Raw genomic sequence first — 72,089 nt, 5'->3', positions numbered from 1 at the left:
CAAAGCCATGGCAACTGTACTTCGATGGCTCATACACACAGCATGGGGTAGGAGCTGGCATCCTTTTTATAACTCCTCAAGGAGATTCTATACCAAAATCATACCACTTATCATTTCCTTGCACTAACAATATAGCGGAATACGAGGCATTAACAACAGGATTACAAATTGCAGTTCAATGGAAGATCCAAGAACTTCATGTTTTTTGGGACTCCCAACTTGTCAGCCATCAAGCAATTGATGATTACCAAACAAAAGATGAGAAATTAATGCCTTATAAACAAATGGTGGATGACTTGAAACAACACTTTACAAAGATAGACTTTGAGCAGATACCAAGAGAGTAGAATCGCACCACAGATGCCATGGCTACAATTGCTTCCCTAATTGATTTACCTCCAAACGAGGCCCACTATGAGTTCTTGGTGGATAATCTTTTGGTTCCTTCATATGAGATCATGCCTACTGAGACGATATGCATTGTGGGTCCTGAATCCCAGTTATATGGTTCCATTTTCACATACCTACGTGACAATACTTTACCTCCTAATCTATCAAATAACCAACGTCGCACTTTCATTCACCAATCCTCTCGATATGTCATTTTAGCTGATATCCTATACCAACAAGGTCTAGATGGCACTCTTCTTAGATGTTTAGAAAGTGACGAAGCTCAGATTGCATTACGGGAAGTGTATGAAGGGATATGTGGTCCACATGCTAGTGGTCCTACCTTGGCCAAGAAACTCATCAGGACTGGATATTATTGGCCCAATATGGAGAAAGACTCATATCAGTTTGTCAAGAAATGTAAGCAATGCCAAATTCATAGAGACCTCATACATGCGCCAGCACAAGAACTTCAACCACTTGCGTCTCCTTGGCCCTTTTGTCAGTGGGGACTTGATCCCATAGGCAAGATTCACCCTCCTTCTTTCAATGGTCATAAATTCATTATCACTACCACAAAGTATTTTACAAAATGGATTGAAGTCGTGCCTCTCACACAAGTTACGGGAAAATAGATTGCTACATTCATCCTTAACTATATCATTTACCGATATGGTATTCCTGTTTCCATTATCACTGATAATGGGCATCCCTTCAAAAATTAGGATGTTTGTGAACTCTATGACCGCTTCCATATTTCCCATCATTTCTCTACACCATATTACCCCCAAGGTAATCACCAAGCTAAGGCGTCTAATAAAACAATCCTTAAAATCCTAAAGAAGACAGTCGACGATGCTGGTCGTAATTGGCATATCCAACTTAATCCTGCACTTTGGGCCTACTGCACAAGTGTCCGCACACCTACAGGAGCTACACCCTATTCACTTGTCTATGGCGCTGAAGCTATCTTGCCTATTGAGGTCGAGCTACCCTCTTTACGAGTCTCTTTACAAAACATCATCAGTGATGAAGACTATAGGGTCTCTCACTTACAAGAGCTAGAACTACTGGATGAACGAAGACAAACTGCTTTTAATCATCTCAAGGCTTATCAACAACGAATGAGTCGCAGCTACAATCACAAGGTCAAGCCTCGCACATTTGAGGTAGGTGACTTGGCTCTTAGAGAAAACCCCAAAAATCAACAAGATAGAGAGAAGAAGGGCAAGTTCGAACCAAACTGGCTTGGTCCCTACATTATTACAGCAGCATATGTATCTGGGGCATATCAGCTCTCAACTATAGAAGGTGAACCTTTGGAGGATCCTATCAACAGCATGCACCTTCACAGGTTCTACACATAGCTCTTTAGAATATCCTAATTCAAAAAATACAAAAAAAAAACCAAAAAATTTCAAAAATACAAAAAAAAATCAAAAAATTTCAAAAATACAAAAAAAATTGTAAAAATAAAAAATCGTTACTTGGTGAAAACCTGGCAAACAGGCGCCTTGTGACACAAAAAAAAAAAACATTGAAAAATAAAAAAAGTAAAGAGAAATAATTTCGTCCAACAGTGAAAACCACTTCCGTGGTGCCCTGGGCAAGTACCATGGTGAAAACTGGGTCACCAGCACCATGCGTAAAGACATTGCTCCTCTCTCCTTTAGGATTCACTTTCATCACTTCACTTTGTACACACTCACGACCAATTCGTCCATAATAAACTTACCCATTCCCATCATGGCTTGTTATTGATCTACCCAAGATTGGTTAGCCATTCATAATAAACATTCCTTTTCATCCCTTTCCATCCATAATAAAACAGATCCTATCTGTGGCTAAGGCAAAATCCTATGTCTAGTGATGGGTGTGGAATTGCGAACATCACATGTTTCGAGGAGTATAGTTCCTTCTGGCTTTCTTCAGTCTATCCGCACACAATTCACAATAAAGCAGCATTTGCATTGCCAATCCGCAATAAAGTTTCGTCTTCTCTGCAATAAAGTATCAGTTTCATGGATTCAGTCAGTTTCAGATGAGACACAGTAGCAACAATGGGCTTCAACAAATCAAATCTTTCAACAGACTCAGACAATATATGGTTCAGTGTTGTCTATCCTTTCTGTGAAAGTAAACATTGTGACCACAATCAAATAAAACTTATACAAGTGACAAGAGACACTAAACTTGAGGACTACAGTGGATGTTGGTGTCAAGTCTTGGTTTTCTTTTGATTTCATCTTTTTTGGTGACATGTCTTTTAGCTTTTCCGGGATGTCTCTGACTAGAGATTCTATCTCCAGGATGTCTTTGACTTGAAAGGCGAGGATGGGGTATCATCACCTACTTGTATTTGTTGTCTGTGGATTGTCTCTTAGTAATGCTATGACTTGTCTAAGGATATGAGGACACTATGAGTCTAGTGTGAACTGGGGCATTCCTTGTTTGTGACTGTCTTATCTCCATGCAAATAGGTACAATGACTTTCTGGGTCGAACATATGCCTCGATTGTCATAACCTACTTGCCATAATAAAGCTCAATGATGATAATGCACAAGAAGCTCTTTCACTTTCATATCTTCTATCTTTCATCCCCCTTTTCTTGATTGACTTCCATCGTCCTTCTCGAGTCCGCGTAGCCTGCTATCACATGACTGAGTATAATGACACACCAAAAACATTTGCATGTCATGTAGTTGCACCTGCATTACCACATATAAGCATTTCATACATACATATACATATCACAACTGCATTACATCCTGCACACAACACCTGTTAGCACAATTTACATTTGCATTATCATATTCATCTGCACTTCATATACATTCACATTTGCATCATGCATAACATGTTAAAACATAAAAGAACAAAAATATTGCATTGCATCATATACATATTTGCATCCATAGCATAAAACATACATCATGAAACATCTCATCACATAGGTACACATGCATATAGTTGCCGCAAAAATGAATCATCTCATATATATAATCAAAAAGTGTCATGATACAATGATGTCAAAAATCATATGGCTACAAAAAGCACCCGCAGGTGTCTACAATACAAAAATGGTACAACACTGATACAAAGGGAGCCCTCTATGGTTATGATGAACTCCCTCTCTCGGAGCCGCTGGCCTCAATGGAATCTGAGCCTCTAAAGGACCCACCCCAAGATCATCCCTCCTGTCTCCTCTATCTGGTGGTGGTGGAGGACCCATAACCCTACCACTCGATGCCTGTCTCCTTCGGCTCCCTCCCGTAGCTGTCACTATATGCGAGGGTCTATGGAAGCTCCTCGCCCGCTGATCTGCTGGCACTACACCATAGTAGAGGTCTCGCCAGTAGGCAATCTCCTCTCCTGCCCCTGTATCCTCTGCCGCCTATCTCCCGGCCCTCAGTGCTGTCTCAGCCTCTGTATAGCGCTGGATAGCTTGATCTCGCTCCCACTCAGTATCTCTGAGCCTCGTCCTGAGTCGATCCCTCTCCCTCTCCAGCTCCTGGATCTCATCTGCCTGGCCCTGGCAGATCTCCCACAGCTCTAGCAGCTCATCCTCCACTAGGTCAGCCCCCTTTACCATTTCCTATGGCCCCCCCTGTATGGGTGCCTGCCCCTATGCCTGTGCTTGTACCTGTATTGGTGCCTGTACTAGTACCTGTCTCTGTCCCTATCCTTGTATCTGTACCTGTGTAGGACCCTGTGCTGCTGGCACCTGTAGCGGCAATCCACCACGACCCCTCATCACCCGAACCTGCCTCTCCTCACCACCCTCCCTCCGAGGTGCAACCCGCCTCTCCCCAACTACTCCCCTCCTCCTCCATCGGCCTCTACCCCCATCACCTCCACCATCATCATCATCACCACCCCCATCTCCATCCAATGCCTCTCTCGGATCTGTCAAGCGTGGGAAGGGATGCTCTACCTAGTAAGCTATGTACTCAGCATCCATGCCGACGTCCTCGATCTCTGGCCACATGTCCCAGGGTAGGGGCATCATCTCTACTAGCTGTGTCATTGCTTGATCATATGACAGCAACAGCCCAAACTGTGTCTGATCTCTAACTATATGAGCATACATGCCTGAGCCCCGGGGCATCCTCTGAATCTGACCAAACTGTCGGCCAACCCTGTCCACAAGTTGTCTCTCTAGCACATAGGACATCCACCCAATCAGGTACCTGTTCCGGAAGGTGTAAGGTAGCTCAACTGCATCATCCTCCCACTGCTCGCAGCCCAGGTATGGTCTCCATATGACCACATCAATATCATCTATCACTCACCGCCAATGCTCTAGCCTGCCAATCCGTGGCTGCAATGTGATCATATCATACAGATGAACAAAACTGCATCCATGACCCCTGCCCCTAAAGTGTATCGGTTGGGTAACCAACAGATGCTCGTAGGCCCATACCTGCAGCAATGTCACTCCGCAGCCCAATCCTACTGATCCATGGTAGATGAACTGATGAAGCTCATAATACAAGTGTGTCAGCATACATGGTCCCCAGGCATATCTGGTGTGCTACATCACCAGAGTCTCTAGTGCTCCTCCCTAGCCCATAGCCAACCCCCATGTCGCTCTATCCGGACACAGGAACCCACTGATAGCTCCTCTGATCACTACCGGCAATGCTAACCCTGTGGCTGTCATGGTGTCTCATGCCACATGTCCTGCCCTCATCTCCAGTCCTAGGTCCTAGAACACCCATCTCAGGGCCTCCCTGTCTCCATCTTGATCGTATGGGATCAACTCTCCATCGATCAGTACCCACAGAATCCTGTAGACATCCTCTAGGGTGATTGTCATCTCACCCATTGGCAAATGGAACGTGCATGTCTCAGAGTGCCATCTCTCAGCTAATGCAGTCAACAAACCCATGTTCGCCTAAAACTCAGGCACATATAGCACATGTCTCAATCCCATCTCCTCGATGGCAGCTCTGTCCTTGACAGACAACTCAGGTCACAATATTTGAGTCGATGGGAATCTCTCTCGTGACTCTAACATTGGCAAATACTCCTGCAGTCAAGCAAATCACTCATGTCAGTCATAGTGGCATTCACTGTTCATCACAAAATGCTACTTTTTATCCAAATGCATCTGGCTATCTATCCTAGTGACACTCACTGTTCATCACAAAGTGTTGCTTCTATCCTAGTGGTACTCCCTGTTCATCACAAAGTACTACATGTGTGACACTCCCTGTTCATCACAAAGTGTTACTCACATTTGCACTCCCTGTTCATCACAAAGTGCTGCTCATACTTTAGTACTCCCTGTTCATCACAAAGTACTCTATCTTGGTACTCACTATTCATCACAAAGTGCCTTGATCTATCCTAGTCTTCCTAGAGGACCTGCTTGAGTGTATCCTCTCAGTAGCTTATCCAATCGACAGCGTATGTTCATCACAGAACTGTCGATTTGACCTAGAAGATGCAAATTCACACTTTCTCAAATGCAAACGCGCTTACCTGACATAAACGTGCTTTCAAACTGCACAGACGTGCCTAAAAAACACAGACATGCCTGATTGACACAGACGTGCCTATGCTCTGCACAGACACGCCTGGGCGACACAGATGTGCCTTCTTGGCACAAACACGCCTGCATATCAAAGACGCGGCCGCAATTGACATAGACGCGGGTTCAGACGTAGACACGCCTGGCACAAACACAGATGCGCCTCGCAAGCACAGACGCGCCTGGCACCAACGCAAATGCGCCTGGACGTTTTTAACACTTTTTGGACCCTAGTCTAAGCACATTTATTATCCTACCTAGCATGCATTAATGACAAAATTAAATGCATCAAAGTACAAGGAGGTTTGGTGGTACTTACCGGCTCTCCTGCCTCTGCTAGCGTCTGAAATCGGCGAACGTGGTCGAATCTGTGAATGAAAGCCATCGCTGCTGACTGCTCCTGCTCTATTTTCGCTCTGCAATATGCTCTCGTGGATGTGTAGATGACAATGAGGATGTATTTTCCCCCGTGGTCTATCTTATAGCCTAGCCCTAGCCTTCGTTTCCCGAGTCAGTCTTCTTTATCCCATGACTTTGTCACTTTATCCGGTCAATCCGTTGTAGCCTTTCTTTCTTATCGAGAGATTGTCTGCAATCTTTTCAGACATTTTCATCCAATCTCTCGAGGGGGCATATCATTCCCATCTTGGGGCAACTCTGTATCAGTTCATCTTATCTTCTTTGAAACAACGTGACAAGCCGCATTGTCTCAAAGAGGGGCAAAATGTAGACACCTAAAATTGTCATGTCTAATTAAATAAATATTTTATTTATTTAATTACTTTAGCCTAATTCTTCTATTAATTAAATAAATCTGTATTAATTTAATTAATTCATTTATCCTCTTCTAGCCTTATTTCTCATTTAAATAAATACATTTATTTATTTAAATTATTCTTTTCCTAAATTAAATAAATATCTTATTTATTTAATTATCTCACTTCTTCTATTAATTAAATAAATCTTTATTTATTTAATTAATTCATTAGCTTTTTCTACCCATGACACATGTCATTCATCTCTTAATTCCTACACTACCTACCCCTTTCATTATTTTATTATTTCCCTTACCTACCCTCTAATCATAGCCAACCTCCTTTTTACACCTCTCAATCGTATCCCTCCATTTCATATTATGTCTTCTATATAAGGAGATGTTTCCTTCGTTATCAAGGCCTAATGAGCTAATCGTTCTATGCATTCTAATCATCTCTTATGCAATTGACTACACTACAATCCTGCTTGCAACCACATTCCGTTCTTTGTTGAGCTCTTGTGCACATAAAATCTGAGAGCAAATACATCAAGCAAGATCAATGGAGATAGGAAGAATGGAGATTCAAAACCCTATTGGACATGTGATGGTATAATCTTTGTGATTTCATTTGATTTGCATTGTCTTAGGTAATCTTCATATGTTATGGTGGATCTTTGTTGTTGTTAGGCTAGGGTTTTGTGGTTGAATTCATTTAGCCTTTCAATATTGTTATTATTGTTATCCATTTTCACCATATACAGTTACAAAACAATATTACAATAATATCAACAATATCATTACCGGTTAATTGACATCAATAACAACGTGACATATAATTAATGAAATCTTCATGTAAATGCCAACACATACAACTACTTCCTCGTCATCCTTCCTCCTCATCATTCTTCCTCATCTTATGACTGGGGCATCATTCTACTAGTCCTTATCCTTTTCTTCCACTATGTTTTATTCTTCTTTGATAGAACATCACTTCTTGATGCTATATCAAAGATGGGCAAAATGTAGAAACCTAAAATTAATTAAATCAATATTTAATTAATTTAAGCCTGTCGACATAATTAATTGATTTAATTGTGTTATCCTTATTCCTCTTGGTGTTAATTAAATCTAATTTAATTAATCCCATCACTATTTTCCAATAATTAATTTATCAAATAAATTAATTTTTCCCCTATTATTCTAAAGTCCCTTCAATAATTATTTCCTCTAAACCCACTGAGTTAATTAATTTTAATTAATTAACCTAATCATGTGATTCCTATAAATCACTTTTCCTAATCCCCACTTAGCCTATTTAATTCTTATAGAATCTCTCATAATCCCACTTATAATTATTCTCCAATTTTGAATTCCCCACTCATGTCACATCAAAATTGAGCCTCTCAAATAAATTCAAATTTCCTCAAATCCCCCTATGCATCCTCATTTTAAAAATTCAAATTCCTTTTCCCCCATTTTTCCAAGGAATTTTATATTCCTTTTTATTCCTTCAAGGTATCCTTGATCCATGCCCACTACCTCAAATCAATCCTAGCCCTTCACGATCAAATAAATTTTGGCCCTCCATTGGCCTCCTCCAATCTATAAATTGGAGGATCATTTCCTTACCAAAAAAATTAACATCATTCTTCTAATCTTATGCTACCAATTTCTCTTCTATCTTCTTCCTATAATGCCATCATAATGCTCTCATAATCCTTCAATTTTCCAATCTAAATCTATCCAAATCCATCATAATCCCAAACTCAAATCCATATCCAATCAATAACCCAATCTTGTTGAGCAAAGGAGAGCAATCCACATCCACATCAAACGAGTCAATACAATCAAGTGGAGCACAAGGACACCTCCACTTCATCCAAGGCTCAATCCGAGGAAGGAGTCAAGCTTGGGAAGGTATACTTGGTTTTGGTAATTTATGTGCTTATGCTTCTTTCTTGTTTTATGTAACCATTTCATTCCTTCTCACGTTTGCATGTCTTCAGTTTGCTCATGAGATCTGGAAGAAGCTAGAGACTTTGTATGAAGGTGAAAGCCATGTGAAATTTGGTAAGTTTTAGAGCTTAAAAGGAAAGTATGAGATGTTGAAGATGGGCAAAGATGAGAACATTACCTTCTTTATGTAGAAAGTGAATGAGTTGGTATTGAACATCAGACGTGCTGGTGGAGTGTTGAAAGAATCTGAGATTGTATCTAAGGTGATGAGATCCTTGCCTCCTTCTTACAAGCATAAGGATGTTTCTATTGATGAGATCCAGACTGTGATAGATGTGACTAGAGATATGGTGATTGGTAAGATTGCTACTTTTGAGTTGAGAGAGTTTGGAGAAGCCCCTCCTAAATCTGAATCTGCATTCAAATCTACTATATTCGGAAAGTAGAAATGTGATCCGGGAGAAAGTTATACAGGGGTATCTAAATATGAGAAGGAGATGAGAGAGATTGAAGAAGAAGAATGAGATCTTGAAGAGCTTGAAGCCTTGATTTCCAGAAGATTGCCTAAGGGTGTCGGTAAGTATGAAGGAAAGTTGCCTCTTAAATTTTTTTCATGCGACAAGATAGGACATTTTTCTTCAAGGTGTCCAGAAAGAGTTTCTAAGAAGCCATTAAAACCATATGTCTAAATATTAGAAGTGTTATTTTGTTGATGATGAAGGTGTGATAGATAATGAGTGTGAGAAGGGAAATTAACGAGATGAATGGGTGTTCATTGCTATGAAAGGAATATGATCTGGTGATTATTGATTCTACTAGCTATATTAATGAAGAGAAATATTTGGCTACTAAGATTGAAGAAAAAGATGAATGGGTTATTGATAGTGGTTTCTCTCATCATATGACACATGATAAGAGTAAGTTTATGAGTATGGAAAAGTATGATGGTGGTATAGTAAGATTTTGAGATGACAAAGCTAGTATAATCTGTGGTAGAGGTTCCATTTCTCTTGATGGTAAGCATAACACTAATGATGTCTTGTATGTTGAAGGTCTAAAGTATTATCTTTTGAGTGTTGCATAGATAATTGATAAGGGATATGACTTTCTATTCAAGAATGGAAAATGTAAGATCTTGAGTATCTCTGGGATAGAGATTGCATCAGGAATAAACTAAAGCTAATATCTTTCACTTGAATGCTGGTGGTAAAAGTTTTTTGATTGCTCAAATTAATGAAAGTTGGCTATGGCATAGAAGGATGTGTCATGTAAATTTTGACTGCATGGTTAAGATAAGTTCTACCCAAGTAGTGAGATATCTTCTTAAGATTTTAAAGCCTTCTAATTCAATATGTAAGGAATGGCAGTTAGGGAAGAAGACAAGAGTTTCTTTCAAAAGAAAACAATATACTTTTAATGGAATATTGGATCTTGTCCATACTAATTTGTGTTATCCCTCTAGAGTGAGAAGCTTGTAGGGTGACAGATATTTCATGTTGTTGATTGATGACTATTCAAGAATGATGTGGGTTACTTTCTTAAGGGAGAAATCTGAAGCCTTAGAAAAGTTCAATATTTTTAAAGCTATGGTTGAAACAGAGACTGGTCTGAAGCTAAAGTGTCTGAGATTTGAAAGAGGTGGTGAATTTACTTTTGGTGAGTTCAATTCCTTTTGTGAAGAGTATGAGGTGAAGATATAGTTATCTACTTTGCGGACCCCTCAACAAAATGGTGTTGTGGAGAGGAAGAATAAGACAATTTAGGAAGTTGTTAGAACCATGATGATTGAAGGAAATGTTCCGCATATCTATTAGAGAGAAATTGTGAGTACTACAATATATACCTTTAATTGGGTGCATATAAAAGGTGATACTAGTAAGACTCCTTATGAGTTATGGTTTGGTCATGTTCCTACAAATGATATTTCAGAATTTTTGGTAGTAAATGTTATATCAGAAGAGATGAAGATCTAGGGAAATTTGATGCTACAAGTGATGAAGGAATATTTCTTGGTTATTCTACTAAGGGTAAGTCCTACCAGTGTTATAATAAGAGATTGAGAAATATAGTTGAAAGTGCTAATGTGAAGGTTGATGAAGGGAATGAGAGACAAATTAGATCTTGCAGATATGATTCAGATGATTAGGATGTCAGTGAAAATAAAGGAAAGAAAGTGCAGAACCATAATCAAGTGCAGATTTCTCCAAAAAAGCCTGAGAATGAAGAAGGTGCAAGTGATACTATAGAAGAAAGAGGTCAAGAGACTGAAAATTGGGAAAATCTTAAGACTCCTAGGTATGTAAGGTCAAATCATTCAGAGAATTAGATCATAGGAGATAAGAATAAAGGTGTGATGACTAGGAGAAGAATTGTGGAAGAGTATTGCTTGATTTTAAAGATTTAAGCTAAGGATGTTGATGAATCTTGTAAAGATAAAAATTAGGTTAAAGAAATGGAAGAAGAATTGAATCAAATTGAGAAGAATAATACATGGATTCTTGTTCCTAGACCTAAGGACAAGAATATAGTTGGAACTAAATGGGTGTTTCAGAATAAATTGAATGAGCAAGGTGAAGTTGTTAGGAATAAAGCAAGACTTGTTTGTAAGGGTTATTCTTAGATGGAAGGTATTGATTTTTTAGGAGACTTTTTCTCCAGTAGCTAGAATTGAAGCTGTTAGATTATTTCTTGCTTATGTTTCTTACAAAGATTTCAAATTTTATCAGATGGATGTCAAGTTAGCATTTCTTAATGGTGAGCTGGAAGAAAAAATCTATATTGAGCGACCAGATGGTTTTCAGTTGACAGATTAGAAAGGTATGGCTTGCAAGTTGAAGAAAGCATTGTATGGATTGAAGCAAGCCCCAAGAGCTTGGTATGCCAGATTAGATAAGTATTTAATGAAGCTAGAATTCAATAAAGGTACTGATGATATTAATTTGTACTTCAAGATTGATAATAATAACATCTTGATTGTTGAAGTTTTTGTTGATGATATTATTTTTGGTGGAAATGATGGTTTGTGAAAGAAGTTTGCTGATGATATGCAAAATGAGTTTGAGATGTCTATGATTGGTGAGATGAAATTCTTTTTGGGATTGTAAATTACTCATTGGATAAAGGTAGTTTCATATCTTAGTTTAAGTATGTGAAGGAACTGTTGAAGAATTTTGATTTAGATGATGCAAAGTCTATCGGTACACCTATGGTGACTGGATGTAAGTTGACAAAGGATGATGATTCTACAAAAGCAAATCAGACTAGATACAGATCTATGATTGGTGGTTTGTTGTATTTGAATCAAACTAGACTGGATATTATAAATGATGTTTGTCTTGTTGCTAGATTTTAAGATGATCTTAAGGAATCTCATGTAGTTGTTGTGGAAATAATTTTTAAATATTTGAAAGTGACAGTTGACTTTGGTTTGTGGTATCCCAGAGATGATGATTTTACTTTGAGTTCTTTTATTGATGCTAATTGGGAAGGTGATGTTGATGACATAAAAAGTACTAGTGGTGGTGTATTTTTCTTGGGTAAAAGATTGGTTTCATGGATTAGTAAGAATCAGAATGCTATATCTTTGTCTAGTGCAGAAGCTAAGTACATTGTTGTTGCTAGCAATTGTACTCAAATGATTTGGATGAAGCTAATATTGAAGGATATTATAGTTATTTTTGATGAGCCTACTACTATATACTACGATAATTCAAGTTCTATAAACATTTCTAAGAATCCAGTGTTGCATTGAAAGACTAAGCATCTATCAATCAAGTTTCATTTCTTGAGAAAGAAGGTGAATGAGAAGGAAGCCAGATTGGAGTATGTATCTACAAAGGAACAGACTGTAGATATCTTCACAAAGCCTTTGCCTAAAGATACATTTGAGTATCTCAGAGAACTAAGATGCATGGAGTTGCATCAGTCTAATGGACTTCATAGAAATATCTTGTGATACAAATTGATGAGTGAGGTTGCTACTCATGGGGGGTAGTCAATGTGTGGTTCAAATTTGTGAGTTTATTCTAAGGGGGAGAGATTATCTGGTAAGGGGTAAAGAATGAAGATTTATGTTGTATGTTCCTTTTGCATTGATTTCAAAGGGGGAGAGAAGCATGTGAAAAACTGCTATATCTTGTGTTGATCTCAAGGGGAGATTGTTGAGAATTATGGGAGATTGTTGATTGTTGATTTATTTCTTTGCATTGATTGTTTTTCACATCCATATGTTGCCATCAATGCCAAAGGGGGAGATTGTTGGATATTGCTAAGAAGTTTGTTGCAATGACATGTTGTCATTGATGTCAACATATTCTTTTGTATTCTAGTGTTGTAGTCAGATTGGATGAGTTGGTTTGGTTAGTGTTTTGCAGATGAGTTGTTGCGGTCTAATAGGTTTTGAGATAAGTATCTCTAGTTGATTCAATAGAAGTTTCTGTGGTTCAGACGGTGATTTGATATAGTTGTGAGATCTGGTATTGAGGCTGGTTTTTCAGTTGTTTGTGTTATTCGATGTTTTGGATTTTTCTCCACATTGCTCTGGAATTGAAATATCTTGGTTTGCAGATTTGGTAGAGTGTTTGGGACATTCATATGTGTCCTCAATTTAGATGGTTTTTGATTTGGAGGTATGCAAGTGAATCTTTTAGTTTGAGAGTCATTTCAGTGTGTGTTCTTGAGGTTCGGTATAATGATGATGAAGATTCTAGTAAGTAGTGATGTTGTGGTTGTTGCTATGGTAATTCACGTTGCTTGTGGATATTTCTAGATCGTGTTCTATTCGTATTGATGGCCTGCATTGATCTTTGTGCACATTGTTGATCACTTTCTTGATCCAAAGTTGTTCTTCATGTTATGAGACATTCATGTTGATTGTAGCATGTTGCAAATATTCGAGGCACAATATTTGGAGGTGTTTCTTGTGTGCGGTGTTGGTTTTGGTCCAAACTATGTCTTAGCAGAAATTGTTTTGGTCTGCATGTATTATTGTAGCGTGGGAGATTATTGTTTTGCAATTTGTGTTGAGGGTTTAGCCGACCTTGAAATATAGGTTGATTATTCTTATAAATATATGTAATATTCATATGAGAGATGTATCTATGTGTGTGAACATTGATTTGATCTTTCAGTAGGAGAGGACAAGTGTGAAGAAGTGTGAAAGAGAAGAGCTTTTGTTTTGTGCTTAACTAGAACTATAACCAGGCATGAAGAGATATTATTTTATCAGTTCATGATCCTCCATATGCATTCCGAATGTTTCTATAAGGAAGTGAGCTATCACAAGGGTTTTAGCCCTTCTTGTTTTGTGATTTGAATAGTGAGATCTAGGCAGCATGCCTGAATGAATGTGCTCCCCATTGTAATATTTTTACTTACTTCTAACAGGGTATTATCTCATTGTGGGTAGGTTCCCACCGTGGTTTTTCCCTTAACGGGTTTTTCCACGTCAAAAATCTTGGTGTTATGTGTGTTATTGATGTTGTGTTGATTTATGCTTTTACTATTAATTATCCGATCTGAATTTAAGTTTGAGTTGTGTAGATTTTGAGAGAAAACCAATTCACCCCCCCTTTCAGTTTGTTGCATTGTTGCCAACAAAAAGAGAAGCCATATAGTCTTAGTGGTGGCAAATTAGAGAACTTAATTATAGCATTTATTCTCTTAAATTTGTGTATAAATAGAGGAGCTCTCTTTCTTCTTGAATCATCTCTTTTCATTTTGCATATTGCTCATTTCTTTTTTGTTATTCATCATTGGTGAGACAAAGAGGATAGTTCAAGTATAGTGAGAAAGTAATATTATTTTATCTTTGAGAGCTTGTGAGAGTCTATGTTTGTGGAGATTTGTGACGCCAATGTGATTGTGAGTAGGAATTAGTATTTGTGTGGATGCTATAATCTAGGGATAAGGATTATATCTTTTCTTTTATATTGAAATATGTTATATAAAGAGTAAGATGTTGAAGAAGCTTAAGTAATGCAATGAAAAATTATGTTCACTTGTAGAATATGCATTCTTGAGTTGATAAAAACTTGTTGTTAATCTCTATGATTGGATTTACATATATGTATATACTAGCTAAGTTACAACTATACAATGGCATGTATCTTTAGTATGTAGGAATGATTGAGCTGGTTAATGTTGGGGTTAGGTCAATTTGTCAATGGGAATAACCTAGTTAATCATCCTATTATTAACTTTATGAGACTGATAGGGGAATAAAATAAATAGTCAATATACCAAATAGAGCAATGAAGTGGGTGGACATACGACTCACACTCGAAGTACTAGGTGATGAATTGTTTGGCCAAAGTAGTGTAGTTTGTCATGCTATCTACACAATCAGTTCATTGTGATCCATGTTTACATACTAGAGAGGGAATTTCATACATGTAGGTTGTAGAAAATGTATGGTAGCTCTAGATATGTAGGACACAACACTATGCTCACAAGGCTATTATTATGAGGTGACCAAACTAATCTCTTCATTGAAGGGTTGGGTTGCTTCAATTAGAAGAGGCATGGGGTACTGCAAATTCTTGGTTGGGTGGAAAATTGCTTGAGTGATGCTCTTCCTCATACAGTTGGCGGCCAAAATTTGAGGATGTATGCCAGAAAGGACATCTAGACCATTTGTTTCTCTTATGTTTCATTAAGCTCATAGAAGCTTTGTATGTACTTAAATATTCCTAAAGTAAATAAAATTTAAAAGGAAGATGTAAATTATTTCATATGTTTATGAATATGGTATTGTATATGAATTATGATGCAATGAAAAATTTAAAATGGTATTTATGGATATGTCCAAGATCATAGTGGACAAAACAAGCCCTTAAGTGGCAATGAAAAATCGAAAAAATAGAGTTAGGCAACTTGACGTAAAAAAATTCAAATAAGTTTTCAACATTATTTTAAAAATATGTAAGAATAGAATTTGTAGTAAATTGAATGCAGTTTCTAAGGTACTAGTTGTTTTCTAAAAGAAAAAAAATCCATTTGATGAAAATTTGAAATTTCAATGCAGTAGTACTAAAATTTTAGGAAAAAAAAAAGTAGGTGTTTATCTAACCACCCTAACCACAATCAAATCATAATATTCTTTTTATAAGATTTTAGATATAAGTAGATGACTCATGTTCGAATGTCACACACACACACATATGTAATAATTAATTATGAATTTTTTACTGTAACTTTTTAAAAATATAAAAAAATTGTATGTCTGACCACCTTAACTTGGTCAAAACTTTATGTAATTTGATATTTGTTTTTCTAATTCTATAGTATGTGAAACATAAAATGTGACACATGTTTCGAATTCAAAAAATGTGATATTGTTTGAAAGTTATAGATGTTTTTCAATCAGCCTATCAATCAGGGCTTTAGTTAAAATTCAATTAGAAAATGAATAATAATTATTTATTTTAGTCAAAATAAGGCAAAATTTATATTGTTAGAAATCTGGGAATGTCCTTTAAAAACCCTTTTCGTTTCATCAATTTTGGCTAAAAAAAAAGTCGTTAGCCACCAAGGTGAAGTCTGGAAAAGCAAGGAAAACTCAAAAACACGTTTTTTCTATCGACTTTCAAGATAGGCATGTCCTAGCCAAATCCCAATGAAATCCTAAGACAAATACCAAGGTTGTTGATTTATGTCAGAGCTAACGGATATATGATACGAATTTGATATCCAATTTTTATTATTTTTTATTATAAATTTATAATTAATAATATTATATATTGACATATAATAATATATATTATATATTATTATTATTATAATATATTAAAATATATATAGTTTTTGAATATGGGAAAGTAGGTTTTGATGGGCCCCTGAAACCCATTACAACCAAAATATCAAAAGATTTACATCACAACGCAACAAAACACTAAGGAAAGACAACTGACAAACAAAACACCAACAAACAAGAGACAACAAGTCAAATTCCAAAAAGGATCGACAAAAGCCTAGATTTAGGTTAAGTTCTGAAGCATTTCAGTAGCTTCCAGATCTAGCTATTCCATATTATTAGTTTCCCGAGCTTGATATCCTCAATTTTCTTGTTGTGGCTCTGCATCTTTTTAGTGCTTGCCCGCATTCTTCTCCTAAGCCCTGTTTCCTTATCATCTAGGGTATCATCCTTTACTTCAATAATTCCCATCGCAGCCTTATCCCCATGGTCATTTTCCATCTTAATGATAAGAGCCTTGATACTAGCCGAGGCAAGCTTAAGAATCTTATGACTTTGCTCACCTATATTTTTGAGCATGTTCTCAACTCAGCCAAGTATTTTTTCAGTGGCCTAGGTGATCTGTTCTCCAAGCTAAAAAAGCTATTTCGATTAGTATTGATAATCTCCTCTACACTACCAATAACTTTGGTAAGCTCACCGAGACAATCTGGGAGGAAATTGAACTTACTCGAGCCTAAAGCCTACAACAAAGTCTCAATTTTCCCAGCTTCCTAGGCCTTCTTGGTTTTAATGCCAGCAATTTCCTTATGCATCCATAGAAGCACCTATTTGAAGCTATCCATGCCATTATTGATGCAAAGGTCAATATTCAGGTGATGCTCTTCCTGGGTCTTGTCACTAGCAGTTTCAATATTCACTTCCAATCCCACCTCCCTGACATCAGAGCTCTAAGCTTCTTTCATGGTCATATCCTCCCCCATCAGGCCCTTATCCTTAGACTCAATCATGAGAGGTGACTGGTCCTTGGTAGCCACTTCCTTAGTTTTAGGAGTCTTCTTAATATATATATATATAGTTATATATTAATAATATATATTATTACTATGTATTATTAATATATTAATAATAAAAAGATATCGGATATCATATAGTATCCAATATTCAATATGGCTGGACTACTGTAAATTTTGATACTTGGGTGCCAACAATTTGGTTGGTGCCCTTTCTCACAGATATTAGATATCGGATAATATTTGATATCTGATACCTTGTTTAGGATAGAGAGAGAGAGAGGGATAGGGAGAGAAGGGGATAGGAAGAGGGAGGTGGAGAAAGAGAGATCTCTCTCTCCCTCTCTCTTAATACTTCATTCTTATCCCCTCTCCCCCTACCCCTAATTACTCTCTCTCTCTCTCTCTCTCTCTCTCTCTCTCTCTCTCTCTCTCTCTCTCTCTCTCTCCCTTTCCCCTTCTCTCTCTCTCTATTATGCCCCCTCTCCCTCTCCCTTTCCCCTTATCTCCCTATCTCCCCCCTTCTCTCTCTCACTCTCCCTCTCCCTCTTCCTCTCCCTTTCACTTCCCCTTCACTCCCTATTCCCCTTCTCTCCCTTTCCACTTCTCTCTCTCTATATATATATTTGTTTCCCCTTCTCTCCCTATATCTCCCTTTCCCTCTCCTCCCCCTCTCTCTCTAGATACCTTTCCCCTTCTCTCCTTGGATCTCCCTCTCCCTTTTCCCTTTTATCTCTCTCCCTCTCCCTTTCCCCTTCTCTCCCTATCTCCCCCCTTCTCTCTCTCCCTCTCCCTCTCCCTCTCCCTTTCCCCTTCTCTCCCTATTCCCCTTCTCTTCTTATCTCTCCCTATCCCCCTCTCTCTCTCCCTCTCCCCCCTCTCTCTCTCTCCCCTTCTCTCCTTATCTCTCCCTCTGCCTCTCTCTCTATCCTAAAAAAGGTATCAAATATTGGATATATATATCCGATATCCGATATCTTTCCATTTTGTTGGTGCCCAAATGAAAAAAAAATGTTTAAATATTGGATATTTGATACCAGGGCCACATAAAATAGGACAATGGATTGTTTTGAGCATTCCAACGGTTCCTACATTCTTTTGCATATGACAATCATGGGTTTTCAAACATACAATGACAAAATTCAGCCTTTTTGAGAATCTTTTAGACAAATTTGTCATTAGAAATCATTTTTTACCATCTTTGTGGAGGTATAATGGGTAACAATAGTCATCAAAAGAAAAAATGTAAAAGAAAGCTTTCAAATGAGAAAATTGAAGCATATAGACAAAGAGATAGAGAAAGTCATAGGAAGAGAAGACAAGGTATGCCAAATATTGGTGAAGCCTCTGCAAATGTTATTTCAAGTGAAGAGGAAATTAAATATGCAAATGTTGAGAAAGATATTGAAAATGAAATTAAAAATGAAAATGTAGATATTGATATTGGAAATGTTGAACATGATATTCCACCCCAAAATAGTTGCTTCAAATTGATGAGAACATTATAGACAATCTTGAAGGCAAGAGGTCAACATGAACTATTCGATTGTGGGATACACAACTTTTCAACCAATATTTTAGCAATAAAATATTGACTGAGAAATGCCAACTTTTTGTTCAATTGCTAAAGATGCAAAAGATGAGACCTTTGCTAGCCAAATTATATTTTTTTGTGAACAAAAAGATGGAGAAAAATTCTATTATTGTCAAAAATATTTTTAATTCTCTCAATTATATTGGAAAGAATAGCAAGGAAAAAGATAAGAGAGTTGCTCAGAGAGTGACTACAACCTCTTTACTAAGCCATCATTTGAGGAAGGCTCGCTTTATGAGACAAACTTGTGTTGATTTGAACATAAATCATAAAACTTTGGATAGAGCACTTGCAAGAAGAGAAAGACCCAACAATCCTCTTCAAAATGATACATGGGCTTTTGGTAGGAGGCTTCCACGTGTTGATAAGAAGTTGACTGATAATATAAAGGAGGAAATTCAACAATTTTGGCACTCTAATTCTAGAGTATCACCGAATGTAAAGGATGTTTTAAACTTAAGAATTTGCAATATAGACCGCACATCGCATCCTAAACATTTCTTGGAATCGAGACAAACAATGTTATACAAAAGTGACGCATCCATGACCTAGAGGATCCTCAAAGAGAACAATCCAGATCATGCAGCAAGAGTAACACAGTGAAAGCAACAACACAAAACATAAAATATGGAAAATCAGATATCCGCATCATCATATATTCATCATAGAACATCTGATAACATCCAGGTTATATGCAGGCTAACATGCCCAGTTACAGACTACATCCTAGAACACAATCCATCTGGAACTCCAACAAGTATCTGAACTACAATTCATGAATCTAGATCATCATACTACTTCACTATATCTCAAAGGATCACATACAAATATACCATCCGAAGAACATCTGGGTCAGCCACAAAAGATTACATTTGCCAAGGAAGGAAAATGAAACGTGTAAAATAGGTCGACCCCAAAATGTGAAGATCTCATTTGCCAAGAACAAATATGAAGTGCGGACCACAAAGGAGAGTCACCCAAGGAACTAAGAATATTGTGTGTGGTGCCAAATTGTTCCACAATTCAAGGAATCACTCCGCGTGAGAAGAAATCTCCAACATAGATGATAAGCTCAAAACTGCTCCGGAACCAAGAAATAGACACTTCGGAAGGAATAACTTGCCAGAAAAAGAATCCAAATGAACTAGAAATTTGGAATGACAAACAAGAACTAGCCTGGAAGCCAAAAATCTGATCCACAATGAAAAAGAAACAACTACCAAAAAATGTTGAAAGTAACAAAGAAACTACAACAAGAACAAAACTAAAAGCAAATATTTTTGGTTGATCTGTAAGATTGCTCGTAGACCGGGGATGCTCTTGCATCAAACACCCTAGGTAGAAAAATATTTTCCATGAGAGGCAACTCATGAACATAAAAAAGGATTCAGGATACAGACCCCATGCTCATTTCTGATCCAAATATCTTCTTTGTCTACAAACGTCTTCCTAACCTCTTCCAGAACCTCAACCAGATTCTCTTGCTTCTGTTTTTCTTTATCTCCCTTTACTTGCTTCATACATGTACACTATCTCTGACTGCTTCTCTCTTTCTTCTGCAACTTTGATTTATTTCTGCCAGAAGATTTCATTCGGTCTACCACCATCAGCTTAACTGATACCACCTTACTATTAGACCTATCCACTAGATCCTTTTTCAAATCCATGCCACCATCCAGTGTATCCTTTGCAACCTACTTCTCAGCACTACAATTCTTCACAAGACTCAAATTCTTCACTGCCTTCTCATTCTCCTTTAAACAAGCCAAAGTAAATTTCTTCCCATCCTTCTCAATAGTGATCAGGTTTCTTCTACAATCATAAATTCCTCCTCTATCAATTGCCAAGGTCTACCCAATAAAACATGACAAGCACTCATAGGCAAAACGACACACAAGACTTCATCCTTGAAAGGTCCAATATTAAAATTCACCAAGCACTACTCTCTCACTTCCACCTTATGCTCATCTTGCAACCAACTCACCTTGTAAGGGCTAGGATGCTCAAGCCTCTTCAAACCAAGCTTCACTACCATCTCCTTTGATACCAAATTATTAGTACAAGTCCACTATCCACTAGAACCCTACAAAACTTACCACTTGATTTGCAAATAGTCCAAAAAAAAAAATCCTTTGAGTAGGTCCGGTATCTTCACTATTCTGCTCCATGAAGACTCTTCTAAACAAAAGGGACTCTCCCTGCTCTAGTTCTAACACATTCTCTCTGGTAACTCTAGCTTCTTTATCCTCATTCGCCTTGCAATTCCTTGCCATTCCTTGCTTACACTCAAAAGATCTATGTCCGATTTCTCCACCCTTAAAACATCTACCCGAAAATTCTCTACTACTACTGCCACTACCTTTTCTCTATGTCTTTTGATTTGGTTTCGTATTCCATTTATATTTGGATTCTTCTCCAACATTCTGCTTCTCTATACTACCATTCACCTGCCCCGTATATCTCTCCTTTCCTCTAGGGTTATTCTGTTGTCTCCTTTTCATTTTATCTTTACCCTTCAAAGCATATTGATAAGCCTCCTCAACTGTAGAAATCTTCAACATAATCATCTCATCCTAGATGTTTAATCATAGTCCATTTATATATCTAACCACCTTCTCCCTATCCATCTCTTGATGACTAGATCTGATCATCACCTTGTAGAATTATTTAGTGTACTCCATCACACTCATGTCCTTCTGCTTCAAACTCTGCAACTTCTTAAATGATTCCAACTCATTTTCTCCTGGTATGAATTTAGCCTTCAATCTCGTGACCATCTGCCTCCACCAGGTGATTTTCATATCACCAAATTCTCCACATTATCTCTTTGAAACTCTTTCCACCATAAAGCACCATTCCCTTTCAACTTAGTTTGTTCTAACTAGACTCTTTGCAAGTTCTTAACATTTTCAAACTCAAAGTAGTCCTCCAACTCTCCGATCCAGTCTATCAGGTCTTCTGAATTCAATGAACCCGAAAAGTTTGAAACCTCAACTTTATGAACTTTTCTTACTCATGCCACCACTCTAAGAAAATATTTCTTCACCCTCATCTACTGACCCTTCCACTTCTTCGACCTCAATCTCTTTTCCTTCCTCTTCATACTCATTCTCTGATTCTAGATTCCTCTGCAAACCAGCCAATGCATTTCAGATCTCATTCCTCATCTCACTCTTGAAATCCTCCATCATCTTCTCTACCCTCCTATGGTTCATCCTCCTCGGCAACATCTCCTCCTTTTCTCTGGTGCAACTATGTCAACTAAGCAATATAACTACAAGGTTCCAATTGCCTCTCCATCAACGATCTATTGAACACACAAGCAACCTGCCTCAAATCGGCGATCTGTTAACCCAAAGGAATGCCTCGAGGTTCACAACCAACTCTGATACGCAAAGGATCCTCAAAGAGAATAGTCTAGATCATGCAACAAGAGTACACAATGGAAGAAACAACACATAACATAGAAAATGCAAAATCAGATATCCACATCATCATATGTTCATCATAAAACATCTGGGTTACATGCAAGCTAACATGCCTAGTTACAGACTACATCCTAGAACATAATCCATCTGGAACTCCAAGAAGTGTCCAAATTACAATTCATGAATCTAGATCATCATACTACTTCTCTATATCTCAAAGGATCACATACAACAATATATATACCATTCGAAGCACATCCAGGTTGGCCACAAAAGATTACATTTACAAAGGAAGGAAAATGAAACGTGCAAAATACGTTGGCCCCAAAATGTGAAAATCTCATCCGCCAAGAAAAAACATGAAGTGTGGACCACAAAGGTTGACCAAGGAACTAGGGTATGTGCAGGATCATGGTGTGCCAAAACAGGAACTTAAGTGGCAATGAAATTTCAAAAAATCAGAGTTATGCAACTTGACATGAATAATTGAATAAGTTATGAACATTATTTTTAAAATATGTAAGAAGAGAATCTATAGAAAATTGAATGTAGTTTCTAGGCTACTAGTTGTTTTTTGAAAAAAAGAATCCTATTTGATGAAAATTTCAAATTTCAATGCAGTGGTACAAAAATTTCAAGAAAAAGATAAGAAGTAGGTGTATGTTTGACCACCCTAATCACAATAAAATCATAATTTTTTTTATAAGATTTATAATATAAGTATTAGACTCATGTCCGGATGTGACACATATTTTTTTATAATTTTTTATATAGTAAATAATTATTTATGATTTTTTTACTACAACTTTTCAGAAATTCAGAAACTCCTATGTCTGAACACCTTAACTTGGTCAAAACCTTATGAAATTCAATTTTTTTAATTTTTTCCCTATAGTAGATGAAGCATAGGATGTGACGCATGTTTCATATTTAAAAAATGTTATGCGGTTTGAAAGTTATGAGTATTTTTCAATCAGTCTATCAATTGGGACTTTTGTCAAAATTCAATTAGAAAATAAATAATAAGATAAGCCTTATATTGTTGGAAAGATGAGAACGTCCTTAAAAAACCCTTTTCATTTTATCAATTTTGGCTATAAAAAAAGTCGTCAGCCACTAGTGTAAAGTCTAGAAAATCAAGGAATACTGAAAAACACATTTTTTCAATTGACTTTCCAGGCTTGTCACTTCCAAGCCAAATCCTAAAGCAAACCCGAACCAAAATATGGAGGGAAAAATTTATGTTTTAAAATTGGATATCCAATTTTATTGGATAAAATCAGATATCCGATTTTTGAAAAAATAAAAAATAATATTTTAGTAAATTGGGCATAACTTTTGCGTTTTATATCAGAATTTTGATTTTTTACAGGCATTGGAAAGGTAATTAAGAGCTCTATGATATGGAATATGTATATTTTCAATTATTTGTTTTAAAAAATAATTATAATTCATTTAAATTCATCCTTCATTTTTAAAACATAAAAAACTCATCACTTTTTCATATGAATTCCCTATTGCATGAATTTTTGTAACAATCATCTCAATATAAACTAAATAAGTAATTAATTAATAATAGAAAATTTATGAATTTTATTGAGTTCGATAAATTTTGATAAACCATGTTATCTATGTTTGTTCCTTTCTCCACCTCTCTCTCCTAAACCTATCACTCCACCTATTTGTTTCTTCCTCCCTCTCTTTTGTCCATATTTATACATCTCTCTCTAGACCTATATCTCTAACTATCAATGAATACCTCATTAAATCTCTCAAGCTCTACAAGGTGCTTATATTTCTACCTCTTCATAATTTCCTCCTCTATGTCACTCTCTCTTTCCTAAGATCTAGACTAGTCTCTCTGCATTTCCTTCTCATCTCTAGAAACAAAATTCAAAGGGGACAAGGAGAGGCGTAGGGAAGTATCAAAAAAAGGAGAGGGGGAGAGAGGTGAGAAGGAGAGATTAATTGGGGGGAAGAGAGATTGTGCGAGAGAGAGCTATAGGTAATTAGGTGGAAGGCAAAGAGAAAGAGGGAGGGGGTGATTGGGGTGAAGAGAGAATGAGAGGGAGAGTTTGAGATTATTAGGGGGTAGGAGGAGAGGGGGAGAGGGGACAATATCAACAAAGAGAGAAGAGAGATGGGGACAGAGGTGAAGAGAGACATAGAGAGTAATTAGGGGGTGGGTAGAGGGGGAGAGGGAAGTATATATAAACCCATAGGAGGAGAGAGGTGATCGAGAGTAATTGAGGAAAAGAAATAATGTGAGAGAGAATATAGTGTCCTAAAGGGTCATATGGTGTCTCATGAACCTTTAGGATACCATATGACACCTTAGGACACCATATGTTGTTATAAGTCTTATGGTGTCCTTAGGGGTCATATGGTGTTCTATGAGCCTTTAGGAAACCATATGGTGTCATTAGGGGCCGTATGGTGTGTTAAGGGGTCATATGGTATCCTATGATCCCTTAGGATACCATATGAACCCTTAGGTATTGTTAGGGGTCATATTGTGTCCGAACAGGTCATATGGTGTCATTGGGGGTTGTATGGTGTGCTAAGGGGTCATATTGTGTCCTAAGGGGTCACAAGACATCGTATGACCCCTTAGACACCATATGATCCATTAAGTTTTGTTAGGGCTCATACTATGTCCTAAGAGGTCATATGGTGTCCCATGACCCTTTAGGACACCATATGACCCCTTAGGACATCATATGGTGTCGTTATGGGTCTTATGGTGTCCTAAGGGGTCATATGGTGTTCTATAACCCCTTAGGACACCATATGACCCCTTAGGACATTATATGACCCCTTAGGATACCATATGATACCTTGAGACACCATATGATGTCGCAAGGAGTCATATGGTGTCCTAAGGGGTCATATGGTGTCCTATGAACCCTTAGGACACTATATGACCCATTAGGTGTCATTAGAGGTCTTATTGTGTCCTAATGGGTCATATGGTGTCGTATGACCCCTTAGGACACCATATGCTTGGGAGACTATATGGTGCTATGGGTTGTATGGTGTCCTATGACACCTTAGGACACCATATGACCCCTTAGGATACCATTTGGTGTTTTTATGTGTTGTATGGTGTCCTATGACCCCTTAGGTGTCATTAGGGTTTATTTTATGTCCTAAGGGGTCATATTGTGTCCTAAGGGGTCATACAGTGTCCTATGACCCCTTAGGACACTATATGACGTCGTTAGGGGTCATATTATGTCCTAAGGGGTCGTATTGTGTCTTATGACCCCTTAGGACACCACATGGTGTCAATATGGGTTGTATGGTGTTCTAAAGGGTCATATGGTGTTCTATGACCCTCTAGGACATCATATTATGTTATTATGGGTCATATGGTCTCCTAAGGGGTTATATAGTGTCCTATGACCCCTTAGAGCACCATATGACCCCTTAGGACACCATATGGTGTCGTTATGTGTCGTATGGTATCCTAAGGGATCATATGGTGTTATATGACCCCTTAGGACACCATATGATCCCTTAGAACACCATATGGTGTCGTTAGGGGTCGTATGGAGTGCTAAGGGGTCATATGGTGTCCTATGACCCCTTAGCACATAATATGACCCCTTAGTACACCATACAGTGTCCTTAGGGGTCATATGGTGTCCTATGACCCCTTAGGACATAATATGACCCCTTAAGTGTTGTTAGGGGTCATATTATGTCCTAACAGGTTATATGGTGTCCTACAACCCCTTAGGACACCATATGGTGTCGTTAGGGGTTGTATGGTGTGCTAAGGGGTCATATTGTGTTCTAAAGGCTCCTAGGACATCATATAACCCCTTAGGACACCATATGACCCCTTAGGTATCATTAGGGGTCATATTGTTTCCTAAGGGATCATATGGTGTCTCATGACACCATATGACATGTTAGGACACCATATCATGTCGTAATGGGTCTTCTTGTGTTCTAAGGGGTCATATGGTTTTATATGACCCCTTAGGATACCATATGACCGCTTAGGACACCATATGGTGTCGTAAAGGGTGGTATGATGTCATAGGGTGTCCTAAGGGGTTATATGGTGTCCTATGACCCATTGGGACACTATATGACATCGTTAGGGGTCATACTATGTCCTAAGGGGTAATATTGTGTCTTATGACCCCTTAAGACACTAGATGGTGTCGTTATGGGTCGTATGGTATTCTAAGGGGTCATATGGTGTTCTATGACCCTCTAGGACACCATACTATATTGTGGGTCATATGGTTTCCTATGACCCCTTAGGACACAATATAGTATCAGTATGCATCATATGGTGTCCTAAGGGGTCATATGGTGTTCTATGACCCCTTAGGACACCATGTGGTGTCATTAGGGGTCGTATGGTGTGCTAAGGGGTCATATGGTGTCCTATGAGCCCTTAGAACACCATATGACGCCTTAGGTATCGTTAGGTGTCATTTTGTGTCATTACAAATCATATGGTCTCCTATGAACCCTTAGGACACAATATGACCCCTTAAGACACCATATAGTGTCGTTAGGGGTCATATGGTGTCTTATGACCCCTTAGGTGTTGTTAGGGGTCATATTGTGTCCTAATGGGTCATATGGTGTCCTACGACCCCTTAGGACACCATATGGTGTCATTACGGGTTGTATGGTGTGCTAAGGGGTCATATTATGTCCTAAAGGTTCCTAGGACATCATATAACCCCTTAGGACACCATACGACCCCTTAGGTATCATTAGGGGTCATATTGTGTCCTAAGGGGTCATATGGTGTCTCCTGACACCATATGACCCCTAAGGACACCATATCGTGTCATTATGGGTCTTCTTGTGTTATAAGGGGTCATATGGTGTTATATGACCCCTTAGGACACTATATGGTGTCGTAAGGGATCATATGGTGTTATAACGGGTCATAGGAGGTCATATGGTGTCCTATGACCCCTTATGACACTATATGAGCCCTTAGGCATTTTCATGGGTTGTATTATGTCCTAATTGGTCATATGATGTTCTTTGACCCCTTAAGACACCATATGACCCCTTGGGACACTATATGGTGCTATGGGTCGTATGGTGTCCTAAGGGGTCATATGTTGTCCTATGACACCATATGACCCTTTAGGATGCCACATTATGTTATTAGGGGTTGTATGGTGTCCTAAGGGGTCATTTGGTGTCTTATGACCCCTTAAGACACCATATGGTGTCATTAGGGGTCTTATTGTATCTTAAGGGATTATATGGTGTTTTATGACCCCTTATGACACCATATGACCCCTTAGGAGACCATATGGTGTCGTTAGGGGTCATATGATGTTCTATGACCCCTTAGGACATGATATAACTGCTTAGGAGGCCATATATACTAATTTTCAAATAAGGAGAGATATAAGGGTGAGAAGAGATGAAGAACTAAACAGAGGGAAAAGAACTAAAGGACAAGGACATAAATAGAGATATAGATATTAAGGAGTATGAAGTGAGAGGGAGAAAAACTAAAGGACAAGGATGAATAGAAAGAGGTAGACATATCTAGATATTGAAAAGGAGAGAGGAAGATAGAGACAAAAAATGAAGATATTTAAGGGAGAGGGAGGTGAATAGATATAGAGAAAGAGAGAGGTAAAGACAAAGATAAATATATGAAGAGATGGAGAAAAATGGATAGAGAGGGGTAAAGAGAGAGATTAAAAAAGGAAGAGATAGAGAGATATAAAGGAAGAGAAATATTGATAGATAGAGATATATAGATAGTGAAAGAGAGTGAGAAAGAGAGATAGAGATTATAGATAGGGATAGATAGAGAGGGAGAGAGAAAAAGAGGAAGATATAGAGATATATAAAGGCACTATAGAGAAGGATGTGGAGAGAGAGAAATAGATATATAAAGATGGAGTAAATAAAGAGATAAAAGTAGAGAAAGGGAAAGATACTTCAAGAGGGCGATAGAGGAAGAGACAAAGAAGTAGATTAATCATGTATAGAGGAATATATATAAAGATAGAGGAACATATAAAAAGAGAGATTGATAGGGAAAGAGATGGAGATGTGAAGATGGAGATAGAGATAGATATGGATAGAACGTGATAGAGAGAGTAAGAAAAATGGAGGGAGAGATGGATTGAATAAGTGAGATTTAGAGATAATGAGATATAAATATACATGAAGATAGATCTATATGGATATAGAGAGAGAGGGGACAAGATAGGGAGAGAAAGGAGGTGATAGAGACAAGTAATATATAAGTATAGGTAGGATAAGGTAAAGGAGGGAGATAAATAGAGAGATGAGAGATTATTAGAGAGAAATATAGAAATAAGGAGTGACAATGATGGAGTGGGAGAGGGAGAGATATGAATAGAAAGATGGAGATATATGCAGAGATGCATGTAACTTGGGAATTTATATATCTACATGGAATGAGAAAATAAGTAACATTAGTAGAGAAGAAAGATATATATAAAATATATTATATAAGTATAGATAGACAAGTGATAGATAAAGGAGGTGATAGGAAAAAAAATGAGACTTTGTATGCAAAATTTGTGAGTATTTAAAGTTTTAAAATTGAAGGATTAACTTCAAATGATTATAATTAATTTTTGGTCTATAATATCATCAAAATACCTCATCCATTTGATAGGTCTGTGAACCACCTTTCCAACGCCTATAAAAGATCAAAATTTAGATAAGAAACACAAAAGTTATGCCCATTTTACTAAATTATATTTTTTATGTTGAGAAAATCAGATATCAAATTTAATTGGATATCTGATTTGAAAAGTGTGATATCACAATGGTGACATCACAATAGTGACATCACAAATCGGATATCCGATTTGGTTTGGTATTACCAAACCAAATTCAAATTTTGCTCGACCAAAACAAAAAGTCGAAGCGGATTTTGGCATGTTTGGGAAGGTTGAAAACACATTTTTTTTTCCATTGCCAGTTTTTGCCCCCCCATGATCTTGCACATACCCACTAAGAACATCATGTGTGGTGCCAAATTGTTCTGGAATCCAAGGAATCGCTCTGCACGAGAAGAAATCTTCAACATAGATGGTAAGCTCAAAACTGCTCTAGAACCAAGAAATAGACACTCCAGAAGGAATAACTTGCTGGAAAAGAATCCAAATGAATTTGAAATCTGGAATGATGAACAAGAACAAGCTTGGAAGTCAAAAATCTGATCTGCAACGAAAAATAAACAACTACCAGAAAATGCTGAAAGTAACATAGAGACTGCAACAAGAACAAAACTAAAAGCAAATATTTTTGGTTGATGCAAGATTGCTCATAGACCAGGGATGCTCCTGCATCAAAAAGGTTTTGTGAAACACATCCAACTTTGTAAATCTCAGAAAGGGCTTTTGAATCTTTGAAGCCAATTTATTGTGTACCTCTTAATATTCATAATACTTGTTGCAAATACTGTGTGGAGTTTTCAATGTACCATGAACTATTATGCTATATTTGTTATACTTTGCATACTAACGAAACGTTGTAGGAGAGTGGTGCAATATAATATATAATATATAATATATAATATATATATATATATATATATATATATATATATATATATATATGATTGCTAATATTAGATATCTAATATTATTCGATATCCATTATGCTTTGGCTTTTTCCATGGCTACATGTACTGACATCCAAGCCAAGAAAAAAGTCAACACTGATTTCTCGCATTTTTGGGCAAGTGGAAAAGATAATTTTTTTCATATTGTCACTTTTTGGCACCTCATGGTCCTACACATACCCTTATTTCAAATATGCATCTTGTTTATGAAATGAAAAAATAAAAATATTGTTACTTGTACATGTTGGCAATTTATTTCTTTCACTTGTGGGTAGAAACTTAGTAAATTGAATGGGTAGAATAATGGGCATGTTACATTGATGATCTTCTTAGTATAAGTTGGATGTGATCACTAAGGAGCTAATTATCATATATTTTTACATGGTTAAATGTACATGCTTGATTCATGATTTGGATATTACTTAATCATTAGACCAAATATGATTGAATTGCTTATCTATGCTTGTATGCTCATGAATTCTCTTGACAATCATGTATGCTTAGTGCATCTTCTGTATTCATTTATTGTTTTATGTGTTTATGGATGGTGCCAAATATGGAGGAATTAAAAAAGTATACATTATCACCCTATACCTATCTATTAGCAAACGACTTAAAAAGATGATGTGGATAAAATTTGTTTAATCAATTATTATATTAGTCTATGCTGCTAAATTTTATCACTGTCCCATGCTACCATATCATGATGTTGTTACATTAGCATTATAATGTAGATATATTATGTTTCATAAATTTCACTACTCATTCAAGTTTTAGATTATGTAGAGTCGAGTATTATTCATATTTGATGCAGAGGGTTTGGTGTTAATGGGCAAATTCCTTGGTTTCTTCTTTAGGGGGTCAACACTTGGCACCATCCAATGGTCCAACCTCTCCAACCTTCCAAAGGTTATCAAGTCTATCCTTGATCCTTCCCAAGGATCAATATTCTCAGGACAATTTAGTTTCTCTAGGAGATTCCTACTCCTAAATACTCAACCCCTAAACCAAGACACCTCACAACCCCCAAGCCCTTTGCCAACATGACCTTTTGCTCAAATGGTGGAATCTATCATATGTGAGTGTTTGTATATGTTTTATATGATATATATGTTTTATATGATATTTTCATTGACCTTGACCCCTTTGATAGGTATTTATAAGTCCTTTGTACCTTTTGCCCTTATGGACCTAGGAAATAGGGCTACAAGCAATTAGTCCTCCATTTGGACTTTTCCCACTTTACCTATCAAACTACTTGAAAAACCCCCTGAAAAAATTTGATATTCGAGTACCTTTTTGAACATTCTAAAAGATTTCAAACTACTACATCTGGGTTTTGAGTGCAAGTTTTCAAACCCTATTGGGCCTATTTTTTGGTCTAACTAGCCGGTATAGAGGTTTAGGCCTCAAAACCTTCACCAGTCGGATGGAGATGCAGTCAGGGATCTTGGAGAGGGTTTTTACATGCCTAAGGGTCCTTCCCATACAAAATTTCACCATTTGTGTCTATTGTCTCAAGGATTCATTCAATCCTTCACTGCATAGACTTGCCACATGGAGATGTCAAGTCTAGGGCATCACTCCAACAGTGCCAAGGCGAGATCTTCTTCTCCCCAAACCAAGAAAAAAAACTACTATACATGGTAATCCAACATTCGTCAGGGTTTCAGACCTTTCCCATAGAGGAATGTTGAATAGGGTCTCCTTTTGCATCCAAACCCTGGTTTTGAGGGTTTTACAAGGCAACGAGGAAGAAAAATCAACTACTCCTCAACCATAGAAATTCAAGACCCTAGACCAACTTCAAATGAGAGGTGATTCACTTCTACACTTGTTTAAAAACATTATATCTTCCAGAAGTCTATACAAATCTATACCAAGGCCAAGAACCCAAGAAAAAGCAGTAAAAATGATAGTTTCAGATTGGTAGGAAGCATAAATTTTATTCAAAGCCTTAATGTAACCTTTAGTAATCATTCCTCAGGCTTAAATAAGACTAACGAAGCCTTATAACAACTTCACAACATACAAAATGCAACCAACTAGCCGTTGGGCAACCACAACTCAAAAAGTTACAAAAATTGCTCATGACAACATAGCAACTTTTGACATATTATGACATCACACACTTGCCTGTCATATTGAAGGTTACAAATTGGATGCACAACACCTCTAGTACCCCTAGACACCAAAAACATAAATAAAATGCCCATACAAGGCTTGTGACCAAGTATACAACTTTGGAGCCTTAGGGCTTATTACATAGCATTGGTAGCATTAGACCTACCATATCCATTTAAGACCTACACAAGAAACCTTCAAGACAAAATATCATGTTTCTTGCAAACACATGTTCTATCACACCTTTGAGTCACCTTTGAGTGCCTTTGCACCAATATTAGGAAGGATTTTTGGGAAGCGTAAAGCCTCATGGTTAGGTTCAAAAGCACTCCAATAATGTTCTCGCATGTGGTATGCTAAAGGAAGATAGAACATTGAGAGTTCTTGTCATGGTTGTCTTCAATTTTGTATTTTATACACTATTTATATAAATGATTGTATAATTATATGTATTTTGTGGATTTTGTCAATTTAATAATACATAGGCCCCTACATTGTGTGAGAGTCAAGTCATAGAAACTGGGGGTATTAAGTCGATGCATGTTGGTAGGTAGATTTTGTTGAAGCCAAGTACATGTAGGTTGGCTAAGATAGCCATGATTGTCCATGCTATCTAAAGAACCCAAGATAAATTGACAGGATAGGTTGTTAATAACAAAGAAGCATGTTGTTGTTGGTGTAGGGAAACTACTACACATATCCTACTTTCAATAGAACTTGCAACATGTAAAGCCATTAAGGCTAACACAATGAGTTATTAGATTGTTGTAAGTATGTATGCCAAATTTAAGTTTATGGAATTCAATGTTATACTCCTTCAAATAGAGGCACTACATCTCCTTTTATCTATAAAGGTATCAAGTCCTTCATTCTATAAATTGTAGGAGAGGCTATAGGTCATGCTCATCTTAAGTTATTCTATAGGTGTGATGGAGCTCATAACAAGATAGATTTGGTAAAGCCCATAGGCAATATGTACACATGAAATAATAAACATTATTAACATGAGGAACACTACTCACTCTTTCTAAAGTTTTCTACCATTTGAGGGTTTCTTCATAATTCCTTATTTTGAATTTGTTTTTGTGTGATGCACATTTCATTTCTATTTAGAAGTTTTTGTTTGATCTTTTAATGCATAGGTTGTAGGCATCCATTATAGACTATTAAATGCAAATAGAGGTAGTTTGAGGTATGCCACTTTTAGAATCCATAAATGAAGCATCAAAGTGTGAAATGGTTGTCCCAAGTTTATAAACTAAAGGCAAACTTTCACCCCTCAAATCCAAATGTCTATATTGATTGTCTATATTGATTTAGTTGGCAAGTTAACTCCCTTAATAAAAAGTTTAACATCCACCACATCAAATATAATACTATATTAAAATTATTAAATATAAAGAAAAAATTAAATAATCCATAATTCATTTTATTAGATTTTTAACTTTTTCTCAAAAATTAGCTTTCATTTTATTTAATTATTAATAATAAAACTCAATCTCATTAATGAATGGGTACCAATTTCCTTGAAAAAGATATTAGCACCCAAACTGATTGATTGATGAATCTAGATTTCGTTGAAAAAATATTTCTCAAAATTTTTTATATAGGTTTTTTGAACATATATGTATTGAATATATGCATGTTTGCTTAGTTACACTTGAACTTATATATATTGAATATATGCATGTTTGCTTAGTTACAGTAAATAACTTGTGGAGAAGAATATATATTAACTAAAACCTTAACCTTTGCGTAGCAAGCTCAACCATGATTTACTTCACCGAGCCTTGAATCTCACATACAAATTTACACGGCTTTTTGTTAAAGCTGACACATGCACAAAACCTAAATGAAAAACAGAATTGAAACCCTGTGTAGCGCAATATTCAATTGAAAACCTAATCACGCAAAGATAAGAAACGTTGCACAATCCTTGAAGAGACTCGAATTTAGCCAAACAATTCCTGATAGATTTGTAAGTCTGTTCAATCAGTGCTACAGAAAAGTAGTTTGTTGTGTTTCCTTAAACCCTTCTCCATATTGAATTTTGCAAACACACCAATTTTTTTTTGTACAAATCAGTACTCAAAATTGATTGCATGAGATTATCTGTCGTGACTGTAAACAGACATTACAAGATGGATCTGTATCATGTTACCTTGAAAGAATTGGAACTTTGGAGACAAACCAGAATCTTAAGTAAAAGTTGCATAGTTTCCAAGAAGTTTTTTTGAAAAGGTAAGTTTCTACTTGAAAGCTACAAATTGAAAATAATGGTGTAAAACCATCAGCAAATGAACATAGCCTGTGTATAGCTTTACTATGCAGTAAGGGTAATTTGCTAGCGTCTGATAATAAAATAAATTGCAATTGAATGCTCTTTGATGGATATGTCAGAGGAAATTACGCTAATATATCTGAAGGTAGAGCTAGATTACAATAATTTGTTAACAGAATCTTATCTGAGACACTGTTAATTTTTATTTCATTTTGAAATGGCCATTACAATAATCTGGGATGAACAGATACAGCCATCAAGTATATTGGTAACAAACTACTGAGTACTGCCACAACAGTAAAAATTATTGCTTGGGAAACAACTTCAATCAAACACTACTGAAAATGCCTGTACACAAAATTCTCAAACACATCAAATAAATATGGAACACAGCCTAGATTACAATGTTTGAACGATTTCTAAATCACATCTTATTTACACTCAACTACCTATTTAGAAACAAGACCTGGTCTTCTTCATTATAAATGGGGAACCTGAGGGCTATCCAGAGAATCACGGAAAGAAATTTGTCTTCTCATATCTGGTCGTCCTCCATGAAGAAGCGAGTTTCCTGAAGGAGAGAACATAATACTATTTAGGTCTGAGGAAATGGAAGTTTCCATTTTCACAGGCATGAATGGCGATTCACTAATTTTAACTTCTTCCTTTACAGGGTAGAGGAAGCTTGAATTCTCAGGAAAACTAAGAGTGTATGTGCTCACAGATGAGTCATGAATATGAGTATCAGTCATTCTAATCAGCTGTGATGCACTTCCAGATAATAACTTTTTATCTTGAACCCTTTCCTCTGCAACTTGAGTAAATTTGCCAGGAAATTCTTTTCTTTGGCCAGTGGCTTGAAGATTTTCAGGTATTGTTTCTTCAAATAAATGATTGGATAACCTCTGTAGAAAGTTTTGTTCAGACAAAGTAGCATTAGCTGTAGTCAGAGGGACTTGACCACCAGGTACCTTGCACTGTGGAAGATTGGAACATGACACCATACTGGAAGATTCCACATTAGCAGCAGAATGGGGCATGGTTGTAGAAATTTGTCTATCTCCGTACAAAATGCTTTGGTCAAATATCATTGACATACCTGCTTTCTTGTAGCCAGCATGTCTTCGAGTGTCTTCTGCATACAACTCCTCTGTGTCACTATTACTACTTTCGTCATTGGCTCTGGAGTCCATCACTATCAACCCAAAAGAAAATAATCTTGCACATAAGTTTCAGCACTAATTTAGCCACTTCCTAAACCTTCGTGATATATTTGACAACTAGACAGAGTCTCTCCAGAAGCTCCTCAACTATTGTGATATATTGTTTATAGGAACCTAAGAAAATTTCTTTTAACTAGCTTGAGCCCGATCTAATGATGCAAAATGCAAAGTACACAGAGGAGATTAAGATATTTAAAAGAAATACCTGAATTTGGAGAAAATGGCTGCACTCCTGTAGATTCTCTGTCATCTGATTGTTCAATGAGATGAAAGTTATGTTGCTTCACAATTGGACTAATAGAATGATTAAAGGGAACTAACATCTCATTTGGCAAGCTGCCAAGTGCCATTGAAGTCGAAATATTCCCTGGGTAGAGATACTGATGATGTCTATGCATGTCGAGCATAAAGTTCTGGCCCTCAAAGAAAGGAGAACCAGAAAAAGGTATGGTGTTCTCGCTGAGAATTTTCAAGCGTGGATCACACTGTATCAATTTTTCAAAGTGTCGATTCAACACACCTTCAGAGAATTGGACAAGGTGACGGCTGCAAAAGACAAATAAATATCATTTCAGTTTCACGGTGGGAACATATGCTGTTACTTAAATTACATTTTTAAGATACTGGAAGCAAAAAAAAACATAGTATGTTAGGCTTCCTAGATGAGTAAGGATCTTGACTCTAGCAGAAATGCACATTTCAATGCTCTTATTTTCAATTTAGGAAATACAATGCATTTAATACCAAGGCTTTCCATTAAGTTAAGTGTAATGTATGTAAAAGATCAGATGTGAGCTAAAGCCTAGTTATCGTACATAATGTTTACCATTAAATCATTTTATACTTGAAACAGAGAACAATGTGGATGAACGTTAATGAAATGCAAAATATTACCGGCAAATGCTAGCTTGCCCCATTGTGAAGTCTGAGGTGGACTGCCAAAGTGTATGTTTTCGAGGTTGTGGATTCGTCTCCCTGAAAAATAGAGGAGTTCTTGATATCTGCCATGGTAAGGAGTATATCAGGGAGAATATGTCATCCAAAGTAAGTATTTCAACAGTAAGGAGTATATCAGGTAGAATATGTCATCCAAAGTAAGTATTTCAACAGTGAAAAATTAACAAAATGTGTGGTCATATGGCACATTGAAGATATATCGATATAAATCATAGATGTATGTGTATGTGTAACTGTAACGGTATATATATGTGAAAGTGTGTGCGCGTGTGTACTTTTTTTTTTATGTCACTACCTGAAAAAAAAATCTCCAACTAAAGTAGTCTAATGTAAATTCACCAAGCTATTAAGGCCCCAGATTGCAGACAATTAAAGTATGCTACTGTCATTGATTCTTGTCACTCACACAGGTACCCCACATCCACAAACAGAAGGCATCAGATATTTTCCATATGTTAAGAAGAGTCGATTAATGTCAGTGAACTTGAAGGAACAAATGATTCAATTGATGAGAAGACGCTCCTCCCTTGACAAGTTTCGTATTCAAATCTTAGGTCTCTAACTGTAATCATTTAGGAAAAAATGTGGTTTCGGTCTAGTATTCTATGTGTGGCATTTGCTAACAGTAGGGTGTAAATTGACTACAATAATTTATGGAGTTATTCGGTTTAAATCATATACATTATGTTTTGATTTTTAAGTTTAAAAGTGTTAAGAGTTAACTGACATTCTTTAGGCTTAATATATTGTTTAATGTGTGTAGTTTAGGAGTGGACCAAAATATAAAATGGTAGTAGACTCTTAAGCCTGGTTTATGGTTAAGATGAAGTGTTTTTTAATTTTGTGAGAGAAAAATGTTTTTATTAGGCTTTAGCCTTTTTCTGGTCTGGAAGGATCAACACATGATTAAATTTTGTATCTGAAACTTTATCTTTAATATAAAATACTCTGTCTCTGCCTTTATCGACAAACAAAAAACGTGGCCCAAAATATAATCCCCAAGACATGCAACAGATGGCCAAAGCTATTCTGGCTTCAAAACAGACCTTTTGTACAGCGTGATAGGGACGTGTTAGTCAATCGCAGCCGTTTACTGCAAAATCGACGGTGTAAAACGCGCGACTAACACACGTGTTAGTCAATCTGTACTGCCATTTTGAAACCAGAATAGACGCATCTGCAACAGACTGCATTCTAAGGTGCAGTGAAACATTACACCATGGGAAGTCACATGGTTATATCAAACAGTGGGAAATAATTCTATTGGGAAGGTAAAAATCTAAAGATGAACATATAGATGTAACATTTTGAAAATAAAGTAGATAATATCTGAATTTGCTTCTCATATTTAAGAGTTAATATTATGTCCAAAGATAATTGATTGTATGATTGTGTCTCTCAACATAGGCTATTTCTGTTATAGACCCTAAACCGTACACTTTAGTTGGCCAATGTATTTTATTTTACAAGAAAATGCAAATAGGATATAGTAAATATTGCATTGAATTCCTTAGAATCCAATTCTTTTATAAATTACCTCAACGTGCAGAGAAGCAGGCCCTCTTTCAGGGATGTTTGCTTTCAGTCCTGTAATGTCAGACCACTGAACTTCAATTTTGCTCTTCAATCCATTATCTAAAACCTCCCACACCAATTTGCGTTTGGCATAGTAGCATTTGGCCACTAAGTCTCCTTCATATACAGAAGAGCACTGTTGCATAAATTCAAACTGTCTATCAAATCCAAGTCCATTTTTCACAGATTCATTCATAATAAACCACATATACAATTAGAACATGTAAAATAATGCATCAATGGCCTAGGACATACCTCCCACTTCCCAATCTTTAGATAACATGCAGGAAAATTTGAAGCCTTGAGTTTGTCCTGTTGACTGTCAGCAGCTCCTGCTCCTTTGGTCTTTGTGTTCTCCTCCAAATCTTGCTCAAGAACTGAAGATTGGTCATTTTGGTTTAGATTATGTTGTATTAGGTCAACCAATGACTGACTTTTCCTCAGACATAAGCCTAGGGGCCTTGAGTCATGTACTGAACTAGAAGACTGGGGCAATGCAGTCGTAGGCATTAGACATGCACTTGTAACCATTGAACTGACTTGATTCTTGTGATTCAAACTACATGCTTTAGAATTAGATGTCAACTCTGCAGTTGCTGGTTCTGATTGTAAAGATATCTGCAACAAATTCATAAGTAAAAGCATTAAGACACTAAGAAGCTTTTCATAAGGACTACATTTTTCAAATTTGTCTCAGACTCTCATGCAATATTTGACTTGAAATGCTAAAAGTTAAACTAAACGATTCTTCTTTTTAAAGTAATCTGTCAATCAAGTATAAATCTAGTTCTGTATTTCAGATCATTTATAACAACCTTGAAAAACAATTGTTGGTCACTTGACAGATACTTGTTGGGATTCTCTGGTATTTTACGGTTAAAAGTATAGGCATGGCTGGTGTAGTTCCTATCATAACTGTTCGTAGTTTATCATCGGCATATGCTAATAATCTATGTTCCATGGCATTTCAGGGATGGGTACAGCAGGGGATAGCATGATGTATTTTGGAGACGGCAGTCCAAGGGGGCAAAATTTAATCTTAGATGTTCATATAATGTATGAATCAACATGTTCATTGATCCAACAATAGCAACAATAAAAAATAGAAATTTCTGAGTTCAGTATTCAATGTTTTCATTACAACAAAAGCCTTGAAGGATACAAAATCATAAATGAAAGTGTAATGACTAACATACTTTTCTTACTACTGTATACTCTCACTTTCTAATTTTTTGCTCTCCTACAGCTGTATGCAGTCATAGAATTGCTCACTGATGAAATGGGTAACAACAGGATGCTGCCTTTCAACAGGAGTATGTTATCATTTCATAATTGTATGCAGTCATTCAACAACAGTAAAATTTCCTTCCATAATTGCATGCAGTCACACCATTTCCCATTGATGAAAAGAGTAAAAAAAATGTTTCTTGCCATTACACTTTCGTTGCACAGTTTCGTTCTGTCATTTAACAGTTGTATATTTTCATTCAATAGTTGTATGGAGTAATTCCGAAGTCCAAAACTTTCTTTCAACAGGTGTAAATACATTTGCTCTTTGTACAGTTAATTTTTTTCATTTTTTTTGAACAATTTCAGATTGCTCTGAGATGATCGAAGGATTTCTTAGATATCTCTAGGATGGTTTGACACCCTGGAGACGTTAGGCATCCCCTGCTATTCTATTGATGTTTCGACAGGCAAAGATTTGAGTTACTAGCTATATAGAATCTCAGATACAAACAATATATTTCTACTTCTGAAAAGTCCTCCTTAAGATAGAAACTATATATTTTCAATCTTGATTCAGAATAAACTTTACTATCTTAGTAGGATCAGTTGTCTTAGTCTTATATACCCACTGAGCCCTTGAACCTTCACTTAAACATAAACATTCAGCTGTTACTCCAGCATTATTACTAAGTTGTTGCTATTGAACTCTGCAGTAGATTCTTATGTGTGGTTATCAGAATATCTAAAACTGTTTTACACAATAGTAGGAGGATTCACATAATCACTTAAAACTGGTGATTATAAATATGATTTTAAATTATCATCGCAGAAGCACAGATTATCTGTCACAAGCAAAAAAGGTCAGACAAATATGCACAGTGCCTTACCCAAATTCACGCCCCCCACCCACAACTTTCTAAATAATGGGCACGCACCTATAATTGTAGGATGAAAATCTTAAAAATAATATGTTTTGTTGGGGATCGGAAAAATAGGAGATTTGCATCAAGATATGATCGTACGATAAAGTTTAAAGGTGATTTCAATTTCTTAACTGTTACATCTACCTGCTTCTTGTTCTTGCTATGTTCACACTTAAATACTTTCATATGTTTAAATGATATTATCAAAGATGATTTCAATTCCTCTTCTTGACTCTGGTGAATACTCCATACTGTAACACAGTTTTGCAAAAAAGGAGAATCAGAATGCCTTTTCTAATCTTATGGGATCTAAAGAGAGGATTATGTTTCTGTACCATTCTTCCTCAAATGTACTTCAAATTTCCAGCCCAGATTTTAAATCATAACTCCAGATTCTTCAATGCTTGTAGAAGCTATTATTGCTCTAAAATCATGTTATGGATATTTATGCCAGTATGATTATTTTTGCTTCGTATTCTACCACTCTTTATTGAACCTCAGAGTCAATACAGGGTCAACCTATAGCCTTAATGCCTGTCCATTTTGCTCCTGTCTTCTTCTTTTTTTGATCCCAAATGAATTAGTTTTAAAAAGTTAACTATATGTTTTAACATACTCTTATATACCTAAATTGATAATTAGCTTCAGAAGTTTGACACCTCGAAAAAACAGGGCTTAGGGTTAGGGTTTCCGTAAAAAGGGAATCACGCAACTGATAAAAATCGCGACCGCAAAAATGGAAATATCTCAGAAAAGGTCAAAATTGATGAAACTCGCCAAATTATCGGTCAAACTCGCTTTATCATGATCTGCACGATGTATTGGCCGTTTTTTCTCGAATGGTCGGCTGAAAATAGTCGAAAGTGTGTGTCGGCGGCTTTCTCGAGAAAATCGTGAACCACAAAATTAATCGGGACTAGTGATTTTTTTAAGCATATTATGGAGTAAGGTTTTATGGATGGGTTTTCTTAAAAGAAAAAAAAAATTCAGTAAATATTTGACAGATTTTTCAGGAATATAAATTTAATAATGCAATTAAGCTTAAAAATTTAATCTTTCAAATGTAGGGAAGCAGTCCATTCATAAAGAATGTTTGTGAAAAAAAATTTAATAAATAAACATAATTTTTATTTTATTTTCTTTTTTAAAGAATTTAAAATATTAGCTAATTGATGTGTGACAGAAAAAATTCTTAAGCTAATGCTATAATTTCTAGCCCTCCAATTTCCTCTTGACATATGCTGTCCTAAAATATAGGAACTACCATTTTTCAAAAAAAAATCTAATTAATTCAATAACAACAGAAGCACAGAAAATGAAAACCAATGCAGGGTGATTGGAAAAGATAAGAGAACCCAACATATTTGGTCGGTTTGTGTAGGGCAACAATAATAAAGATACATATGACTGGGACCAAAATGGACAATTACGCATTTGTTTTATGTTTGTCCATGGCCATACAAGTCACTTACAGACAGCTTAAACATTCACCCATGGCCAAACATGTAACTTACGGCCAGGCTACATGTTCAACCCAAATGGAATATGCCAGTGCGAAAGGAAAGCTAAGCAGAACAATCATAGAAGAGAACAAAATGAATGTCACTGTGAAGGGAAAGGGAAGCAGAACAATAATAGAAGAGAGAAACTTAGTTCAATTTCCCATCACTTGGATTTTCACAAAGCCTGAACATTGCGTCAAAGTCAATCGACATGGTTGAAATTCAAATACTTGTAATTGGCTGAAAGTAGTTGCAGCAAGTTTGAGGAAGTCGGAATTGGCGGAGACCATATGTAATTGAGTTGGAAATACTCACCATTACATCAATGCATTATCTTTATATACCATAATTTATGTGTTGGTACATTCTAAAAATTGAATAACTGTTTCTGTTATAATAATAGGCACAACCTTACTTGATAGATATTTTAATTTAAATGAGTTCCACAGTTTGTTTTGTATTGATTATGTATGTGTTGCTGTAATCGTTTCTTTTTTTCCAAAATTCAAATTCAAATCATCGTTTTCTTCACTTAAGTTTGCAATGGACAGCTCTATGAATGTATGTGCATAAACACATTACTTTAAACTTTGCATATAACAATTGATCTCAGTTATAAACGAGGTTAGAATCATTTTAGATAAGTTAGACCATGGTATAACCTGGCTAATTATCGATCACATTGGTGTCAAATATTTCTAGTGTCCTTAGATTATACACTTTGTGGTGTGTGGGGTAACTGATTTCACTCATATAATTGGGAAAGCCAAAAGGGAAAGACAACTTACTTCCGTTGCAGGAAATTTCCTCAAAAGGAGGTGGAACTATCAAATTAGAGCACGCATGCTCAATTAAGAAGAAAAAAGTATCTCACGAGATCCAGTACTACAGTGGTGAGAAACTCATTTAAAGCATCTAATAATCAATGAAGAAGCTTGACAAGATGAAGAGGTTATTGGAGATGCTCATTGACATGTTTGTGATTTCATTGGAGATGCCCAAGTTTCATGAGGCAAGATGAGAGATACCCAGGGACCAAAGGAAGGGGCAGCCCCAAAACATTACAAATAATTGGCAACACAGCCAACTTTTAAAGCTGAATCAAATGTGAATATTATGTTTTATGAAGGTAAAGGTAATGCAAATAAACTTAACAATTGGTTGCCACAAGTTGAGGTATATTTCAGCTTGCATAATTTAAGTGAAGAAATCAAATTTCTTTTGTATCTTTTAATTTTTCTAGTCTAGCACGCACTTGGCAAGGAATTTATGCATTTCTTTGACTTCTAAGAAATAACCACCTGTACTTTATGTGAGGAGTTTAAGAAGCCAATTAATTCTTAGTATTGTCCCATTATAAAAAGGAAGGGTGTGATATCAAGTGGTAATTTTATATGCAGCAGCTCGGAAAAAATTTGTAGTAGTATATTAAATTCAGGAGTCGAGCAATCTTAATGAGATTGGTCACTTTAGGGCAGCATTATTGTTAAGTACCTTGGAGATCTTTATAGCAACATAAAGGAACAATTCCTTAGGACCAAATCCAACACTATTAATAAAGCGTTTACCGAAGGCCATTACCTTGGGACAGATAAAAAGAAGGAAACATTTGGCAAACGTTCTTCTTAAACACATTAAGCTTCATTCACAAGCAAGGTGGAAGATAATGAAAAAGGTAAGAAAAGTGTCACGTCTATTTGCGAATATAATGCTAAAAAACATTGCAACCATTGTGATCTGGATATCCAAACAAATGGGAACTTCGAGAACATGTAATGGGAGTGCATCTCAAAAGGAACAGTCCAATAAAGCCACATTAGCAAAGGTAGAATGAAAAGAAATTGGAAGTAGTTCTGATATGGATGAATTTAATGAGTTCTTTTATATCAAAATCCAGATTAAAATAACAAAGTTAGATGAACTTTTTGATTTATGCTCTCAAGTAAATATGAAATTTCCTAAGAGCTGGTAAACAAACTTGGATTAGAGGAATACAATGAGATACACAAAATACTGAATTGAGATTTAAGCTTCCAAACTATGCAAAGTCAAATTTGAGATTGATAAACATTTCATTGATGAGGTTGTAATAGACATTCCCTTAGATGCTTGTCAAACAGTATTATGAAGATTTTACTTGTATATATAAAGGGGATGCTATTCGTGTGAGGAGAGAATACAAATTAACGGATGGTCAATGATGGAAACAACTATAAATCTATAAAAAAAAACTTCCGATGATTACAATGCTGCTCTCACCGACCCCTAAATGGGTCAGGTAAGCCAAAAAGTGAAAACTCAATACTCCTATGCTTTGGACTAGCCTAATTCTCATTTTGCCCAATTTATGATCTTTTGAGGGAGCTGTGGCACAAAAGATTGGAAATCGAGAAAAATTAGGATCAGGTTGGTCCGCCATAATGGGGGTGTTGTACTTGAACTTCTTGGTTTAAATGATCTACTTAGGGGCCAATGAGAGCATTATTACAATCACTGGGAAGTTTCTCGGTATTACACAAAGGCAAGACCAAACTAACTTTCGTTACTGCCAACCAAAGAAAGAAACTCATAAATGCGGGTGGTAGATTCCAAGTGCTTTTATTGAGAGATAAATATGATGATGTGGTGGAAGTTGAAACTGCCTAAAAATATGATGTGAAATAGCAAAGAACCACAAGAAATAGATGAATATTGAGTCATTTAAGGAAGTGTTTTAGTATCCAAAGGGCATTAGAGAAATAGATGAATATTGAGTCATTTAAGGGAGTGTTTTAGTATCCAAAGAGCATTCTTCCTAAGAGAGAAAAAGGATGGAATCCACCAACTATCGCACTCCTAAACATTGGGATGTAATCAACAGTCTTAATTGAAGTCGGGGAAGTTAAAAGACACAATATCAAGGCATGCTGGAGAAATAATTTATTAGATCTAATCCGACTCAGTGTTAGTCTCCCATAATCGTTGTGATAAAATAAAGGACGGACTTGGAGAATGTGTACTAACTTTCAAACAGGTGACTTGTTGGATGGGTTGTACATACAAGATATAACCAATTTGGAGTTGAAATTATGCTACCACTAAGTCCATGCGAAGGATGAGTATGTATGGAAAACTTCTTTCATAGCAAGGAAAGGAAAAATCTTTCAATATAACTGAGACGAGGAGCTTTGTAGGTGCTATCTAGTGCTTTGAGAAAGTTGACTGCATCTTTCTCATCAATTATAGATCAACTGCTTGCCATAACCATAGATGGTAAGTCATTTTCAGTGGGAAAATATCAGTAATTTACATCCACTGAGCTGAAACCTAAAACAGTAAAGCACTCATCTTGCCTTCGAAGCAAACCTTTGAGGTAGAGATGCATGCAATCTACCATGCCATGAGATTATTCCCGTTGGAAGGCCAAAACAATTTATATTACCATTCAGAAATTTGCCAAGGGACGACTTTGATTATCCCACGTATGACAAAGTTAGATGTAGTCATCCAAGCAGTCAAGAAACGGAAGCATTACTTTTTGTAAAGAAGTAACAATTCATACTAAGCATCAACCTCTCCAACATTTGCAGTCACAATCTAAATTGTAGCAAGAAAGACATGTAAATGGATGGATTTCCTTCAACAATTTAACAACTTAGGAAACATGTTGTTTAGGACACCATTCATTTCAGCAGTGGGCATAATATCTCACTTAAAGTTTTAAGTCTTCTACACCTAATCCATTAAGAGAGAAGTATATCAATGATGCAAATGTTGGTTAGGTGTTTCAGCTTTTGCATGGTATGACAAGGTCACATTTTAAAGCCAGATCTGACTATTACCTCATAAAGGATTGCCCCATAATCTAGATAAACTTTAAATGGCAAATGAAGAGGGATTCTTTCTCATGCTCGAAAAGCTCACATCTCCAAAGTAGCTAGATTTTGTGGAGTGGTCAAGATAGGCAGATCCGTAAAGATATGTCTATTGGCCAAAATCATAAATATGTTTCTTAGTTAATGAAAGGTTTATGTTGTTTAGCCGTACCAAATCAAGTTATAGGAAGTTAAGATTGTAAATGCTATTACCATTCCACACCAAATCATAGGAGAACATCTCCATGACCCTTGTAGGGGAATTGCTTATGTTAAATAAATAGTACTATCATTTTTTAGTTTGACGATTTGAAAAATGTGCATTCCTTCTCCATGTAAGAAAACTATCAAGAAGCATCAATCAATCGAGCTGTTTTTCACCAATTTGTTTGGATAAATTCTGGTTTTCCTAGCTCTATTGTTTTTTATATAGATGCAAAGATTTGGAAAGATTTTAGATCACTTTGTGGGAAATGATAAGAACCAAATTGGCAAGGTCTGCAAAAATTTGTCCACAAACTGATGGTCAGAACATTAGTGCGGATCTTGAGAAGGTACAATAATAAAACATGGGATGAAAATTTAACATACATCACAATAACGGGGATGTGCACACAACAAATCTCTTCTTGTAAAACAAGATTCGAGTATTTTCCATATTGTCCCTTTAATGCTGTAATGAATCAGTCAAGAAGGAAAGATGAAGAGGAAAATTCAGAAATTCATCAAGCCAAATTAGCCAATGAGGAAGAGAAGTCTGAAGCAAAATACAAGGCATGATATGATTACCACAGATGGTACTAGTGAAATTTAAGATTGTCAAGGCCAACAATGAAGTTCAAGCTTTCGAGGTAGTTGTTTGGCTTTTTAAGATAGCTGAGCAAGTAATAATACATGAAATTATATTCTGTAATCTCCATATATACGTTTCTTTAAGCCTTACAAGTAGGACGATAAAAATGCACTTAAAATATGCTAATTTCTTTATTATTTTTTCTAATTTTTCTTAGTATCCTTCTTGTTTTTAAATGGATTTTATCTTAAATTGCTCTTGTTCGTGTGTGTTGTATGTTCTAAAAAACACTGAAAACGAAAAATAAATGTTATATGATAACTTTCTTGAATTCTGTTACTTGTTCGTGTCTTTATTGAGTCAAATCGACCAGAAATGGACTTCCTTTCATAATACATTAAAGCTAACTAATTCTTCCCATTTTCATTGGATCCTGATTTTTTTCCCACGCAGAGTTTAGAGCTTTGGGCAATTGTGCTCACAACCCATTGCACTCCCTCATATTTTCTTATTTATAACCAATATTTGAATTCGAAGTCTGATATCAACTTAATCAACAAAATAGGATATATGAATCCAAAACTAGTGTATTATGGTCGAAGTTATCAGCATTTTAGGATAATTGTATAGTTTTGAAAGGGTTTTGTTTGAACTCCTTTTTATCAAATTTTATCTCATCATATGTATGGTATGTAGTATTGAGGAGTTTCATCAATTTTTTTAAAATACAGATAATTATTATTGTCTTTTATAATGTTGTAATTATTTATATATTTATCTATATGTATGTATGTATGTATGTATGTATACATACACATATACATACATGTACATATATATTATAGTAATTTTTATTATTTTTTAAATTTAAATTGTAAGGTAGACATTGGCATCAAGCATTGAGATGATTCCATTCACCAAAACATATTAAAATATATTTTAAATTTTGAAATAAATATGTTGCACAAAAAATTTTAAAAATATAATTTTAATGATTTGTAATTATTTTTAAAAAATCATTAGAAATTAGTCATTGACATTAAAACATAGGGTTGTTTCTATTAAAATCAACATATATTTTTTAAATTTTGAAAAGAGAAAAAAAATAAATTAGAAGAGATAAATATTGGTGAGTCTTTTAAATCTTTTTAAAATTTGGAGTCATTAATTAAATGTTGCTAACAAAAAAGTGTCATGTCATCAATTCATGTGAATTCAAATAATAGTCAAATAAATATTAATTAAAATTATTACATTCCACAAATTACTATTCTAAGTTCACAAAATGAAAAATAATATGACAAGAAAGAAGAAGGATTTTTTTAATAATTCAAGAGTCTTTTGGTGTATTGGTTGACCCTAATGTAGTCTTGTACTATAAACTAGAATTGGCCAATTTGTTAGTGTTTTTGTAGATTTGGATTAAGTCGCCCATATGATTCTATCCTTGAGATAGAAACACACTCATGGTCTAGTCCTTCAGGTTATGAATTTCATATCTCTCTCTTTAAAAAAGGCCAACATTCTAGAAATGTAACAATTTCTCATTAATTCTCCTACCAAAAGTCACAATTTGTGTTTGTAAGGCTTGTATTTAAGGACATCATTTTTAAGAATATATAAAGATCAATTCATATTGACTCATCAATCTAAGACCCAATCTCAATTGCATCATGATTCTCTATTTGGTATGTTCTTTATCTTGTTATGTTAACCATGGGGTTAGATTACTATCAAGGAAGTCAAAAATCTTTCCTTTGTTCACAATAGGATCCTAAAGATTCTTTTCTATACCACTAGTTTCTTAGACGTAGGTATATGAATAGGTGTTCACATGAAAGTGAAATTAAGTTGTGGACAAAATGACAAGGGTGTGTCCAGTGATAGAATCGTGGGTCTGGTCACATCTTAAATATATAAAAAATGATCTTTGATCAACTGCAATATTTCTAGTTCTCTATAGCATCATCTCACCTAATGAAAAATATTGAGATCAACATTATACCATAAAATAGATAAGCTTTCTAATTTTCTTCACAAATTTTTATTGTTCTAGCTTAGATTGCCCAAATCTTTGTTTACATTAATCAATCTCATCTCCTTTTAGACTTCTAGGATTTTATAACTAAATCTCTTATGTGGGGTGTGATTTATTTGAATACAATAGATTAAATGTTTGCTATGAAATTTTTAACTTTGACACATACTACTAGATCTATCATTAAGAATGATTACTTGATGTGCTTCTAAATAAATACAACAAAACTGGTGAATATAAATAGCCAACTACAAAACCCTCTTACATAGTAACAATATGCTATGTTAGTATATGGGGTGGGATAGTATGATATTTTAAAATAAATGATTGCATATACAATACATAATATTGCATATATGAGTTCAAATACTTTGAGACTACACATCTTCAAAAAATAAGTTTTGGATGAATTAACATTGCCAATGTTAAATTATTTTCAAATAGAAAAATTGCATACCCTTACATTTTTGCGTACCTGTTTTACATAAATTTGCATGCAAGTCCATTTTGATGCATGATTCTACCATATACTTTATCTCATTGTGTATTTTCACTAACCCTGGGCCCAAATCCAACACTTTAATATGCAATATTCCTCAAGTAAGAACCTACTCAACTTATTTCTCAATAGATTGCATCCATGCTTTGGTCCCCTATAATAAATCACAAGCATAATCTAATCCCCATTTTCCCAAATTTTGAATTCCTACTACCCAAGGCTAGCAATCTTATATATAATGTATTTATTTTCCCTTGATGTTGGTGCCAAAAGTTTAAATTGTGTCTAGTGTTGTGTATATAAAGGGCATCATACTATGACACTTTAATATAATCAGAATATATGTTTGAAGAAATAATCATGAGAATAAAGAGATGTTCTCATTTTGCAAGAACTGTTTAGTAGTCTTAACCTACAAGCATTAAGCATACAACTATCACCAATCAACATACATTGCCAAAGCACACATAATCACTCATTTGATTGCATTAAGCTTAAATAACATTCAATGATCAAATGACATTTGTTGCCACCAACTGTACTAGTATTTATTGCTACTCTTTTTCTATCTCCACTATTGTTAGATCGACTTATGGACCTAACTAAGGATTAAGGGAGTTTGATACTTCAATCAAAGTGCTCTTTATAAGTTGACATATTATTTTATTACTCATATAGATATTAGGAGAGTACTTTCTACATGTACTAAATATGCATTTCTATAAAGGACGAGACTACTCTATCAAGATAGAATCACATCATCAAGACAATATCACATTGACACAACTTAATCAATGCAATAAATGAGCGTTATTTTTATTGTGTTATTATCTAAAGTGTTTTTTTACAATATATTTGGTGTTTCATGGATGGACGTGCTTTTGCAAGATATTATATTTTATTATAGATTTGAATTTAGTTTGCATAAATCATGTCTTGTTTATATTGTTAGTTATAGTTATTTTCTTTGATATCAAATCTATTTTCTTGTTAAGAGTCACAAGAGGGAGGACGTTTTGGCCATCCAGTAATATTTATTTGAGTGAGATCCTTGCATAGGTAAATTTAGGTTTCAAGCGTGGAAGATGATAATCACTTTAAGGGCAGAGATCAAGAAATTTAAAATGGAAAAAAGCTTAGCTTTAGAAGATTAAGATGGGGGATCCCTTGGTTGATTACGATTAATGGATTATTGTGGTTGGATAAAACACATAGCTCTAGCAAATAAATAACTAAGATAAAGTTTACAAAAAAGAATAAAATCACATTACATTTAATGCTTTCGAATTAGGTGTTGTTGTTTAATGTTTATAGAGAAGACACCACTCACAAGTTAATTTAGAAAATATAAGATTGTTGTATTAGGCAAAGTCCATTTGAATAATATTTTTTTATAAAGAAGTTGTAAACTCTAAGAATGAGTGATGGCGATTCTATAAAAAAACACAATAAAATGTATTTAACATTGTTGTAATTCAATTAGCCTTGATATATGTGAAATTGATGAAAAATAATGAATTACCATATTATAGGCTCAAAGTTTATAGTTGTGTCACATTTTTGAGCCAACAAAAAAGGTTTTGAGTGAAATTCTTTTAGTTGAAACTATGTAACAACTACATGGTACAAAGAGTTGAAATGGCCAAAACTCTTTTTTTCAAAACTATTAAATCATTATTAAGATTTAAATTAGGTTCAATTTATATAGAAAGTTTTTTTTCAAAGTTTTTTCAAGTGAAAGAGTTCTAGAATTGAAACTATTTTGTTGGAAACTATCTATATGGTAGCCTATGGGGCAACCTAACCTCATTTTTGGAAAACAAAATCAACTTCAACTCTAGATTTCTCCAAGGATATTTTTGTGAAAATTGTGGTAGCCTAACCTTCTTTTTGGGAAAAATAAAAAATAAAAATATTCTTCGACTCTAGATTTCTCCACTGATATTTTCATGAAAATCTGAAAAATACCTTTTTGTAGAGCTTAGGGTCTAGAATCTAAAAATATTCTTTTATATATTTTTTATTACTTTATTATAATTTTTTAATTTATTGCAAGTAGGTTACTACAATCAAACATGAGGCTGATTATAAATTAATAATGTTGCAATATATTTAACTTTTTAAAAATTATACAATGAATTATAGAACAAAATCCTCTCCAAGAGGGTATATTTTTTAATTATATAAAAAAGACAAAAACTGACATTCCATCAAAATTATGAAACTTTTATGGGAAGAACACTAGTATCTATTATAGTTGATTGTCTTTGCATGCGACTTAACTACTTATAGCTATTTTTTAAGTCGCATGCGACATGAGTTATCCAAAATAAAAACTACCAAGACAAGAAGAAAAAAAGGTGGTGTAGTTTGAATCTAGAAAAAATATAAATTTAGATTTGAGGATGAACAAGAGAAAAACAATGCACTTAAAGTGGAGGGAGATTGAGAAGAAGAATTAGAATAGGAATGCTAAGCTCATACCCGACTCTTAATGATGTATTCTTGAAAAAGAAGGCAACCGAAAATGTATATCCCACTTGATTTCTCTTGTATGTTTCCTTTATCTACTAAAGATGGTTAATCTGCTAGAATTGTAAAGGAGGCATTTGTATCAAAAGAAAAGAAGCCCTAGAAGAAAGTCAAGAACAAAGAGATGACAACTATGGAAAAAAATACAACTTTGGATTTGGTCAAGTTACTTATACAAAGGAGTCATGTTGATAGAAAATAGTTCATTTCAATGGATTGGATTGAAAAATAAAAGGCATGATTGGTGATGTAGGTATCTTCTAGGTCGAGGTTATTGATTTTGGTGAATTTTTTCTTTGGTTGCTAAGTTGATTTTAATTAGATTTTTTTTTATCTCTAACTAATTATATTGATCTTATGGTGGGATAGATGGTTGTTAAGGCAAAATTGTTACATGGAGATGTTGCGAAGGAATATGTCACAACCATAACACTTCGTGGTAAAAAGTAAGAAGGATTTACTTTAAGTTGAAAAATATCTTTATGACTTGATGTATTATTATATTTTTGACATCTAATTAAATATTTCAAATCAATCGGGTACTCATGGGCCAAAATAAGATAGGAGAGAAAACTTTATCCCAAGTAAACTATCTAGTAAGAGTGAATATTTTATGTAATTTTAACTTTTTATCCACAATCTTGACTAGGAATAATACACCTATATGTAATTTTGATTAAAAATTTGGATATTTGAATAAATTGGTCTTTTTTAAAACTTGGACTAGTAGAAAATCCAAACTATTCCAAATTTTCAATTCTACAATTTAAAGTATGGACTAGCTAGAAGTAAATCTAATCATTGTACTTATTTTAAGTAGATTGGTGATTACTTTTTTGTCATTGTTTTATGTGTTGATGATTTATTTCTTATTGAAACTATAAGGATATGATTATGTATCTTAAATATTATAACTCATTGAGGTTTGATATGAAGAGTATAGTTTCCATAAAGTTATCTTGCATGTTGAAACTAGAGGATCAACCACTTTGACATAAGTTTTTGGTTAACTCAGAAAAAATGTTGATTCTATTTTGTTGAGGTTCAAAATACATAGGATTCTAAACTAGTGAACATTCCTATTCATGTTGGTACTAAGTTGTCATTGGAATAATGTGTTAAGACATAGAAGTATGTTGATTCTATTCTGTAGAGTTCCAAATATAGGATTCCAAACTAGTAGTCAAATGTTCCTATGGTAAAAGAATAGAGCTATGTCACACTTTCAACTAGAAAAATAGTTTCTAGTGAAATTGTTTCTCCCTAAATACTTTCGACTACCAAGAGCCCCTTGCAAATTTTTATATTCATTAATCTAAAATTCCTAGGTTGGCATTGAAAACCAATGACAACTTAAGAATTAGATTATGTTTGATAGTATTAAAATTAAGTTAAGTGACATTCATTTCCTAGCATTTCAATTATAGTGGATTTAAAGACAGAGATGATAGTTTGGCATGACACTTGTAATGAAAAGGAGATGTCTCTTAAAGTGAGGAATTTGATTGATTTTGCAAGTAATTTTTATTTTATTTTATGATGAATCTTCAAATGGTTAGATGTGATCATTTTCTAGTTTTGGGTCTCAAATATATTATAAGTAGCACAAACTATATATGGATGATACATTAGAACCAGAAGATTCTAGGAAAAAAATCTATCTAATGGTTTAGAGTTTTAATGTCTAAGAGTTCCTTGTGATTTTTTATTTGTTAATGGACTTCATAACTTATATCATATTAAGTCATATACGTTGTGTGGTATAATTTATGCATTTCAATTTTTAAGAAGTAGGTTTGTAGTTTTTAATTTTAAGTGAGTATAATATTTTTCTTATAAATTCTAAATAGTACTTTTTGAATAGGCATTCACATATTTTATATTTATAATTTATCTTGATTTAGAGTACTAGTAGAATAAACTATGCATGGTTTTTATAGTTTTTTTTATAAGAAACTTTTTTTTTTATAATTTGTAGGTGTAGGTCTTTGGATTCTAAAGTTTGTATATATTTGTATGATCAATTTGTTAGGCTTATATAAAAAATATTGTACTTTTTTGTGCTTACAACTTTTTATTGAAAATGAGTTGTGTATAAGTCTTTCAATATATCACTAATTCATATGCTTAAATAGACTACTGATAATTAATGATTTGTTAAATAACATGATATTATTATCCAATTATTCAATTACAATTTGCAAGAGAAAGTATGATCTTAGGAATGATCTTAAGGATCTTGAGGTAGTAGAAAGTGAAAACATAGATCTGAAAGAAAATATTCAGTTGGCAAATGAATGTATTGACAAGCTAAGAGAGAAAATTTGGAAGTTTAAAATAAGGCATAAAGAAGTTGGTGAGGAGCTCAAGCAAGAAAACAACACCATTGTATATTTAAAAACCAAAGGTGAAGATAATGAGAAAACCAAGGAGTACTTGAACAAAATGGTGAAATGCAAATCAAAAGAATGCAAAAAGATAAAACAAGAAGTAACACCCTAAAGGTAGATTTAGAAAAAGAAAAGAAACAAGAAAGAAAACCCGATTCTGGTAAGTCTGATAAGCTGATAGAGGAGAAGAAGACTTTGGAAAATAAAAAGAATGTAAGATTTGAATTTGGTGAATGTTCACAATCCAACATGAATCACAAAGAGGATCCAATTCTGGAAAAGGCAGTAGAGTCCAACAAATCAACCAAGGAGGACAAAGGTAAGTCATTGATCGAGTGATAGGTAAGTAAAAGGAATACCTTCTTTAATGGTTCTTCTTATAAATGCAATATAATAGGTCATAAAGTAGTAGAATGTAGGAATTTAGTATGAATCAAAATTCTAATTACTTCTCCGATAGATTTTATGTGTGTAATAAATATGGTCATAAAGTTAATCAATGTAGGAATTTTGTTATAGATCAAAATAAACATAATCACTTTAAGGGTAGATGTTATACATGAAAGATTTTTGGGCATAAAGCTAACAAGTGTAGGTCAAGACAAGCTCCAGTAAATGTTAGATGCTATAACTGTAACAAATTCGGACACATGGAAAAATAATGCAAAAGGAATGAGGTCCAAGCTCTAAATAAATCAGCAAAGAAAATCAATATAGAAGATGTGAAGGCCGAGATGAAAAAGATTTGTTAGAAGAAAGAAACTGTGGATGCACCTAGCTCCGATGTAGGGACTTCATCCAGAAACTGAAGAACATGTAGCTTTGGCCCAACGGGAGTAATCAAAGAAACATCCTTTTACCCCTTCCAAACAGAGTAAGGTTGCGGTAACATCGTAGAAAAGTGTACGAAAGTTCGGCTAAGTGTATTGAAATCATAACTCATCATGGAAGTTCAATGAATCATTGCACAAATTGAGGTAATGGAAGATAACACATAAGAATTTAATGCAAGATGATGAATGAAAGGTTAAAAGAGGATTTTTTGACAAATCTTATCTCATTGTGAATTTAAGAAGCATTGTAAGTGTTGAAGGCGATCAAGGCAATTAGGTTTTCCTGGCAAATCGATCTAAGTTGAAATCTATTAATTTTGCAACCATGACCACTCTTATTGTTATTGATAGTGCAACTGAGCCTCACCCAATATTTGAGAAAACTTTGTATAAGGTGATGGAGGTCGACCCAACTGACTCATTTTCAAGTATGCCTATTAGAGTTGTGTTGGCTGAAGATATTCGTTCATGCATTCATGTGAAGCTTGATGAATCTAGTCACCATGGGAAATTGTTGGATCTGTGGATAGATAAGATGGTTGGAAAGAACGGTCATATAAAACCTAAATTCAAATCTCTAGTTGAAAAAAAATTAAATACCTCACATGATTTTCCCAATTTTTGCTATGAAGAAAAATGGGTTAGATTGGCAATGAGTATATTCCATGATGAGTTCTTATGGTTAGATCAGATCCATCTTATCACTAAGGAAGTAATGAGGGGTATTACTAGTTTGAGTGATTCTGGGGACATTCCTGCTCCAAAATCGGCAAGGAACAAGGATGTTATGGGCTTGACAGGAGAAACCCATGATGGACATTCTCTATCTATCTCTTCCATCAAGAACGCAATGGTAAAGTATCTATCAATGATGATAGGAAATAAAATATACTTTACCAACTGGGAAAATTCCATTTTTGCCATGGTCGTAAACATGGCTTATGAGATAACTAAGTTTAACAAGGATTTTGATCTCTACAAAATCCTAAGGCATCAATTCCATTTAAACCTCATGCAATTCAAAAAGAAGAAACACCCTTTTAGGTATGGAACCCTAGCATTGTGTATCTTGTTCTATTTTTTGCAAGAGGTTCCTGGTCAAGGAAAACTGCTTTGGTCACCGGAAAAACTAGTAGGTCACTAGATTGTAGATAGGTTGAGGAGATTTTCTAATGACACAGCAAGGGAAGATGCGTTCACTACCTATTTCACCCATTTCCAACTCAATATGCAGACGAGACAAAGGATTCCCAAGGAAATGGTTGAGAAATAGAAAGATGACATCACTTTTTGTGTTCACAATCGATAAATGAGATATATGGAGGTCATTGTGCCAAGAAAAATATGGAATCCACCATTTGGCTATGGTGTTACTGAGGAAATGATAGAGGGTATGTTGGCAGTGGGCCAACGTCCCTCGCGGGGATTCGTGACATGGTTTAACAGCCTCCTATGGATTCTATAAGTCTAGTGGCTATATCAGGGATTGATAGGTCGATCTTTTGGTGCAACGACAACCCTAGCTTATAACAAGTGGTATCAGAGCTTGGTCACACGTTTGAATCATGCAGGCCGCAATGAGTGATACTGGGAGGGGGATTGTTGGTAGTGGGCCTGCGTCCCTCGTGGGGATTCGTGACATGGTTTAACAACATTCAGTCGATTCTATAAGTCTAGTGGTTGTATGGGGCATTGAAAAGTCAATCTTTTGGTGCAACAACAACCCTAGCTTGTAATAGGGTATAGCTCAAGTATTTCCGAAGAGCCCTGTGGATGAAACATAAGAACGGTTCAGAACAACAACCGAAAAGTCTTTGAAAATTCACATGAAAAATTCAAAGAAGACCCAAGAAAAGAATGTGAATAAAGTTATTCAAGATTCAATGACTAAAACAAATATAACTAAAGAGGAGATTACTGAGTATAAGTGTTCCAAAAGACTTGTTGGCTCATCCAGAGCCTCTGCCAAAGAAAAGAATCTGAAGGAACTTCCTCCATCCGATTCCCCAAAAGGAAAGAAGCTAAAACAAGCAAAAAGGAAAACATTAAAAATTGAGTCTATGGAAGAAGAAGAACCAAAGAAATACCATATACACGTCTAGAAGCCAAAAGTTAAGAAACTCAAAAGACCCCTTGATGCGAACAACTTGTTTGAATCAATTGCACAAGAAGAAAGCCTAAAAGAGGTAGGTGATCTCTATAATGAGGACACTAATGAAGATAAAAATTGTATAGTAAAAGCCTTTTTAATGCATTTTGTTAAGTTATATGTAGCTGCAGAAGAGTTTAGAAAATATATACCAGTTGAATTGTGGGAAGAATTAATCAGAATTAGACAAATTGCAAGAGAGGAAGAACAAGTAATTAAAGATCATGTTTTTAATTTTATTGGTTCCAACCTTTCGGAGGAAAATAAAGCCAGTCTTGTAGAAGCCTGTACGACTGAATTGAGGATAAAGAAATGTTTGGGTAGTCTCATGTTAGGAGAACCTGATGCTAAAGAAAAAATTAAGGATGAAATTACTGAAAAAGTAATGTCTATAAACAAGAACCATGGTATGTTACCCACTATTGATTTGGGTACACTTATTAGTGAATCTGAGGTTGTGAATATTGATCCTATAGATAATGTTCCTATTATGGATGATGTGATGAACACACTTGGAAATTTTGTTAATCCTCCGGTAAACACTAATTTTGGAAAGGATAAAGAAATTGAAAACTCAAGTGACAAAGTTCAGGAAGGTCAGATCATAGCAGATCAAGAGAGTCATGAATTTGAGCCCAAGGCTATATTAGAGGAAAAGAAAGAGAATTCGAACATTGTATCAAATGATAAAGTGACTGAGACTGTGATAGTGGTTAATACCAATTCCGGTACCATTGATGATTCCTAGAAAATTATGTTCGCTTCACCTCTGAACATCCAATCCATAACTTCTTCTAAACTGATAGTTGACTTTTCTAATGTTGATCTAGTATAAAAATATCAAATTGGAGAAGCTTTTATATCTTCCGCTAGACAAGACTTTATAAGAGAGTCACAGAAGAAAGATAAAATTATTGAAGAATTACTTAGTGCACTTCACAATGCTATGCCTGAATGTGAATTAGGTCTGACTATGCCTAGTGTTGATAAGTTCTTTGAAGAATCAAACAAAAAAATTGAAAGAAAAATATGAGAAATATAGAGAAGAAGACAAAGAGAAACTATTACATTGAACTTAAAGGTAAATATGAGGTTGCACACCAACAACTTGTTAGCCATATGATGGAATTGATTATGTGTTGCATTGATGTTTTGTCATTGATGTCAACACTTGCTATTATGGTTGTTTACCAGCTTCCAGTAGAAGGATTGGATTGGGAAGATTATTAGTTGATTGCCATCGGTATGATCTAGGTGATGGAATAAGTCTGTATGGATGGTTCATATGCTTCTGAAGTATGTTTCAATTAATTGGTATTGACTTGATGATCGAATGCTATCTTATGTTCTAGTAAGCTTGCTTTATTGGTCCAATAAGGATTTCACTGGTAGAGCTTTATTGAAGATCTTTGATGTAATGCAGATTCTAGAAGGGATTCAAGATGCTGATGGTGATTGTGTATGTGCCTCGTCTAATTGGTGACATTTCTTTGGCGTGTGTGGATCTAATTTAGGTCTGGTGCTATCTAGGTTATGGACCGGTTTGCATGAAACATGTTGGTGGATCCTCTGATGCACTTTTGGGATGTTTTATTGATTGGATGATATTTGTTTGGCCTTAGGATGACATGTGTTATGATTTTATTTCAGGATTATGTAATGGATCTATTGAATTATCATTTGTGTGGCCGACCTAATTGGTTAGGTCCTGCGTTGGTATAAATATATGTAAGATCTCATTGTAGATTAGATATGGGAATGACAAGGAGCGAATAATGTAATAATAATTTATGGAGAGGTTTTGGTCAATCATAGGTGATTGAGTTGGGTTTATGTAAGAGGTTTTAGACCTCCAGTATTGAGCAGTAACCGAAACTATAATCTGGCATGTTTGATGCTATCACTGACAATTCTTCTCTTTGGATTGTTGTCTAAATATCTTGAGGTGGTTGACATCTCTATAGTCAGTGAGACTCCATTGTGATGAGCAGTGCCCTCTAAGCAGTGTGCCTTCCTTCATGTGTAGGCCCCTATTGTAATCATATACTTGCTGCAAAAGTATCATCTGACTGTGGGTAGGGTTTCCCATTGTGGTTTTTCCTCATTGAGGTTTTCCACGTACAAATCATGGTGTTATGTGTTATGGTTGCATGGTATTGATTCTATGGTTTTTATTTATGCTTTAATGCTTAATTAGTTATACCGGTATAAGGTTTTAAGTTCTTTAATTCACATAATCTATTAACAATTGATTCATCCCCCTCCCCCCTCTCAGTTGTTCTCAAGTTATCCTTACACAACTCGTGCCCAACTTATCTCTCATGGTCAATCACGACTGTCAAATGGAGATGCACTTCTCTCATATAATCTTCAATGGCCAGACACCACAAAAGGTATTAAAGATGAAATGAACATTATTGAAGATAAAATCTGGCAAGCCTATGCCAACTATCGGATATCTCACAATTTATCTGGTTCTGGCAGATTGGTTATTAAAGAATCGCACAAGAAATATTATGAGTTGTAACAACAAAGAGACGATATTATTCTTCCTTTAGGTCAATTGCAGAACATGAGCAGTGAAAGCATATTGATTATGAACCATTCTCTTTCCAAAGCTTTACAGTTCAAGTATTCTGACCTTGGTTCTATACAAGAAGCAATGTACATGCATGTGTCCTTGCAGGTGTAGATTGAGTTCCTAACAGAAGCTATCTCACATTGGGACAAGCATACAGACTCTTAGACTGTGCATGTTCAAAAGATTAAGCAGTTCTCAAGTTAACTTTGTTTGTCTCCCTTAGGAGTTCACTTTATGAACATTTATTTTCTTAGTTTTTCCCTTTGTCATTGTTGTCAAAGGGGGAGAAGTGCGATTCTATGTTATTTGTGCGATACTTTCAAATAGTTATGTTATTTTTAGACAATTTCAGTTGTTAGTTTTTAATTTCAGTTTTCTTTTGAGAAAACCTATGCATTATTACTTTTTGTTCCCATCAATGACAAAGGGGGAGATTGCTAGCATGTTGTCATTGATGTCTTTGATGTAGTTTAGTTTGGCATATATGTCATTGATGTGGTCATGTCTGACTTATATTATGGTTCGGTTGTTTTCTCCAGTATATTAGATTTGCAGTGTTTGTACACTTGTTTTGGATTTTATCTCATGCAGTTTCATGATCTTGTAAGGCATCTTAGGTCCAGTCCCATCTAAAAATGTTGAAGACATGTTCTACAAGGCAAATTTTGATTCGATCCTATTCGGATATAAAGGAAGCATATTTTACAAAGTATTTTAGAATCAAGATAGAAGTTGACATCTTATGAAGCTATTTTGTAGTTGCGTATGGATATATCAGTCCCATCCCTTCTTTGGTTGAGTCGAAATATCAAAGTATTTGGTGCAGATATATAAACAATAGTTTTTGCAAGATAGAGATATGGTTGTTGAAAAACAACTAATGTGTACATATTGTATATATGAAATTTTTTGTGAATGTGAATGTTGTTGGGTGGTATATGTACATTGGATGTAAAATAATTTTTTTTACTTCAACGAAATTGTAATCCATGCATATGTCAAATGCAATTCTAGTAGTTCAATTTTTGTATTCTAGCTTTAAGCCTACTCTTCGGTAGTTTGCCTTCTGGGAAGTGAGCCCCTATAGTAGTGAGCCACCCGTTGTACTATGTAACCAGTTACATATTGCACTATACTTGAGAGATCACTCTCTTCGTGGTCTTTCCCATGTTGAGTTTTCCACAGACAAATTTGTTGTTATGTGTTTTGTGTTAATTTCCTTTACTGCATTTAAATTATGTTATGTGATATGTTAGTTAGAAGTTTTAATAAGTTCAAGGGAATACTGATTCACCCCTCCCCTCTTAGTATGTCAGATATTCAACAACATGTGTAATGGGTCCACTAACATGATTGAGAGAATTAGTTCAATACACACCTTTAAATGATAGAGAGTATACACCCAAATTATCACAAATATAACTCACTAAATTTGATCAAATTTGAAAACCACTTAATTATTCTTTAAGTAAAGTGGTTAACTTAAACCAAGAGTGAGAAACTTAAAGAGTCTCGACTATAGTGAGAATATATAAGATATCTATTATGAAATTTTTGAGTGATGAGATTGATACCAACTTCAAGAAACAAGTCAAATAGAATATCTTTTATATTTTTCTTATTAGTTTTAGATTTGTTGAAACCCTTGCCTTGGCTAAAAAAAAAGGTGGTTGTGTCAAATCAGAATTGATGCACTTCTTCAGTGAATACCATTCAATTGATGAAATGAAATGATGAAAATGAAACAAGAATGAACTCTTTAATCTTATGATTATCAACAATTTAAATAAAAAAAATTATATACAATTATTATACAATATTCAGTTTCTCTATATTAATGTCTTCCTATTTCAATTTCAATTTTTCTCTCACATCCCTATGACACTTGATAAGGGTTATGTGTTATTTTATTGATATTTTTTACTTGGACACATAAATTTTCAATTTTTAAAGAAGGGTTTTCAAAAAATGTCACCTCCTAACGTATAAGAGAGTGACACGATGACAGCACGGGGAAAGGTGAGAAGCAGCTTTTTCCACACCCGAGTTCCAAGATATCGACTGGCCTCACAATTTACAGTCCTTTCGAAACATATGGCAGCCCTTTGAATTCCCAAAAGCCACCAAACATCATTATAATTTATTAAAGAACTGGGCCCCGGTTCTGTAAGGGAATCTCATGGTTAAAAAAATAAAGCCTGTCTTTTGTACACCATCTTCTGGACAAATTAAATCACTAAAGCAAACAATGACCTAAATTGGTCTATGACAAAACCAAAACAAAAACATTATTCTGTTTAGAGATATAAGATTTTTACAATTTATCGATTTTTTTTAGTAGATTTTTAGATAAGATCGTGTGTGAGTTTTTTTGTGATCCATTATCAGAATGTATGAAAGCACAAGAAGAAAAATAAAATGTTACAGACCAAAAAGAAACCTTAAAAAGGTTTATATTACTATTACTACTGTGTTTAATAAACTGGAAAGAAAAACAGCACCTTATCATTGATGGTCACTGAAACTTTTGCTGTTATGCAGCTGTAATTGTCTATTGTTCACCAGCTGCTCTATGCAACTGCTGGTCTTTGACTCTAATTTTTTGTTTTGCTTAATTCAATATAAAAAACTGGAAAGACAAAAGCTGTTCCAAAACTTGCTTGTTTACTTTTGGCATCTAAAATCCAAATTAAGAAACAACAGAAGAGCTCATTAATGTTTCAAGAATCAACAAAAACAGAACTCTTCTTTCTTATTAATGGTGTAGAGTTAGACTGCTAACCTGGCTAACACTTTTGAGTCGCTTGAATTGAGGCCCATCTCTGTAATCTCCTGTTCGAACCCAAAAATGTTCTTCTTTTGGCTCCAGAAAGTTGAAGGAAGTGGAAGCACAGAAAGTCTTCTGGGGCATCTCCATGTCATGAACAAAACTCTTCATACACTTCTTATGCCGAAACTTTCAAACCCATTGAAAAACTAGCTTTAAAATTGACTATGGAGGAGACACAAAGTATAGGGAAGAGAGTAGCAACAGCATAAATTGCCTGTGAAGATTGGAAGCCATGGTTCATGCCCAGCTGATATCTTTGAAAATTTCAACACAGTCAAGAAATGTAAGAGATAAAGATAAAACCGTGAAAGTCTGTCAATCCAACCGTTGGAATGAGAGTTCCATTATAAAGCCTTGGCCAATCCAAACTGTGTACTGCTGATATTTAGGGAAAGCGACTGGTTCATTTTTTATTGTCTACTCACACATAAAACCTAGACAACAAAGAGCCCAAACTTCTGGTTCAAAACCATCACAACCATTGCATATATATATTCTCCATGCAGAAACATGGCAATCATTGGTAGATTCAACGAAATATTTTTATCTGGGTAGATTGTTTAATCACACCAGAGGTCCAGATCATGTCAATACTGAATACCCAACCAATGAAATAAGACCAATTCAATATATTTCTCCATCAAACCAAATTTGAGAAGCAACCAAGCAAGTACCATTCAATAATCAAGACATGCCCATACAGCACCATGATTTAAAAATATGATTTCTTTCATTGCTGGACCCTCATTGCACCTTTTTTTTTTTTGGCTTTCTCCGACATATAATGGTGTCACCCATTTTCCATTTTCCATAAATAATCTGGTTGCCTGAGTGGACTTGTGAACAAACCTTACCCAATTTAGAAATCCAGGACACCTCATCACTTGTGCTGGGGCAAAGACCCATTTATCAGGTTTATATTATGTGGCAAAATGGTGATAGAATTGTATTAGGTCTTGGATTTTATGAGCCTGTCATAGAGAAATGTTTAAATTATGTGTGGGGTCTGTGAAAGCATTTTGCTTTAGGACGGCACCTCCTCATGCCTCAGATTGTTGAAATGTCGCTCCAATGACAACTCATTCAGCAGAGTCCACAAGTTTATAATCTGTATTTTTTGCCGACATGAATGCATATGCATGAATACATCCATTCTAAATAACATTATTCTTTGACTTGTAGTTCTCTGGTATGGAATAAACAATTAGAATCTTAGGTGTATGGGATAATTATATATGCAGAAGACTAGCATGTAAGACAAGGAGGAATAGGTATCTGCTCCAATCAAAATAAGTGTGGCAGGTGAGTGATGGGCAATATATGTTTGATATTGTTCTTATGACAAACGATGCCATGACTTGGACATTATTACCCAATTTTCTAGTTAGCTAGAAATTGTTGCACTTATTCCTTGGAATGGAATATTAGTTTCAATTTTGAATTAAATGACCTTGACCTCAAAATATGAACTTTCTTATCAAGTACAGAGAAGGAATAAGGGAAAAATTCTAAATGATTGATACTTTATTACTATTACTATTTCCTGATTAAGCCTTTGCCTTTGCCTTTCCTTCCTGTACTGTTCTTTTTCATATTTAGCACATATTAAAATTAAAAATTAGGATTCTCTCTTAAATTTTTTTTATTTATATTCAAATTGTGATAATTGTTTTTTATTAAATTTGTTAAATTACATCAACAAATCAAAAAAGAGGATTTAATAGCCGTCTATGTGTCAAGAGCCATCCATGTGTCAATAACCACCCATATGTTGATAGCCACCTATGTGTCAATAGTCACTCATGCGTCAATCACCACCAACATAGCTATATTGATGGTGCCCATACTTTTCTCAATACAAGTACATTGAGGTTGAGATAATTTTCTTTAAATATTTTATATAGATTATTATGATAGGCTTACATGCATCTAGCATCACTGAATTATGTCATCTTAAAAAATGTTTAATAATTTAAGTTTCAAATATATTTAGTTGATTAAGTCTTGGAAATTATTTAATATAGATTTTTTTTTAAATTGACTAAAAGGGGTAAAAATTTATTCAAAACAAGAGAAGTACAAAGCAAGAAGGGCCAACCACCCAACAAAGAAAAGAGCACTATACAACGTCGTCCTTATCCATCGATTGATCCAACACAAGAGGCAAGTCTGAAGATAGTTTCCCCCTATCCACAATAGTCCAACCCTACAATCGATCAGAAGCCCATTTGGCTAGACAATCTGCTACTCCATTCCACTTTGTAGGAATGTGAATAAAAGTAATAGATTCCAAAGAGCCACACAACTTGAGAATCCATCTAATAAACAAAGCTAAGTGCCAACTAACATCATCCAGACACTGCTCATTCAACAGAATCACCACCACTTGAGAATTGGATTCACAAATAATCATTTTCCAACCAAGAATATAACGCCACTCAACAACATACAAAATGGCAAGAGCCTTCATGTAATTATTTGTACATGAAAACCCTTATAAATAAAAAAAATGAAATTGAACATCTCCAACACTATCACACCCTACTCTGTCAATACCATCATGACCAAGATTCCCCCGAGAAGAGCCATTAGTATTAATTTTCAAGGAGGGAACCATGGGCCTGCCCGATTTAACTTTTGCAAAGAATGTCTGCATCTATTTCACATGGCTTACCTACCACTCGTCCCTCCAAGAGAAGGGTCATCTCCATGAAGAGGAAAATTGAACCAATTGCAGATAACAATATCTCCAGGATCCACCTCTCCAACAAAGTCACACTTTTCCAAGATAGTCTCACAAAGAGAGTGGATAAATTTTTACCACAAGTGTTGAACAACCATCCAAGCATCATGAAAAATCCTACGATTCCTCTCCAACCATCCAAAATATAAAGGGGTTATATATTTTAATAGCCACCTATGTGTCAATAGCCACCCATGTGTCAATAGTCATCCATGTGTCAATAACCACCCATATGTTGATAGCCACCCATGTGTCAATAGTCACCCATGTGTCAATAATCACCAACATAGCTATATTGATGGTGCCCATACTTTTCTCAATACAAGTAGATTGAGGTTGAGATATTTCCCTTTAAATATTTTATATAGATTATTATGATAGGCTTACATGCATATAGCATCACTAAATTATGTCATCTTAAAAAATGTTTAATAATTTAAGTTTCAAATATATTTTGTTGATTAAGTCCTGGAAATTATTTAACATAGCTTTCAATATGATGGAGAATCCAAAATATAAAGGGGTTTGATAAAATTATTTTAAAAATACATTTAATAAATTTATTTTACACGGAGATAAAAAGTGGACGTTGTATAATATACACCATTTATGTCAGTTTTGTAAGTAGGTACAAATGTGCAAGTCAATGTTTGAGTTTGATGATGATTGAAACCCTCAAATTTTTAAAGGTAGAAAAAGTGGCAACACACTCTTTCCTCCAAGATAAATCTCATAAAAAACCTTGTTGTACCTATTCCAACATGATCTATGGCTCCTTTGTGTCTTCTCCTCTTTCTAGGTCCTTTTTGCTTGAATTACTTTGATCTAGATCAAATCACCTTTTTTTTAAAAGCGGTGGTTAGAAAATCACTACAATTATTTTCTTATTGGAACAATGATCCTCTAACCATATCAACAATCTCGACTACCATGAATATTTCACAATCTCCATAGATTTTATAAAATAATTGTGGTAGTTTTGAAATAACATCTTACTCCAAAAATTGATAGTTTCACTAAAATCATCTAGATGCAAAATTCAAGTGCCAAACAAACTTATCTTCTCATTTTCTCTTCCATAGAATGTCCAAATTTAATTCCTTTAAAAGTTCACCTTTTCATAGAACCTTTCTCATCTATAAAATAAACACCAAAATGGCTTGCAAAATGTTAATTTTTTAAAGAAAAACATTGTCATGCTCTAGGTGGCCACATTTAACTCATTATTTTTACCATTTTTAGTCATTTACATTGATTCAAATAGATTCTCAAGGTCTTAGAGGTAATTATAGCTATTTGTCCAAATAAATTATAGGAGAGATGCATTTAGATTTGATATTAGGTTTTAGTTTTCTTCTTTCTTGGTTTGAAGCACACTTTGAAGGTTAAGATTTCAAGTTGTTAATTTGGTTTAGTTTGAAATTAGTTTAGATAAATTATCAACCAAGTTAAATTTAATTAGAGTTTCTCATTATATTAAGGTAGTTAGTTGAATTGTAGCTAGCTTGTGTTGATTAAACTTTTCTTTCTTAAAATTTATCTTTTTAATGTATCGTTTACAACGATAACATTTTTTTTAAATAACCAAGCAATGTTTCTCATCAATTGTATTTCAATTTTTTTTTAATCAAAATAGTAATTTTAATCAAATTTTTGTGTCATACAAAAATTTAACAACTTTTTTTTCATTAGTAGTGTTGTATATTATTTTATGTTTGTAGTATTTGAATAAAGCAATGAGTTAAAATTAGATTTAGAGGATAAATTGAGAGTTGGATCTCATACATTCTTTCATCATATTAAATAATATTTGAATAACTTAGGGTACTAGAGACCATCACGTTAGAGTAGAATACATTTTATAAATATTTGTTATATCAAAATTATCCATTAACACAAATTTAATGATCTTATTTATAGGTTTACATTACTTGGATTTAAGCTAATTACAATTATAACATGAATTATTCTATGGATTAGTCCTCTAACTATTCTATTTGAAGGAAAATGATCAATAGAATCCAATGATTTATGAAATTGATATCCTCCTCATCTATATATAAGGCTTATATTGATCAATTAGATAGCATATAAACAATAAAGTATTGGATAATGATCAAATTATAATACCATAATAGTCCAATTAACACTGCATTCAAATAATTCATATAGTATTAATAAAGTTCAACAAGTTTTAATATTATTTAATACATTTCATTGCTTACTAGTTTATAGGTTCCATTAGGTTTATTTAATTCACCATGCTTGTTAACTCTTTGTAAGGTTCAAATCACTAGAAACAATATTTAGATTATCTTGATATAATAATGGATGGAGATTTCAATTAGAAACTATCAAAATATGTAAATTTATTTTAAAAAACCATAAAGTTCATGTAGTGCAATGCAAAAATATAAGAAATATGTAGAATAATGAGTTTATTAATCAATAGTCTAAATTACACCAAAAATATTTTCACTAGGGAATATAATCAAGGTGAGGACCATATCTTGAATTACAATGGAATACAAGAACAAATAGTGTGAGGTTTCTCATAGAGTAGTCTTCTAAGATAATATTTCTATATCTTGAAATATTGATTACTACTAAAATTATATCTAAAAATAGATACTCTTGAGCTAGTGCTTAGCTAGCTAACTTTCAATGTAAAATTAATGATCATTTTTAGTAAGAAAGAATGTAATTTTTAGGAACAACAAAAAATGCAATGTATTTATCCTTTGATCTATTTTAAGGAGCACATAGATTATCTATCTTATGATAATTGTGATAATATGTATAGATTAGAACTAAGTGTGGTCATAATAATGGACCTCTTTTTGACCAACAATTTGAGTGTGAGCTTGTTCAACAATCTAGACCTCAATAATTACTGAAATAATCAAAGAGAAGCTACTATACCTACTCAGCTCTTAGAAAAGGAGTAAAACTACTCAAAGGATATCTTCCAAATGTAATTTGATGGTGCGTAGTACATAGTTGAAGCATGGGCACATCTACTGTTCATTTCCCCTTTTAGGAGTAAAATTTTGCACACTCTTCAACTTTAGCTTCATTGTACCAATATTGTTATTGAGTATAAATAACTGTGCTAAAGATCATAAATAATTAAAAGATAGGAATAAAATAACTATCTAAATTTTGGGATATTGAACTTATCATAAGGCACATTTTCTCTATCTACACAATTCTAAGCATATAAACATCAAGCATGTGATCTAATTGAAGGATTTAATACAATTAATATTTTAAAAATACCATGAAATAAAAACATAAAGGTTAATTGAATTATTGTTTTATGATCCTATTTTGGTTCTATGTCTAGTCTTTTTAGCGAACAAATATAGACTTTGAGAAAGAATCCTTTGTCAAGATGGTTGTTTGATCCTTTTCCCAAGTGATAATAACACCCACTAGAAAGTTTTTGATAGATTTAAATAAATCACTCTCATCATCTAGAATGAGATCAATTTCTCATTTAATTTATAAGAAATACTAGCTAAGGTTTATGGTGATTAGACTACGTAGCTAAAATATAACAAAATTTTAGAAGGGTTGATTAACTTAGAGAACATCTTAAACTTAGAAATAATAAAGTAAAAGAGTAGATGTCTATGATTATCAAGCTTGAAATTTATCAAGTTTGTGATCTCTTTCCTAGGAAAAGCATCTTACTAATCAAAGAAATTTCTACAAGATTTGAAAGTCTTTGGAAGCCTCTCTTAAGAGATTAAAGATATTTAGGAGTAATATTATAATGAATTTAAGGTGTATAAAATATTTTATCCAATCTACACTATTGAGACCAATCCTCATGCACATACTATGTATAAAAAGTAGTGCATTGTAAATATTACCATTAAGCTAATGATTTGTATTGAGCTCACTAAGATAATTGAAATTGTGTTTGTAACCTAATAATTCTACTTGGGTATCTTATCCTATGCCTATCATAATAAGAATGTTTTTTATTAGCTGAGCAAGAAACCATGGTGGATCAAAATAGGCCCAATATTAGATAGAAGAACAAATTAATAGTGCTCTAATCTTCTAGCATAGATAGAGTATTAGTATATTTGTGCATGAATTTAGTGTTAGACCTTCTCATGGTAAATTAATATTTTTTACCATCTGGACTCTATTTTTCTCTTCATAGTTTAGACAAATCACACATTGTTAATCAATAGTTGGAGCCTCGAGGGAATCCCCAAACACAATATAAGAGCTAGGAAATCATGCAGAATACCCACATGTTAAATAAAATTCCTACATAAACCCATGAGAGAAAAGAATGCATACGATCTTATAGAATATCCATAACACATAGGACAAATAGACAAGCCACAAGATAACACATGTTATACCCTAGGAAAACTCTCAAGCGGGAAAGACCTAGCCTCAAAAAGAATGCATACTCCATCTATTATTCAACAATAAGACAATACATGCACTTATATACTTACAATATATACTTCTAAAACATCAAGCCTCTCTGATACATCCTCCACATGTCAAAGCATGAGTCTAAATATCACATGCCATGCTTCACATATGCACCGAGCCTTAGAATTAATCAATACTATTACAACCCACTCATCAAACCCACCTTAACCATTAAACATTTGCTTTCTTATGTAGACTTTGTTGGAATCCAAGAACACTAAGAGAGGTGGGGGGGGGTGAATTAGTGTTCTACCTGTAAAACTAATTTTGAACTTATTGCTTATAAACCAGTTAACAATGAATAAAATTAAAGTGCATAAACCAAATAACACATAAAGAAGCAACACCATAATGCCAATATTTATACATGGAAAACCTTGCATAGGGAAAAACCATGGTGGGGCTGATACCCACAATATCTATATACTTGATCAAGGTATACAAATATTACATAGAGGGGATTGCACATGCAATCAGGCTCACTGTCTAGAGCTCACTGCTCAATCAGAAGGCTCATTGTCTTACACAAAAATATACAATGATTTCAAGCAAAAATGAGCTCATAAGATGGATCTAACCATGCTAGATAGGTTTCAGTTTAAGCTTGGTTAACCCTCTCTGTGTAGTGGTTTACTGATACTCTATTATGCCCTGTTCCTGTACTGGTTGAGACTGTGCACGTGAAAATGCGCACAAAGGCTTCCTTTCACTGACCAAAAATCATACCAAATTTCTAACTTATTTGCAACCAAAATCGCATTCCAACTCTCATTAAATTCATCGCTAAAAGATCTCCTTAAATACCCTTTTAACTTGTTGAACATGTTGGCCTCAACGAAGAATTATAAACCTGTCGGCTATCGGATCACAAGGTGTATCATGTATAATCCCGATGACCATGTCGGCCTTCACATGCTACCAAAAATTTCATGAAAGAAATTATCGGGGTCACAAGATATCTTAGCCCGGTCATATCCTTAACCAAGTTCCAAATACATGTTATTGGGACCAAGACTTAACCGCTTGTAAAGAAAAGTGTATATACCAGTTGTGTGTACTGAATACAAGTTGAACCAATCAAAGAAAAATGATAAATCAATGAATCCTGATAGAAAATATGAATCCCGATAGAACATATTTGCACCTGAAGATGAGTTGCCATCAATGACAACCCTAAATGTCATTTGCCTTACAGGATGAGTGTCAATTGCCAATAATCTCCCCCTTTGGCATCAATGGAAACACTCATGTGAAAAATGATGCCATCTCTGAATCTGCTCCCCCTGAGCTCTATATACATTTCACTTTATTCCTCCACGTCAATGACAAAGTGGGGTTCCCACCAAAAATATTGTACAGACATATACACATACCAGTTCTATACAAGTTTCAAAATATCAGCATACATAGTCTTCAAAAATGAGAAGTATGCATCCCATCCCTTCTTGAAAGAGTCAAGAATGGTGGTGAATCCATTCAAGAGATAGGCGTAATATTCAATTGCCTCAAATTTTGTGGGATCCTCCCTCTGCATATTAGAGATACAATCAGTCTTATGAAATATTAAATTATCCAACCAGGGACCTATGAAATTCCGGAGCTTAATTGCTCCCTTTATTATGTTGTCCCTTTCCTTTTCTAATTTCAAAATTTGATCCTTAACCACCAAAATTGGACCATCCAAAGAACTAGTTAGATTTACTGTCGGGTTATAAGAATTATAAATCTGAATCAAATTATTTCTATAGTCTAAGATTTGCTTGCCTATGGAGGCTCTAAGCTTTGCAAAATATAGACAAGTTTTATAAACCTTTCCTCCTTCCGCTAATGCTCCATCAATGGATTGCAAGCAAATTTGGAGTTTACTCTTCTTAGATGCAATCATTTGCAAAATGTTTGTTTCCGGGCCTCTACAAATTTGTTCTTTACCTCAGTTATTGAAAGTTTTACCAAAGAATCATACTATTTGGGAATAAAATCAATGATCCCCTATAATTTACCGGATGAGCTTGTGCTCTCTTGTGTCTGGAAATCAAGTACTAACCGGTTCAAAAATTCAAAAGTGTTCTTGATCAACTCTTTGTCTTTACATTCTGCCTGGGCCAACTCTTGAGTATCTTGTGCTTGAAGTGTTGTAGTGGCCATAATTTTCTCTACTAGAGACATCGTGTGGTAAGGCTTGTCAAAACTGATAGAAAATTGTGACAAATTTTCTTTTGGCTATGGATGAACTATCAATTGCCAAGTCGGAAGAAAAGTCTATCACAGTTTCTTTGCCTTTGTCTGTTAGAGATGTATCCACTGAATCATTTACTTTCTACGCACTGGTGGCTTTGCCACTTGGTGCCTTATCTTGTTCATGTACATCCTTGACAACCTTATTGCCTATATCCTCTTCCTTATCAATATTAACCTTTGTATCCTATACATTATTTGTTTGGGTATCCTCTACTGCAAAATTGGACTCACTAGTTGGTACAATAGTAGTCGGTGGAGTGCTAGTCGATAGATCAATATTTACATTTTGTTCCTTTGTTTCTGTCGGTTGCTTGTCCCCTAGTAATTGAATATTTTGTGACTGAAAAAAACTGGGG

General features: G+C 34.8%; 1 protein-coding gene and 1 long non-coding RNA gene across 10 annotated transcripts; one reads left to right on the top strand and one right to left on the bottom strand.

The window, feature by feature from the left end:
• Positions 1-33,858: 33,858 nt before the first annotated feature.
• LOC131040028 (uncharacterized) lies at positions 33,859-40,437 on the top strand. 4 transcript variants are annotated; one of them, XR_009104758.2, is made up of 4 exons: positions 33,859-34,076; positions 34,230-34,339; positions 39,106-39,468; positions 39,731-40,437. It is a non-coding gene; the product is annotated as an uncharacterized LOC131040028 (long non-coding RNA). The 4 variants fall into 4 exon arrangements; XR_009104759.2 differs by having other exon boundaries at positions 33,860-34,076; positions 39,106-39,447; XR_009104757.2 differs by lacking the exon at positions 39,731-40,437 and having other exon boundaries at positions 33,871-34,076; positions 39,106-39,190; positions 39,381-39,701.
• LOC131040027 (uncharacterized) lies at positions 34,731-63,177 on the bottom strand. Of its 6 annotated transcripts, XM_057972905.2 has the most exons (7): positions 62,241-63,176; positions 38,390-38,752; positions 38,097-38,270; positions 36,497-36,603; positions 35,808-36,148; positions 35,102-35,574; positions 34,731-34,950 (listed from the first exon to the last, which is right to left on the bottom strand). In XM_057972905.2, exons 1-7 carry the CDS (start codon positions 62,394-62,396, stop codon positions 34,915-34,917), a joined length of 1,650 nt encoding a protein of 549 aa, XP_057828888.2. In that variant the 5' UTR covers positions 62,397-63,176; the 3' UTR covers positions 34,731-34,914. The 6 variants fall into 6 exon arrangements, with proteins under 6 accessions (XP_057828888.2, XP_057828885.2, XP_057828886.2 ...); XM_057972902.2 differs by having other exon boundaries at positions 34,731-35,514; positions 62,241-63,177; XM_057972903.2 differs by having other exon boundaries at positions 34,731-35,511; positions 62,241-63,177.
• Between the last annotated feature and the right edge of the window lie 8,912 nt (positions 63,178-72,089).

Source organism: Cryptomeria japonica, chromosome 11 (assembly GCF_030272615.1).
Source record: "Cryptomeria japonica chromosome 11, Sugi_1.0, whole genome shotgun sequence".
NCBI lineage: Eukaryota > Viridiplantae > Streptophyta > Pinopsida > Cupressales > Cupressaceae > Cryptomeria > Cryptomeria japonica.
The sequence above is the reverse complement of the archived record's forward strand: the minus strand, read 5'-3'. Positions and strand labels throughout refer to the sequence as shown.

Coding starts and splice junctions, on each gene's coding strand:
- LOC131040027 (XM_057972901.2), bottom strand. CDS start 62,396: ATGAAGAGTTTTGTTCATGACATGGAGATGCCCCAGAAGACTTTCTGT. Junction 36,604..38,096: donor CTGCTTCTCTGCACGTTGAG/GTAATTTATAAA, acceptor TTACCATGGCAG/ATATCAAGAACTCCTCTATT. Junction 36,149..36,496: donor GGGCAAGCTAGCATTTGCCG/GTAATATTTTGC, acceptor TGTCTTTTGCAG/CCGTCACCTTGTCCAATTCT.